This window comes from Gymnogyps californianus, chromosome 1 (genome assembly GCF_018139145.2).
Source record: "Gymnogyps californianus isolate 813 chromosome 1, ASM1813914v2, whole genome shotgun sequence".
Taxonomy (NCBI): Eukaryota; Metazoa; Chordata; class Aves; order Accipitriformes; family Cathartidae; genus Gymnogyps; species Gymnogyps californianus.
This window is the reverse complement of record NC_059471.1, coordinates 153,796,170-153,868,258: the sequence shown is the minus strand read 5'-3', so window position 1 is coordinate 153,868,258 and position 72,089 is coordinate 153,796,170. Positions and strand designations below refer to the sequence as shown.

The 72,089-nt window shown below is 40.8% G+C and overlaps 1 protein-coding gene across 1 annotated transcript; it reads right to left on the bottom strand.

Moving 5' to 3' along the window:
• Nucleotides 1–45,657: 45,657 nt before the first annotated feature.
• CHRM2 (cholinergic receptor muscarinic 2) lies at nucleotides 45,658–55,021 on the bottom strand. The gene is made up of 2 exons (XM_050911413.1): nucleotides 55,008–55,021; nucleotides 45,658–47,097 (listed from the first exon to the last, which is right to left on the bottom strand). The coding sequence occupies exon 2, from the start codon at nucleotides 47,056–47,058 to the stop codon at nucleotides 45,658–45,660; it is 1,401 nt and encodes a 466-aa protein (XP_050767370.1). The 5' UTR covers nucleotides 47,059–47,097; nucleotides 55,008–55,021.
• Nucleotides 55,022–72,089: the final 17,068 nt, after the last annotated feature.

Here is a 72,089-nt window from a genome sequence, read left to right as displayed (position 1 = left end):
TCCGCACCTGGGGAGGAATAACACCAGGCATCAGCGCAGGCTGGGAACAGACTGGCTGAAAAGGGCCTGGGAGTTACAGCGGATGGCAAGCTGTGAGTTAGCAGTGCACTCTCACTGCAAACAACACAAACTGCCTTGCGGGCAATGTCAGGGGCAGTGCAGTCAGCAGTCCAAGGGGAGGTGCTAATTTGACAAATGGTGAAGCTGCACTTCAAATAGTTTCAAGTTCGCAGATGCTGCAGCCCAAGAGGGAAGGGGATAGACTAGACTAGAGAGGGTCAAGTAGAGGACTAATAGGATGATCAGAGGCCTGGAGCACAGACCTACAAGGAGAGGTTGGGGAGCTGGGCTAGCCTAGCCTGGTGAAGAGACTATTGGTCAAACTAACAGCAGCATACAGCTACTTGGTTGGGAGCTACAGAGACACCTGAGACAAACTCTTCTCAACAGTGGCAGATGGTATAACAAGGAGCAACAGTCACATGTTGCAGCTTTGGAGGTTCAGGTTAGACATTAGGAAAAACTTCTTCACTGGGAGGGTGGTGCAGCACTGGAACAGGTTACCCAGAGAGGTCAGGGACTCTCTGTCCTTGGACGTTCTCAGGACTCAGCTAGGCAAAGCGACAGCTGATCTGATCTAGTGCTGGCAACAGCCCTGCTTGTTATGGGAGGCAGGACCAGAGGCATCCAGAGATCCCTTCCAGCCAGCACTCCAATGATCGTATGAATTTGAGGGATGCACTAAGCCAATCTAAAAGAATCCTGTTGCAGTCAAACTTTAATTGAACAGCCTATAGTTATGAAGTGTTACTGAGAAGTGAACTCTATCTTCATGTACAATGGGGAAACTATTCTTCCAAATCGTGCTTCACGTGTTATAAAGCTGCAACAGAGTACATGACTCCCAGATGAGTTTAACATAGGGCAACTTTTCTTACTGGCTTGTGCCCCAGTTCTGGAAGACTTGTAGTACATGCCAATGTTTAAGTATGGACTTTGTTTTAAGCCTTTGCATCTATCTGTCATTTGGTTAAAGTCCAAAAGTATGTGCATAATTCTTTGATGAATCAAAGCATTCGCAAGTCCTTAGCGGGCTCCTGGTGGTTGTTCTATTCCTGAGGTACCTCAGCTGTGGCTACCTCTGAAGAATTAAGTCAGACAAACTGAATGTACTTTTTACATTGTGCACATCTGTATCCCATATTCAGGTTACCAGTTCACAAAAAAGCATATCTGTCTTCCAAGTGAAACTGCCATGAAAACACGAGTTGCTCCCGTGTCCTCATGAGTGCAGTCCTTCCCAGAAGGAAACCCCCTCAACATCTGCAGAAGCAATAACTATTTCAGCAAGAGTGTTTGCTGTCCCTTGCAAAATCCATCCAAAACCACTGAGGGGCATTTTTAAAAGTAAAATAGAACTTGCAAGAAGTCCATGACATTCTTTAGTGCTTCATCAGATTCTTGCCTTGTTGCACTAAAGACAAGAATGTTATCACTCTGGTTGACTTGTTATTCACAGAACTGATTAATTTGCTGTCACACAGCCAAAGATATTTTTTCACAGTATCTCATGTCAGTATGAGTGAAAACTGTAGAGTCTGAATTCAAAGTGTGTTTCAGGCCTGTGGAAACCTTTGCTAAGGCTCTTTCTTGAGTAACCTTGTACAAAGCTTGGGGGGAGGGCATTATATGTTGAGACATTCTCATTTGACCTCAGTATGTGGATGATACGCCTACCTGTAAGAGTGTATGGCTATGTGAGTTTAAACCTCTTAAAACTTGGATGCCCACTGGGAAGTTCAATGTACTTTTTCAGAATTGTTTTGTGTTTCTCTTTCTGTTTTCACTTTTTTTTTCGTGTACTTTTCTGGTACTCTTGTTTCATGGTTATAGTGGTTATATCTAGTGTAGAAAAACCTTTTGCTATATTCAAGCCCCATTATGTGACCAATGCTTTCTGATAGGCTTGAAAGGGTTGCGAGATGTCATTTGCAGCTAAGAACAGGTAAGTTAGTGAATCTCCCATTTGATAACGGCTTCTTACCAGTAAAGAGAGAAGAACTATAATAAATATTACATGCATGTAGCGTGAAGGGAAGTTACGGAGTCCTGCCGACAGCTCTTGCCTTTTGTCTCCTTTCAAAAATATAGTACTTTGAGGCTAAAAGGCCTCCTGATTTGAACTTTGGTTTCAGCAATATGTACAGTTATATGTTTTATTAACCCAAAAATCTCCTGCAAACCCTTCAGCCAGCATCTTGTTGTCCAGTATTGTGTCTTTGGTTTCAGACATTGATATTTGCTTAGTGTAACTGAGTTTGCGTTACTGTAATACGAATTACTTCATCCAGGAAAGGAAGAATAACAAAGTTCAAGTACTGTGACTTTTTGTTTGATCTTCACTCATGCTTTAATTTCCATATCAATTATGTATTATAGGAAGCCAGAGACAGAATTAGTGTCAAGAAAAACCAGAAAGAAAAAATTGCTCGAACATGCAAGATTCTCCAGAGTCAGCTCATTCAGCCATTATGCTAAATACATTTGTACAAGGTTCTTTTTGTCTCATCATTTTATCCTGAAGCTGTGATTTAGTGAAACGAAAGAATGGAAAAGTACCACATGCTATAATGGACGTGCGTACAAAACACTCACTTGTGCCTTTTCCGAAGCAGTTACATTATCCTGTTTTCAGCCCACTGGACAATGTATGGGGCTCCGAGACTGTTTTGTACCTCTGGCAGCTGCCCTCTGTGCAGTGATAACACTCATTCCTGTCTCCTCTACTTTTGTAACACAAGTGGCCCACGCGCAACAGAAGTAGTATGAAAAGAAGTAACATCTGCAACAGTTGTGTGTCTCAGTAGCTCCCACTCAGAAGGACTCATGACTGGACCCTTCAGAAAGGTTTAGATCAACATTTAAAGTAGATGCAGTAACCACACTTCTTTAAGAGAGACACAATGTGCGTTTTGAAAAGGAATCATTCATGAAACAGCAAGTCAGTATTTTAAAAAAATGTTTGAGCCTAGGATTCCATTGAGTATTGCTGTATCTCTGTGGATCTGCTGGTCTTTTTGAAAGGGTATCATTGAGTTAATATAAAGCCATATGCATGTGTAATTAGGAGACTGCTATGTGAAATACAGCTTTTTTTTAAACAATCACTTATTATTGTCATGAATACTTGATGCTAGAGATACCATTTGGTGTGTGGCTAAGCATAAAGATCCATAAGCAAGTATCCATGGTTTAGAAAGAGAGCCTGGAAGCGAAGATGAGATTCAGCTTCAGACTGTAGACACCTACATTAAGAATCTGAAAGCAGTACGTCCAGGCAAGTTGAGTGCATAAGTACCCATTGTGCTCAAAGGAGAATCAGTGTTTTATTTAGCTGTGTGTATGTAAATATCTAACAGAAATTCCTTTAAGGTACCTGAAGTATCATCTTTGCACTGGCAAATATGATGCAGGACACAAGGGAATCCTGTGCTCTTGTGCACATAAATGAAGGCCGGGAAAGATACCATAGGATAACTGAAACAGCACTATGGGCCTATAGGCAGACAAATGAACGAGCCCTAGAACTCAAGTGACTATATTAGGAGTTCAGACATCCAGACCACAGATAAATACATACAGGTAGTCCTCCAGATTTGTGAATTTGAATGGAACGAATAATCTAAGTGAATAGTCTTCACTGAAGTTGAGGGTGGGTACAAAGCCATTTTAAATGTGTGCCTAAAGATCCATAAAAAAATATTATTCCTGAATTGTTGGACTTGTTATAGGTGAGGCTTTAATTAATAGTTATAGTGATCCAAAAATCTGAGCTCACCATCTGGGCTAACAGTTGTGCAAGAGTAGCCCTTCTGGGCAGAGCTCAGAGGGTCCATTCATGAAAGTCCTCAGCTTTTGTTCAGTGACTCCTTAATGGACCTCTCATTTTTAGTGACTTACTAGGCTGTTCTGGCTTGTATAGGAATAAGCCTAAGTACCTACAAGGTTTCTTTGGTCTGGGTAAGTTACAGCGTTCTCTTCTTTGACGTCTCTTGTAAATGCCCTGGGTGTAGACTCCCTTCAGAGAAGCAAGCTCCTGGGATGCAATTACGTTCTGCACAGACATGGACACACAAGGTTCACCAGTTGTTTGTGGTTTTCCAGAGCAAAATACCTGTAGGCAGTCTGTTTAAAAGTTGATTTTCCCAGAAACTCTGAGTATTAGAAGATTCTTACATACTGACAAAGTTTTCACTTCCAACTGTGCGAGACTCAAGGACCTAGACAAAACAGTGAAACATCTGAGTTTCTATCCTTGCACCATGTTCTTTGGACTTAGGCCAGGTGCTTCAGGATCTCTATAATTCCTTCTGTGCAGGTCTTCTGTACAGCCCATTTTTCTTCTCCCTGTATAAAACCAAATTCCTTGTCAGCTGAAACTGTTGAATTTACTTCTGTGAGGTTTTGTTCACGTACCCCTAGCATTTTTAAAGCGGCCTCTGAAAAGACTTCTTATCTGTTGGATCCCAAAGTAAATCAATCTGCAATCAGGGGCAGTTACCCTAATCATATTCCTATGCAGTTTTTCAGAGGTTTAAAACTCTTTGTCATTACCTCCTGAACTGTTCACTCCCTTTCTCACTTGGTGTAACAGTGACATTCTGGCATTTGTATTGCTTATTCAAATGTCAGTTGTGCTCAAAGACTTAATGAAGAAGACAACAGACTCACACTGAGAAAGCATACATGAGGCACCTGGTACAATTCAGCCTGTCCTTTGTTCCTCATCTATATCTGCCTATTGAAGAATACTACATTAAATCTCCAGTTTAGAGAAGCTTTCAGTATTACACTTTGATTTCATCAAAGCAATGGTGATTTACACTAGCTGAGGGCCTGATTATGTTCAGATTTTTAAAAATAGCCCAGCAGACAAGTGTAGTGAATGTAAAAGTTTATCAAATAAGCCCTATTTGTGGTTCATTCTATTACATATTTCACTGGTGTCCAAAATGCTTCTGTGGTTCACTTTGAGGGAATAACTGTCCCATTTCAATTTTGGTTTCTTCATCCTTCCTGCTGTGTTATGAGTTTATTCCAGAAAATTACCTTGCAGCAGAAGACCATAGTATCTTGGGTGAAACAGTCAATGGGCAGAAACTGCAACCTGGGCATTTTCAAGGGGAGATCAAATTACGCAGCTTGCTGTAGAAAGTGCAAACAAATTTTAGTCTGGTTGGCGCTTATCTATTTTTGCAAGTACATCACTTTGGAAAGAAACTTGCTCAGCTAATCTATAGCTGTCATGGAAATGTAATTTTTCCTTCCTCCAAACCAATAACAGGCACCTGGCAAGCTTGCTTGTGCACCGATGCATTCAAGTCTAGTAGTTGCCATGGAAACCCATCAAACTGTCGCACCAGTTTTCTAACATGCTGCCACTTCACAAACACAGGACAAGCTGTTTTGCACAAAATTCCTGTATAATGCTATTTTGTTTTCTCTCCGAAGACAATTCAGTAAGACTAAATGTTTGCAGACTGCAAGAACTGCTTCTTATTCCGACTAAAACAGCTCATCTATATGAGAACATGCAGGCTGAGGCTTTCACAAACTCACTGAAAAACACATTTTAAGTTGTTGAACTCCCCATCTTTAGATGACAAAAATGAAAAGTTTGTTTTAAAATATAAATATATTTATACTGTTATTTCATTAATACACTACCTATGTCTTTGGTTCTCTTCTGGGAAGATATTTCAATTCCAAACTCAAGATGCCAGACATAGCTGCCTCTTTTGAGAGACTCCCATGCTAACTTTTAAGTTAGTTTGATAAATTTGTTCAAGGAGTTTAAGAACATGATTTCTGTGAGAACAGGAGATGGAACTCAGAGAACCAAGAGGTCTTGTCCACTCTATGGCTTAAGGCCCATCTGGTGACTAAAAAAATCAAGGCTTCTTTGACTATGAATAACTCAGATTTCAAGCTGTATCCTAACATACCCAACAAACAAGGTTTCAGAGGAACTTGTGAATCTGAGAGGTACAGAGGAGTCTGCTACTCTGTCATCAAGACTATCCAAACATGTAGGTTTCAGATATGGTCCAACACATATAGTCCTCTTAGGTTTTCTGTTTGAGTAAAACTCATGGCATGTACCCTACCCCCCGTGCAACTCAACATCTATTTATCATTCAGCCAGTAGCAAGGTTTTCCAGTGAACAAATATCCTGATATGACCATTTTTTGATTCACACAGTGCTCATTTTTAAAAATGATTCCTGAACCTTAGAAGCTGCCAGCTCCTATAAGTGAGGAGTATGTTATGGGACTGGTTGTCTTTTTAACAATGTCAAGCCTTTTTCTGCATTTGTTTCTTCTCCATGCAGTACTGTTTTATTGATATCAGCAGTTGGCCCTCATTTAAATTGAAGAAGCATCAAACACTATGAATTCATCCTGTGGAACAGTAAAAAATAGTTAATGGTACGTGTGAGATGAAGCTCAAAGAAAAGGTTCAAAGAGGAGGACAATTAGTTGGCAGGAGCCATAGAATTAATGCACAGCAAAATTTACAAGAATGTCTTATCCAGTGAATATTTATAAAGGAGATCAGATGGAGCTGGTAGCTAAGGGGGCATAAATGGGATAAATGCCCATTTATCAAGAAGCATCTTTCAGCTGAGGAAACCTGAGACTGAATAGTGCATACTGTAAAAGATTGAGTACACTTAATATTGGCTTGCTTAACGGAAAAGTTTGTCTATGCTATTTAGCATTAATTTAATGCTAATGTGCCATTAAATAACAATTGATATTAAAAAGTTTCCTATTTAATGTTAATTGAAAATCACTGGTCTCCAGTTCCAGATAGTATTTAAAGTCACTTATTTCAACTAGTGACAAAAAATACATTTTTATTTTGACCTGAAAACTTTGCAGGAAACCTAAAATACAAGAAGCACAGATCAGTCACTAGAACTATAAAATTTAATTTAATTGTATTATTGTTGAAAAAAATGACCATCAAAGCCCTAGAAACATAATTAAATGTCACAAACCACAAAGGATACACTGAGATGATACTGCAGTGGCTGTAAACGGAGTCATACTTTTTTTTCCCCTCTTTTTATTTTTTTTTTCGTTTCTGGCTGAGCATGGGCAGAAAGTGGTTGTAGTAAGGAAAGAGATTCTGGTTTGACCACCACCTTTTCCAGATTAAAGCCTGTACTCACCTTCTGACTTTCCAGGGCAGATGCCACTGGCCTGCCAACAAAAACTGACAGCATAACCCCTTAATTTGCATTCCCTATTTGGCTAGCTCTATGAATATACACTCAGAATATGCCTTGTGGGTTCCAGACTGACTGTGAACTGTACAAAGATCCTCAGCACCTGACAGCCTCTCCCTATAGGTATCTATGATGCTCAGTGCTCAGTGCTCTAGGACCTACGCTTCTTTTTAGATCCAGCGTCTCACTCTTTTTGGAAATTGTATTCTGTCTCCACTGCAGGTGTGTTGCTTGTATCACATGGACCATGTGTGCAGCCTGTTCGTAAGTTATCTTTGTCCCTTCCCTCATGCATGTACATGCACAGAGTAAAAAGAGTATGTAACACCTGAGGGTAGATTCGTAAAGTGAAATATTTTCATATGCTACGTTAAGTACAGTTGCATCATTGTTTACAAGTGGTCTGCCAGTCTAGCTATCTAATCTGCTACTGATGTCAGGGTCTTCCTATTGCCCTCAGTCTTGCTATATTTCTTTGCTACCATTTTCTTCCATAGGATTTGTGACTCCAGTTTGACACAAGGTATCATGGTTATGTTTTCTGTGCATTGTCTGACTGGTTTATTTCAAAAAGTACAGTAAGTCAATTATGCTATTGCCTGTTTTCTAAGTGCTGGAGAGAAGCTCTAATTGCTTTCTGTCAGTTGACTCAGGCATAGCTATTTCCTAAGTCATTTCTCTTCACCAGCAGAACAGTCTCCCACTGAGAATACTCCCTCCTTATTGTGGAAACTTGTATTTTGGTGGGTCATAATTAATAACAGTGATGTTATTAATCTTCACTGCATTTTCTAACCTTTAAAGCAAAGAAAAGCATAATTTATAATGTTAAGGAATAAAATTATGGCCCACTCCTTCCCTGAGGGGAAATAGGTTTTCTGCACAATTCGCAATTCTTTCCCACAGTGAATATAGCCTGTAGCAGGCTTTTAAAAGGAAAGCTAATTGTAGAGGAGTGGGAGGCAATACGGATGGCATTACTTTACTGTTTACCTCATTGCTCTGGACATAGAAAGTGAAGAATGAATTCAGGGATATGCTAATGGTAATGGTTTTGGATGGGAGCTAGATGCCTCCATTGTGAGCACCATAGACGGCTCATCCTGTTTCTGATTCTGCTGACACACGAGCGTCTGTATATCTGAATCAATCTGAGGCATTGCACACGTCAAACTGTTGCTCTCCCACTGCTTGCATTGATAATTCATCTTCTGCAATAAAATCTGACAAGCATAAAATTTTGAAAAGGCCAAGTTTGGGGTCTCTTGAGATTATTTTTGACCTCGGCTTTGACAGCGAATGAAGGAAATCACTAGCTGTATGCATTTTGTGAGTCTATTAAGCAACTAAGGCCTGGCAAGTTGCTGTTATTAGTAGGATTAGTGATAGCAACCTTTCCATAGCTGACGGAAGCCATCGTTGACATTAGAGGCTTGGCAGACACAGAAAAGCTTGCATCACTGCTGGGGCAGAATAAATACATGCAGTGATCCATTGAGGTTCTGTGTGGACAAATAGGGGCTTTCCAAACTGGAAATCCTATTGTTTTGAAACCATGAGGCCATATCCTGGTGGGGTCCTTGATCCCTGAGGTATCAGCATTTCAGAAAGAGACACTAAGGCTTTAATGAGGTTTGTTGTATGTTCTTCTTCTTCATGGTGACCTGAAATCTCTGAAATCTGACTTGCTGATCTCGTGTCTGTGGTGTCTTGTCCAGCTGGAATAGGAAAGTAATCCCCACCTGAAAATGACTTTGCAGGGTCAAATTGGAAGGTTCAAGGAAATATTCCAGACAAACTTTTGGCTGAGGAGTGCCATCTCCGAAGGCAACAGTAGGGAAGGAGATACTCCTCCAGAGAGGAAATCTGGGCTCACCCTCCTTGTGTCTCTCTGCCATTTGCAAAAGTGCTGCAATGGCACACCTTTCTTAAGCCAACATTTGCCCACGCAAAATGCTCTCTCCCCTCTTTCCAGTCTGGTCTCTCTGACACTCCATGTTCATTAAAAAAAATTCTTATCCAAAGATCTATATTTTACCATTTCTACCAGCAATAAATTACACCTGTGGTACTCCTACTCACACTAACAGGTAACTTACTCTGAGACGAACCAGTGTCCCTGATGGAGTTACTTATGCAGTAAAGATGTCAGAATCTATTTTTACATGTGCACCAGAATAAGAAAGTCCAATTAATTGAAGCTTAGGAAAAAAAATAAGAACTGTATATTAGGAAATGATCATGCCTGGGAGGGTAACCACTCAGAAGTTAACAGTATAGATGTGGATTGGAGTCCTCTTTCCCAATTTTACCTTTTCGATGTTAGCCTTTATGTGGTAGTTACAGAAAGAAAAGGAGGAATGACTCTAGCAGGAATACTGTGAACTTGGTATTAATGAAGAAGGAGCTCTGTGCCCTCCCCTTCTGAGGGCAAGAAAGAAGGAGGCAGCAAAGACTGCAAAAACAAGAGAGACTGCATTTTAACAGATGGAGTTATTCTAGTTTAGCACAGGAGAAAGGGAGAAACTGAGGTGAAAGCTAACTGAGATGCTGAAGAAGCATATGTATTGCAAAGTAGCATCGCAATAGATTGCTTTGTTTTTTCATATTCGTTAATGTTTCCATTTTATTACACCCATGCTTGAAGAGAAATATCTTGTTGTCATTCAAGTGAAGTGATAAAACAGACTGAGTAATTTGATTTGTCACTGGGCATTTCATTCCTAGAGGTGTGGTGACCCTGAAAAACCCTGTAGCATACTAGAATATTCTAACAAGTCCTTTGCTCTCCAACACTGGTCAAATAATAACTGTATGCTCTTCTGCCTGGCTTGCATGGACTGATTAGAGCATCAGTGCAGCAAAGGTGCCTGTCACTTTCACGTATAGATAACAGATGCTTTATGCTTATACCTCCAAAGAGCAAACGCATCAGAACTGATTGGTAAGCTTACCAAACCCAGGTCAACAGAAAATTTATGAAGCTGCTTTTGACAATTTATAGCTACTAATGTAGACTTTGGCTAAATCAATATAAATATTATTTATTAATACAACTTTACAGAATTTTCTGTAGTGGCTTGGTTTGGTTTTATAAGTTTTATTGGTTTTACTAAGTCTTGCTTTTAGGGAACAGAGCAGGGTTCACTATCTTTAAGATCATTTATCTCTTTCGGGGTTTGATTTAGTCTATTTAGAAGGCGGGATAGATCCTTTGGAATGAAAAAGAACATGACATGGGAAAAACAGAGGTGGGGCAAGAGCTGGTGCAGGCCCATAGGCTGGCCCACTTTTTTTTGCCAGAGAGTCAGAGATCTTTCAGCCACATTTCCATGCTGCCAAAAGTGCTGGCTGTGTGTCCCAGCTCTGCCCATTCACCTCATCAGTCAGCAGCGCTGACTCTTCCTGCCTGCGTACCTGGTTCCAGCACAGCGCTCCCAATACAGGGAGATACCTCATCTGCCTCTCGGCACATGCTCTTCACCAGTTTTTGCATGGCTGTCTAGCAGCAAGATGTTTCCATGCTGTTGCAAGACTAAGGAAAAGTAAGGAGGGAAGACAAGAAACTTCAGTCAAAGACAACTGATTTCACTTCCAAAAGGAAAAAAAAAGTGAATTGGTGTCCGTTAGAAAAAAGTAACCTCAGGGCAATTCAGAAAGTTGCTGGAATTGCAGGCGATGTGGTCCTATTTTGTTCCCTACTCAATTTCTGTTTTGGTTGTACAGTATGTCAGTTTATTTTTTATTTATAATTGTTTTTAAACTCACAGCCAGCTGAGCTAAATGAGTTCATCCTTAGAAACAGGCTATAATTTATTATGAATTGTCTTGCGTGCCATGTAAACTGTCGCAGTCTTAGGCATTTGTGCCCTTTTAGCATTTTATGGCACACAGAGTATAGTGATAAACCTTTCATACCTTCAAAGTCATATCCTTGTTCTGTACTGTTCTAAAATTCTTTAGACTTAATCAACACTGAACGTGGCCCATGATTTGAAGAAATGAAGGAAGGAAGGAAGGCAGGAAAGAAGGACAGAGATTAACTTTCACAGTAGCAAGAGACATGATGCAAAGAAAATACCTGATTTAGGGAAGAAAAAGAGCCAATTATATTTACTGAGAAAAAACGATGAAAGAAGCAGTCTCTTAGGAGGCGAAATAAAACTTTAGTCCAGTCTTGAGTTCTACTGTGACTATTTTATCCTTTGGAAGATTCCTTTATGTAAGGGTAATTTTCTGATGACATTCAGCTGTACAAGGAGCTTTGACATTTTACCTAAAGACTACGGAAGAGTATAAGGGGACTGTTCAGAAAATGAGGCATGATTTGGGCAACATTGGGCTTCAGCACAGTTAACATCTTAAGATGCTAATTAGGTCCATTTGGAAACTATCTTGAGAGTATCCTGTATTTTCTCTTAGAATCATGCCTTTAACATGATCCCTGGTGAAGCCTTCTAGTGCATAAGTTTTGGTCTGATCTAAGGCTATTTGTAGTCATTTGTAGTCACCACTCTACCATTTGCTAACACTCACTTTACGTAAAGGATGACAGTGGGCAAATATACCTGTGAGCTTCCTGTCTGACTTGTGGGCATGTGGAGAAATGCCCTGTGCTGTGCCATTAAGAGTGGTGTAAATGATGTCAGTGATGTAAAAATGTTGTAATTACATGGTATAGCATTTTAGCTCTGAGGGTTTAAAGCAATATAGCATCTGTGATGGATGATTTCATTGTCGTTAATAACAACTGTCAATGATGGTGGGTGGTGGCAGAGGAAATGCATCAGTTTGATTTACACTGAATTTGCTCTACTTGCAAAAAATTCCTATCATCTCCTGTCTGAAGGGTTTCCAAACAATTACTAGTAGTTTGCATTGGAGATAACAATTTTTCCTCTTCTGTAAAGAAGAGCACAGTGACTGCATCTTGTCTGTGGGCCTTGTGCTGACAGGGGCAAAGTTTTAGAGAAGCATCAGTTGTCATCTTGCTCAAAGGAAGTGAATTGCTCTGGATCCCACGTGACACTGACCTCCTGCCCTCCCCAGGCAAAAAGCTCAGCACTCAGTTAAACTTGAGTTGGAGACACTTTCTCACAGGATTCTCTGCTGAACCAGAGCTCAGCAACAACCAGTTAGTTCTCTTATCTCTTTGAAGTTATATGGTGTCAATACCCTGGGGTTTGGATCACTGGTATAGATCAATTTTTTAGTATTAGAAGGTGTTGGGAAAGATAAATCTGTTTAGTGCAATTGTCTTGCAAAAGCTAAAGCTATTTAGCATTGCCACAGGTGAAGCTACTTCTTTTGTATTTAAAATATTTACAAAAACTTTATTTTCCACATTTTTTTCATGTTGAAAAAGAAATAATTTTTTTGTAGTTGGTGAAGAAACATGCCAAAACTTCCCATTAACAGGACTTTTGAAGACATAAGACTTAAACTAGAAGAAAAACAACTTGCAATGGAAAAAATATGGGATTTTCTCTTTAGTTTGGAAAATAAAATATTAAAATAATAATTGTCTTTTTTCTTTGAATTTTACCTGAAATACATAAAAAGTGTAGTAGTTGTTGATTCACATTTTTCAGTGAATAGAAAATTCAACAGAAGTATTGCCATTGATTAAATTTAGTATACTTTTTACAGAGTATATGAATGTAAGATATGTAAATATGCTACTTCCTTCTAAAATATATGGGCTGGTGTTGTGTTGTTACATTAACTTATCACATACATAAGGAGTGCAAAAGTGTATGTCTGTGCCAGACAGTAGGATCAAGGGCCACACTAGAAATTGAAATCTTAGCTCTTTTTTATTCATAAGTCATAAACCAATTTCTCTCTCACTAATTTTATAGATATTTGCAATTAAATTGGATCTTGCCTTCTCTGAACCCATCTCCTTCTTTGACTGCACTTGAGCTTCTAGTGAAGGAAAATTATGCTGAGCTTGTGACATCCTTAGCAACATATTATCTTGACATCAAATGCAGGGTCAAACAAGGGTAGGTGCCTTATTGCAAGAAGAATAAGCTTTTACAGGAAGCCTGTTCAGTGAGGTAAACATTCCCATCACTCCAGGTTCATTCAGAGGAGTGTTAGCCAGCATACATATGTTGTTATCAGTTCCAAGTGGTGCAAAGACTAAAGGAAAAGCAAAGGTCCTATATGCTTCTACAACACACCTCAAATAGATAGACTGAAGGTCAGGCAGATGTATCGGTTTGAGAGTTATATTTTTCAAACATTCAAAAAACAAAATAATAAATAAAAAGTATTCCAGGAAAGCAATATGTTCTGTCCTGCAGAAAGCTTATTTGGATTTTTTCTGAGCTTGAAGCCATCTAGTAACCTGAACATTTCAAATTACACTCCTGAGAGACAATTCCTTAAAATGTGAAGCACATTTTAAACCATGGATGTAGTTAAGCCTGGAAGAATTTCTACTGAATTGTGATGGATTCTCCATTCTTCAAAACTGTAACATTAAAAACGGTCATTCTTCCACAGAGGACACCGATGTCCAAACAGAAATAATTCACTCCTGAAAGTCGCATGACCTGTGTTGTGCTGTTGGCCAGACTAGACTGTCACAGTGGTACCCCGGGATTATTTATGGGTGTATCTGTGAGGCACTGCTTACTGAAGAATCAGTCACTTATTTTTGTTCAAGAATTTTTCATAGATTACTGGCTTTAACTCAGTTTTTTTCTCAGTAGCTGTGCACTAAAAAGAAATTACAACTACCAATTTGTGGGGAAAAAGTGGGAAAACATTTGTCTTCATTTCCTCATGCAGCTGTTTAGCTGCAAGCCAGAAGAGTGGATGAGAGAGCCAGAAAGCTGTAGGCAAGGGCTATCCCAGCCTGTTAGGTATATTGGGTGATGGATGCCTCTTGATGCTCACCATGCTGGAAGCCTTGGCAGCTTCCATCTGAGCAAATCACAGGCACAGACAACAGCAGCACACACATCTTATTTAAAGGATGAGGGAATACTTTTGCTGCTGTTTCAGCTTTGGGGAACTGCTTCATTCCTCGCTTCTCCACATAAAGCAACTGTTGAGGGAAGCGAGGGCTAGGCTGCAAGCAAAGCAAGGGCTAGGAAGGAAAGTGCAGTGTTAAGTAGCTTCAAATTCTGTTCCTGACACCAGCCACAGACTGAAATGGTGCAAAATCCATGGTGTTGGTCCTGCTCCCTCATCTGCAGCAGTTTGAGGAGAAGAGCCATTACCCTGCAACCAGCTTTTCCCTGCTCTGGCTGTGAGTAAAGAGGCACACAGCCCTTTTGCTGATATATGAATGCTTATGTAGACTGCAGAGAAGTTTCTTGCTTTTGAATTACTGCAAAGTGCATTCAGGATGGTCTAAAATTTGGCTTTTCACTTTTGAGAGCTCAGGTGGATCTGTGAAATCCTTCTGTTCTTTCCTATACCCCAAAGTTTTGCCTGGGCCAGTTCTCTTGAATGCTTGGAGCATTTTCGTTTGAGGAATGATAGCAATGAAAGCATAACTTCTTTGTTAATGTTAATTTATAGGCTCTTATGACCAGAGCAATTAAACTGTTGCTGTTAAAAGTGAATATATATGGCAGGAATTTATTTATGCATATTCAGAAAGAGCTTGAGGATGAGCCCAGTGGAAAAATAAATACTGGCATGTTCTGAAATCTCAAAGTGAAAAATGCTATGACTAAACCAATAATGATGCTGTTTTATGTAATGTCTCCTTTAGTGAAAAGAAAGCAGGACACATATTCACATTACATTATTTTTGCCTCCCCAGATGGCCTTTCTGAGGGAGCTGGAAAATTTGCTTTTGCTAGAAATTATTGCTGGGTTTGTGTTTTGTTTGTTTTTAAAATTTTCAATATTGTGGAGAAAAGCAAAAATTCACTGTGAATATTTCCATCTCTGATGTGCTGCATCAGTAAATTAGTGGCCACATATATTCATTCTTTTTTCTCACCCACCTAGAACTTTTTCCTCCCCCCCAAAAGGTGAAGAATTTGAATTACCAATACATTTAAGAGAATATTTTGAGGATTCTGTTGAACAAACATCTTTTTCAGTGATTTGAACTAGACTTTAACTAAGGCACAGAAGGAGAAAGAGGAAGAAACTGTAAAAGAGAAAGAGAGCAAAAACTAGCTATCCATCATCTATATCAGTCTAGCTTTTTTTAGAACTCTTCTAGTTTAAATTAATCTCTGCATTGACTTCACATTTCTGATTTCATAAATTCTCTTAATGAGTCTTGGCGCAATTGTTGTACTTACCGATTGTGATCTTTTACAAGGCATTGTGGCATATCATTACACTGAAAGCGCACTTAACAGAGTTAGTGAGGGATGTGTCACAACATCTTAAAAGACGCCTGTCTGTCTCTTATCTTTGGAAATGTACTTCCTGAAACAGCTGTACTGCAACACTGGATTGTGAAAGACTGTAACAAGTCAAAGATGCTTGTCAAATGTCATCCTCGTTATATCCTGATGGAGTGGTACCTGCTGATCTCTAGTTTCCGCACTGGGAAAATTCTTCTCTAAATTGATGGGGAATTGGCATAATTCAAAGGTGATGCAAGGAGACCGTGCAGGTGAATTTTGGGCACCTTGTATGTTTTTACATGATAATATTCAAATAATTCCACCTTATTATTTCCTGCGTCTCTCAAGGAAGTTGAAGTTTCCTGCAGCTCTAGCAGTAGGCAGGAATAAATACAGTTCATTTGTCAACATGTCACTGACCTGTTTCAGAATAACCTGTAGAGTAGCTACAAGTTCCAGATTTATTTCTCTGGTGAGGCAGTGAAAGTGGTTTTATTACAGATAAACTGACACTGGAAACAAGCTCTCCCTTTCCCTTGCAGCATTCCTACGGGCAGCAACTGTTTGCCTGCAAAAAAAACCCCATACAGGGCCATGGGAGCCTTTGAAGGACTGTGTATGACTGAAAGTTTTAGTGCACAACAAATAAACATACATAAACTATCAGATGCCATCAGATATTCTGCTGGAAAAATGAGCCACAAAGAGATGTCCCTCACACTTAAACAGGCATCAGCCTGTGTCCACATATATGCATACATACACAATATATATTGGCACATGTGCACATACCCCCAAGTGCATGTAAGATGAAACAAAGGTTTTTCTGTTCCGCTGTAACCGTAAATGTACAAAAGCTTATTACTTTCTCTCCTTCGGAACTTAATATCCACACAGGGAAGAACAATTAGCCAAGCGTTAGCCTCATACATTTATCATGTCAGTATTAGGGGCAACTTATTAACCTTGATAGAGGATTAAAAAAGGTGTTATTGCATTATATAGACTTGGCAATTCCCTAAAGAGAGAGGGAAAGTGAGGAAGGGCTTAGCAAGCCCTTTCCCAGTAGGTTTCTGTAATTTACGATCTCCAGGAATGTAGAAGAGAGGTGGGAACGAGCAAGGACTTTGGATCTCTTTCTTTTCCCCTGTGGCACATGCCATCCCCAAGACAAGTGTAGCTGCAATTATCTCGCTTGAGGACCAGGGTTGTTTATCAGGAAAAATCTGTTTCCCATTCTTCCTGCGTTTGGTGGCAATAAAATACTCCTACTAGCTTCGTGACATGTAGCACACTCCATTTAAAAGAGATCTTTCATTTTAATTTCAAGTGCCTTCTCTGTTAGCCCCATACTTTTGAGACTATCCGCAGAGTAACAGCATGGTGATTGTTTTCTAAAATCCTCTTGAAGTTTCATTACATTTTGCTGGATCCTGTAATAAGCTATGACCAATTCTTTGAGACCCCTGAGTATAAGTGCATTTATTTTGCTAAACTTTATTTTGCTCTCTTCTGTTGCCTAGGGCTAATATTTGTTTTGTGTGACACCTTGTGAAAGTATTAGAAGACTGTGGGCATACATAGAGGGAGGTGACGGCATTTAATTAGTGACTCTCCGCATGTAAACAACAATATTCAATTTCTCCCTGATATCACCAGTAAAGGGAAAAAGAAGGGTAGGAAGGAGGAGGTGGTGGTGGGGGCTTCAATATTCCTTGTTAAAACCTGCAAAGGGACTATCAATTACATCAGCCTCAGTGTTGACAGAGTAGATGAGTTGAAGCGTAAGCAGCCAGCCCAGCCCCTCCAGTGGTCTTTGGCTTGTACTGGGGCAGCTGAAAATGGAGAGGGCTGAGATGAAGGAATTGTGGAGGGTAGTTTGAGCAGCCCACACCTGCATGGTGTTTGGCTTCAGAAAGCCATCTGCTTACAATGCTTTCCTAAGACATGCATGCATTTCCAATGGAAAATAGTTCATGTTTATAATCTCAGTTTCTCAATCTCCCTTTCACAGATGTACAGAGAAAACGCAAGGCGAGGCAGAATCAGGCACCATGTCTGGGATCCAGAACATAAAATTGAACCTTTGAATCCAAGTTTCTATTCCTCTATATTCCAATTAAGTTAGTAGGATTGAAAAGAGATAGAGATAGTTAATTTTCTTCATAGTAGCTTGTACCATGCTAAATTTTGGATTTGTGATGAAAACAGTGTTGAGAACATGGGGACAGCATCCAAGGCCTTTTCTGCTTCTCATGCTGCCCTGCCAGTGAGCAGAGTGGGGGTGCACAAGAAGCTGGGAGGGGACACAGCTGGGACAGGTGACCCCAACGGACCAAAGGGATATTCCATACCATATGATGTTGTGCTCAGCAATAAAAGCTGGGGGAAGAAGAAGGAAGAGGGACATTCAGAGTTATGGTCTTCCCAAATAACTGGTGTGCGTGATGGAGTCCTGCTTTCCTTGAAATGACTAAACATCTGCCTGCTGATGGGAGGTAGTGAATGAATGCCTTATTTTGCTCTGCATGTGCAACTTTTGCTTTACCTATTAAACTGTCTTTATCTCAACTCATGACTTTTCTCACTTTTACCCTTCTGATTTTCTCCTCCATGAGTGAGGAGGGGCTGTGTGGTGCTGAGCTGCCAACCAGCGTTAACGTATAACAGTCCTTTTTGGTGCCCAACGTGGGGCACGACCCATGACCCTGGGATTAATAGTCCCATGCTCCCATGCAAGTAAAATCTGTCTCTTTGGGCTTAATGTTTTTGTCTTGAAGCATCACTTGTTTACAGCAGTTCAAAAGGGACACAAAAAGGGCCTTGTTTAGACATGGCAGTAATTACATCTACCTAATATAGACTTAAGTGCAAGTTGAGTATAAAACAGAGGCAAGTAACTCCTTTTTTCAGGGAAATGAGTCCTTGTTCTGTGTGCTGGAGGAAACTGGAAGTTGGACCCTTCTCTGCCCTTGCACTGAGTTAACTGGAGATCTAGCCCATGATGATGTAAGGGCATGTGCTCTTCAGAGGGGTAACATATGTACCTTGGCTATTCACTATCAGTTTATCAATAAAGAGCTGACTTCTTATGCAAAACTGAGCTTCTAAAATTTTTATGATTGCTTAATGGAAGGGACCAAAGAAAAGCCAGCCAAAGCCTGTCAGCTATTTGGGATTCGAATATGCATAAATTTCCATTCACAATTAATGCAGTGGCGCACTCTGCATGAAGAGCAAAATCACAGGTTGTCCCTGAAATTATTTTTAGACAACTTGGAGGCACCCGGTTTTGTTCTTTGATTGTGTACTTAGGACAATAAAAGCCCCGAGGGATCCTAGAGGGGACATGTCTTGGATCCTTTGTGCTAATTCAAAGTGAAATGTCCTAGCTGCTGGATTAGAAGCATTCATTAAGTTAGTAATTTGTTTTTAAAAGTTTGTACTATTTCTTTCTGTGTTTTTCTTTTACTTAAAAATTCAAAGCCTCATTAGAGCAGAATAGAGAATGTTATTTTAATCATTTGCAAATTTCTAGGTGTCCTGGTTTTGGCTGGGATAGAGTTAATTTTCTTCTTAGTAGCTGGTATAGTGCTGTGTTTTGGATTTAGTGTGAGAATGATGTTGATAACACTCTGATGTTTTGGTTGTTGTTAAATAGCGCTTATCCTAAGTTAAGGATTTTTCAGTTTCCCATGCTCTGCCAGCAAGCAGGTGTACAAGAAGCTGGGAGGGAGCATGGCCAGGGCAGCTGACCTGAACTAGCCAAAGGGATGTTCCATACCATAGGACATCATGCTCAGTATATAAATGGGAGGGAGTTGGCCGGGAGGGGCAGATTGCTGCTCAGGCATCGGTCAGCGGGTGGTGAGCAATTGCATTGTGCATCACTGTTTTTTTTCCTTGAGTTTTTTCTTTGTTTGTTTGATTCCTTTTCATTACTATTATTATTGTATTTCATTATTATTATTGTTAGTATTATATTTTGCTTCAGTTATTAAACCATTCTCATCTCAACCCATGAGTTTTACTTTTTTTCCCCGATTCTCCTCCCCATCCCACTGGGAGGGGGGAGGAGTGAGGGAGCAGCTGTGTGGTGCTTAGTTGCTGGCTGGGGTTAAACCACAACACTAGGAATAAATGTTATTCAAGATATTCCTTCCATAACAGAGATAACTTTTTTTTTTGGTAGGATACTGCAGATTTGCCAAGGTGGTACATCAGACTGAATGGACTTCTGGTCAAAGTGCACGTGTGCATTAGTAGACCTATCATTCAATCCTAAGTCTTTTGGTAGGTCTAAGTGTAAGATTTTGCGTAAGACAGTGTAGGAAATAGTATATGGAAACTATTAGGGATGGAACAAGATAAAAATGGGGATAGTGATTTTGCATAAATGAGTAACAATAGAGGCAGCTCATGCCAGTTTAACTTAAGTTACTATATTAGGAAGTTAGATAACTGGAAAACTTTAGAGACACAGGTCAGAAGAGCTCGGTCTGATCACAAAGCAGCTGATAAACTTATTTTATAACCTACTTAGATTAAGATAAAGCAGTATTGTAATATTTGACCACTTTAGATAAGGTATATAATGAGATAATGTTATGTCAATATTTAAAATGAAGGAAAGACGATCATGGAGAAGGTGCTCTCCTATTAAGCCTGTGCTTATGTAGAGGTTCTCATCTATTGATACTTTAAAAATACCTCTGTGAGTTTAGCTAATGAATTTAGGCAACTTGGGTAAGATTACCTGCCTTACTAAGTTAATTTCTTTTGAAATAATCTTTACATTTGATTTGTATAGTCCTTCATAGCATATGAACTTTTCCTTTACAAGTGTAATTGTTGGCTGCATACCTTCTGTATCTCTGTGTGACAGGATATGTATGAAATACTATTTACTTATTTAGTCATTGCATTGCAGTTTCAAACAAAAAATTCTTTTTATCCCTACTTTTGCTTGGGGTGGGTTGCTTGAACTCTTGATTCTCAACTAATGTCAACATGTGAGAGCAACAGAACCTGTCTGGTTCATATTCTCTCTTACTCAAAACTTATTTGTTGCATGTGCAAGGAATGTGCAGCATCACCAAATGGATAACCCCAAGGAGACTGACATTATAGCTTGCTGTGGGGGGCTTCTGCTTGGGACGAAGCAAATTCCAGAGCAGCAGGGACGTGAACTTGGGCTCTCTCCATCCTGCGCTGATCTTTGAGCACAATCTGTCTGATTTTACTGAATATCTCAAAGAGGTCTGGCCTTTAATCCAGTGCAGAAGGAAAACAAGCGGTAAAGCTTTGGTATTTTCTCAAAATGCAATTCCTGTTTGATATTAATCTTGTCCCACATATTCTAGTGATCAGAAGAGCATTGCTGGAGGAAATGAACTACTGCCAGGCTGGACTCCAGCCCCCTCCTTAGCTCAGTCTGCCCAATAATTTATACAATGCTTGGAAACAGCAGCCAAGAGTTGCTTTAAATGGAGGGAGACCTGTACTCATATTCCTACTAAAAATCCATCACATTTCTCCCTAAGCCACCACCTGTTTTCCGTGAAAGCTTGAAACAAGCTGTCTGGACTAAACAGGAGTTCTTTGGTTCACCTCAGTTGGAGACGATTGAAATGCTCTTCCAGTGCTGTTCTCCACAGACATCATAACAACTGCAAACCGGTAAGCTCTGTGTGACTGTTTCCACTGTTCTGTTGCCATCTCACCTTTTACAGGGTTGCCAGTATTTTATCCATATTTTGTATTCACCCTAACTCATACACTGTTCATTTTCTGCAGCATCATCAATACTAGTTTTGGGGTTTGTCCAGTGGAGTCCAAAAGCAGTAAAAAAGAAAAAAAATCTCAGTTTATATGTATTCTTATCTGGTTTAGAAGCTGAAAATTGAGGCAAAAAGGGATATTAAACTTGAGGGGGACACACACTTTACTTTCGCCCAGAATAATCTTCATGCTACCCTTTGAAGATTTACTTCATTTGGGGATTGTCTCTCCCCCTTCCTCAAGAGCTTGGATCAGAGCTGTTTGCCCTTGAAGGCTGCTTCTGGTTAACAGGAGTTGTCCTCCCACACACTTGATAACTGCTCCTGGTGAAGATGAGTGAATTAAAAAACCAAAAGCACTGGAAATGTCAGAAATATGCTTTTCCTTGTGATATTTTAATGAGGTTGCAGCTTATGGTAATCAAGAAATTCCCCACTCTGGAAAAGAAAAGGGGTTTATGTTAATCTGCTGTGACACTGATTGTTTTCCTAGTGTGAAATGATGTTGTGCCTGTGTAGCTGTGCGACAGCAGCCGCAGCCCATGCCACCTCGCTGCTGGGCCTGGAGGCTCAGAGGCAGGTTTGGGAAAAGGGTGATAGAGAGCTACTCTTGTTTGACACAGGCTGTCAAGGTGTCTTTCACAGGCATTGCATTAAAGGCCCTCCCTTTGACCACTGCGCCCTGCCTCAGGGAAGGTACAGCTTTTTGTGTTTTCTTTTTGCACATACAGAGGTTTGTGAGACCAAGAATGTATTACACTTTTTAAAACATGCAATTACAGGTAATGAGAATCTTCCTGTTGAAATATAATTTTATGGGTACATTAGCTCTCTCCCTTAAACATTGCTTTCATAAAAGCTGTCTGTTTTCCCTGGGAATTTTATTGGCTTGTATTTAGAAACTTTAAAAACCAACAGATTGGGCTTTCATTATAGTAAAATGGTGAGAGTGTTGGGCAGTTTTGGATAGAATTTTTTTAATTGTGCGATTTTAAAAAATTTTCCCAAAGGTCATCACTTTGAAATTTGGACTGTATAACTAACCAGGAATGTATTTCAATGAGAAGTGGAACTGTTTAACCAGTAGAGACTGGGAGAGCCTGGATTAACCCATAGTCACAACACTTGTATATATTGAAGACATGGTCTTGTTTACCTACACTATGCTTTTCCATGCAGGGATATACCCTGCTCCTTCAGGCTGTGCTCTGTGGGCCCTGGAATTCCATTGGCTTTGGGGAGATGAATGAAAGGTAGAGGAGAAAAGAAAGCTTATTGCTAGTTGGCAAAAAAGAGCTTTGTAGGGGGCTGCATTTCCAAGAAAATCTTTTTGGGTGTCTACAAATCACAAAAAGACAGAAAGTTATTGTCTTCTGAAATGGAGGGGTAATTCGGGAGCCTCAACAGCACACTAAATGCTTCAGGGATCGCTCTTTTGAGAAGATGTAGTTAGTTGTCTTGGGAAAAAAGCTGGGCTGAATAAATCCCTTGTGTTCATCCAGAGATAAATAGGAAAAACAGACACTGACGAGAGGAGCCCATTCAAGCTGATGAATTACAAATAATCTGCTATATGTGAGTATATTGAAAAGACAAACTCCACAGGCAAACTTGCACGTATAAGGCATAGTCCTACAAGAGTGCTCGTGCTCATCTTTGAAAAGCTACACTTTATATAGAGGGAGTTGGGAATAGAGTTTCATAAAGTACAGGCCAAACGGAAAAGGCTGCTTTGTACACCCATGTTGCCTGAGACAGAGACATTCACTTCACTAGTTCCTACCATTCTTCTAGGAAAGTTGCTCTGTATTAGGAGGCTGGAACAAGTACTAAAATACACAGCACAAGTTGGATAGTCATTAAAAAAACCCCACACCAAACATTAAATGCCATCCTGTGCTTTAGAAAAATAAGAGCCTGGCTCCCATGTGTTCTTGGGCATGCAACAATTCAGCTGAACAGTACCTTTACCGGGAAGAGTTGTGCAGGACCTAGTTAAGTTGTGAAGCTGGGTGCCTTAAGGCACACATTTTTTCTCTGTCTCTCTTTCTCTGTGCCTGAGGCCCAGTAATTATATCTGTATTTTGGGAAAACACAGACAGACCCCCCCACAGACGTATAAAATCTCCTGTCTGGACTGTTTTTTATTTCTTGACACAGAGGGAGAAGGGCATGACTAGCTTTCAAAACTGATTGCCTGTATGAGGGACTGAAGCAGTAGGAGCGATGAATGGTATTAATGCCAATTTGCAGAGTGAGAGAGGACTCTAGAAGGTGTGGGATGCTCCACATTTCTCAGAGGCCTGGTTTTCCTGGATGGAAAAGATAGCTGGTAGGTGATTAAGAACTAGAAATCTTTTCACTGCAGTTTTCGGAGTTGCCTTTCTATATGCAAGTAAGCACAAATCTCCCTAGCTTTCCTGTTTTCATCCTCTTTGTCCTGATGCCTTTCCCTTTGCTCAGTTCCCTCAGTCACATCTGCTGTGGAAATCTTGTCTCCAGCTGGAAGGATGAGATGTATGGAAACTTTCCAAGCTGTACGTTGATGACAGCATAGGGGGCTCAGCTGAACAACAAACATCTTTTTTTAATACAGCTAAATGCAAGGTTATTCATCTAGGAATGAAAATTGTAGGCCATATTTATATAAGATGAAGGCTGTATTTTAAAAAGCATGATTGAGATAAAGGACTGAAGGATCAGAGTGGATAATCGTTGCAACATGAGCTCTAAGGATGATGTAGTAGCAAGACAAGAGTCTATGCAGTCCTTGACTGTGTAAATAAAGTTCAATCAGAAGCAGCGGTGCTGTTACCACCATATGTAGCGAGACTGTATACAGCTTTTGTATTTAAACCAAGATTATCTGAAAAGCAGGAATTCTGTTTTGCAGGGTGTTTCAAGGCATGGTCATTGTTTTTAGCCCTGGAAGCTGAAATTGTTTCATTTTTGTTGTGTGAAAGCTAGAGAACACAAAGGAAGTCAAGCTAGCCTGTGACAAGTAGTGGTACCGCTCCCCTGGGCCATTGTGGATTTAAATTCAAGTGGCTGGATTGAGTGCCCCACAGGGTGCCTTGGAGCCTGAGTACATCTTGGCACCTGGTGCATTTGAGCCTCCTTGATGGTCCCAAGCTGCAGCCACCTCCTTTCCCTGCCACTGCAGAGCTCCCATCCCGCAGGAGTACTGCAGCACGGCCTGGGCATGTTTGCCCTTTTGGACAGTCCCTCAGAAGGACACCCAGGATGGTCGTGCTTCCTACCAGGTCATGGCTCAAGCTTTGCGGGTGCCTGCTTTGCTGGGTTTGGATCAGGGATTTGAACCCAAGATTTTCATGCCAGGAGTGGTGCCAGGAGAGCTCTTTCACAACACATTATGAACTACTGTTTTCTCAGTTTGGGTCCACTGTGCTTCGGTGAGTTACAAAAACTGCAATAACTCCAATTGGAGACAATCAACATAGAGCACTGCTGTCTTAGTGATTAGGTCAATCCCTCGGATTACGGGAGTTAAAGATTCAAGATCCCTGCTTTGAACTGGATGACTTGAACATGTGTCAACCACATTCCTGGAAAATATTTTCATTGTTGGTCTAATTCTGAGCCAGTTCAGAAATCTCCTGTAAATCAATATGTTTCCACAGAAACCTTTGGCTTTCATTGAGAAAAGGTGTTTCAAATAAAACAGTGTTTGCAATCAGCTCTATTTCGTATTTTAAAAAGCATATCAGCAAACTGAAATGCCTAGAAAAGAGCTACAAGAAATACTGGAGTCCTGGAAAATCTTCTTTAGTACAAAAACTCATCACATTTAGTCTTTTTAGTTTATCTTTAAAGGTAAATGGTGCCTGTTCACAGCAGATAAGTGCCTATAAGAGGAGCAGATTTACTAGGAGACAACATTTTAACCTTCTGAAGGCATAAAAAACTGCAAAAAGGCTCTCATGGCTGGGAGCTGAAGCTACTCAAATTCAGAACAGAAATCAATGGCAAATGTTTAAGATAAGGATAATCAATCACTGAAGCACCTTTGGTGGATGGTGGGAAATGGATTATATCTGCCAGCAACTGCTGTCATTAAACCAGGATTATTTTAAAACTGTCTCAAGATTCAGCACAAAGTTTTTCTATAAAATAAGTTTTAATTCAAGTGGAATTTCTGAACTTGCTGTAGGAATCATTTGATGGTATCCCATGGTCTGTCTTATGCATAAGGTCAGACTAGGTGATCATATTGATCTCTTCTAGACAAAGTTTTGCAATTATTTTTTCTCTCTCATAACTTTCTGTGAATGATAATAATAAAAAATATTAGATCAAACAAAATGATTTCTCACTAGACATCCTGTCAAAATCTATTTAAATGAAACAAAGCTTGTTTTTCCATTCCTTTCCTTAAATTTTCCACTTACTAAAATATAATTCAGGTAATTTTTCAAAAATACTGCTTTCTTTTGACATTTTCATGAAAATATTTCAATTATTAATTCTAAAACTTTGGCTTTCTTCTTTCCCAGGTATAATTTTTGAGAAACTTTCGACAAATAGCTCTGCTTGACTCAAATATGTATTTTTCATTCCAGCACTGAAAGAGTCTGTATCTTGTCATCTGAGCTCAAATGACAGGATTTTGAGAAAAGAATCTGAACTCACTGTCTGATGCTTTTCCCTGTACTGAAGGGCACGCAGGCACTGGGCTTACATGCCAGGTTTCTCCCTTGACGATTTGCTAAGTAGCAGTCTTAGTTCTAGAGAGATGATAGAAAAATATGTACATTCTTGTTTATATAGATGTTCACTAGTTATGCTTAATAAAGAGTAGGAAGTTACCATAATAAAGGCAGATAAATAGCTGACGGAGGCAAATTAGTATCAGACCACCTCACTGCTAAATCGGGTTATAGCTGACTACAAGAGAACACTAATGCTGAATCTCACCAGTATCAGTGATGATTTCTGCACAGGAAATAGTTTATTCTGCTCAATTTCACTCTCTTTTCACTGAGAGTTTATAGGACAGTTCCAAAGGATATGCAGAGATGTACCCATGCAACTTTCCCCAGAGATGAAAGAGAAAAGTTATAAGAAGATTTTAAACATAAATGTATGATGATTTCTTTTCAAAACGTCCTCTTTGTTTTCTACTAAGCATGCCATAGATGATGAAAGGTCCCAGGAATATGGAGAGGTGGTGTGCCTAAAAACACAGAGACAGCATTCGAGAACGGCATGCCTCATGCTTTCTTAATGTGTGGTGAATCTAACGCACTGTTAAAAATATATTTCTTTTGAACATTCCCTCATTTAGTGTAAAATGAGAAGCTTGCAAATGGATTAAGTTTCAAAGAAGGTTCAGTACATGCTTTGGATTATCTGAGTCTCTGCCTGAACTGTTGTTTTATTTCTAAAACAAACAGTGTCACCTAAAAAACATCTCAGCTGGAAGACTGTAGTAATCACCTAATCTCATTATTTTAAAAAATTTGCATGCTGTGACTTCAGAAGAGAAAAAGGGTTCAGAATCCACCTCCATTTGTTTTGGCATCCCATTTCAGATAGTCCTAAAGATGAACAGGCATCTCATAACCCCTGAAACTTAGTTTTTGACGAAGATTGCTGCCTACAAGGAAGTGAGTTCATGTTCAAATACAGCCTCTTGCACCGTGAGAGCATCACCACTGGCATCTCCGTGACTCCAGAAGCCTGTGCCCCTCAGCACAAGGCGATGGGTTGCCACTAGGTCTTTCCCCAAGGTGAAAGCTGAGGGATGGGAGGAGAGGAAAAAGGAAGGGTGGCAGGGCTGGGGAAGGTCGAGTGAGATCAAGAGCTTCATTTTAACTCAAAAAATAGTGCTGAGTGATGAAATCTGAGTTGATTCGTCATCTCAGCTACCAGGCCTGTTTCTGTGTGTAATTCTTGTTAGCCTACTTTGTGTTTGTGGTCGGCTGGCAAATCAGGTTACAGAGCTGCATATGAAACATTCCTCTTCTAGGGCTGGACAGAAGAAACCCCTTTGGATCCTGATTTGAAGAGCCTGAAGCATTGGACAGGTGGCAGAGCATCCTGGGTGGCAGCCTGGGGTCCCCAGCTGGGAGAGCCGCCTGTAAAACTCCTCCACGGGAATGATTTATGATTGCAATGCATTTCCCGCTGATTAAACAGCAGGCAACAATCATTTGCACATTTGCAATGATGAATGTGTCATAAGGAATATACTGCCTTCTTGGAGCACTGAAAGAAAGCCTAACGTTTTTGTAGGCTACTGCTGTAGTTATTCTGTTGGGTTTGAATTGCTCCCAATATATGTCATGGATAGGAATGGACCTTCTGGGATGTGTTCAGATGCAGACCTTCAAAACGTCCATCTACCTCATTAATAAACTCAGAGCCATGTAAGGAGCTGGGCACTGCAATGCCAGACCTTTTGGTACGCTTCCCTTCAGTGACAGGGCCCTGAAAAGCTCCCTTTGTAAGGAGCTGGGTGCCTTGGAGAGGAAGGCCTGAAGGCTGGCTTGCTGGGAAGGAGCTGCTTTTTTTGGTTAACTGGAGGCAGTGAGGAAAAAAAGAGGGCTTAATAAAACTGAACACTTTCTTCTACTTTGTATTCCTAGATGCAACTTCGCCCCAGCTTGCTGCCTGTTTCTCAGACTTGAAGCAATACTTCAGCAGTCCAGGAATGCTTGCCTAGCTCTAGAAAATCTTGGTTCACATCCGTGGCTGTCATGTCCAAGAATATTCAAGCATCCATCTTCCATTTGAATCTGTAAGAGCAACTGATCCAACTAAAACTCTTCTGCTTATCAGGCTAAACAGAGTGACCACCTAACCTTGTGGTTGGAGCACTGACAAAAAAGGGGAAAAGTCAGTGCTGGTAGTTGGCCCAGCTAATATCTAGGCATCCACAGGTATCTGCTGCCCCAGCTGAGTATCCTAACACCAGGTATCCAGTGGGTAAGGAGTCATTCTTTTGCTCCAGACTAATTGAAGTAGTTCTTGAAAAGTAGGAAAAGTTCAGCCAGGAGATGTGAGGAGACACTGCTCACAGCCCCGTCTCACTGACAGTGTGGAGCGTGGCTGGGAGACACCATCCTGCATCACTCCAGGGGCATGGGAGCCCAGGCTGGCATGCCCTGCCCAAGTGCCGAGGCCATGGGGGAGGACTGCTAAAGGTGGGTTGTGCTGCCCTGTTGGCAGTGTGGGCAGCAGGGCCCAGCTGGCAGGTTTGCTCCGAGAACACATATTGCCTCAGGCCAGACAGACGGGAATATTTGGTTATGAGTTTTTGAATCCCAGCAGAGCTTGGGGATGAACTGAGAGCCTCCCTGGTCAGCACTCAGCAGGCACAGGCCACTCTAGCAATGCAGCTGCAAGTGTTTAAGCCCTAGGGATGCTTTACCACTCCTCTACTTAGTCCTCTACCTGCGGTCCTGTTACTGCACAGGGAGCCTGCACCCAGTACTTGCGTACTTGAAGTCCTTGCTCAGCTACCATCTAAGTTCTTAGCTCCTTGTCCTGGTTTCAGCTAGGACAGAGTTAATTTTCTTCCTAGTAGCTGTTATAGTGCTGTGTTTTGGATTTAGTAGGAAAATAATGCTGATAACACACTGATGTTTTTAGTTGTTGCTAAGTAGTGTTTATACTAAGTCAAGGTTTTTTCAGCTTCTCATGCCCAGCCAGCAAGAAGGCTGGAGGGGCACAAGAAGCTGGGAGGGGACACCGCCAGGACAGCTGACCCAAACTGGCCAAAGAGCTATTCCATACCATATGACATCATGCCCAGTATATAAACTGGGGGAGTTGGCTGGGAGGGGTGGATCGCGGCTCGGGAACTAACTGGGCATCGGTCAACGAGTGGTGAGCAATTGCATTGTGCACCACTTGCTTTGTATAGTTTAATTATTTTAGTATTTCTATTGTCATATTATCATTATCATTATCATTGTTTTTCATTCCTTTCTGTCCTATTAAACTCTTTATCTCAACTCACGAGGTTTTTTTTTCTGATTCTCTCCCCCATCCCAGGGGTGGGGGGGAAGTGAGCGAGCGGCTGCGTGGTGCTTAGCTGCCGGCTGGGGTTAAACCACAACACTCCTTTAAGTAGAATATTTTTCTCTGTCATTTTGTATGGCTGCTTCTCTGTCCTTATGGCAAAAAGTATGGGTATGTTGGGTATGTTTTGTCTTCCTGTATTATAATTCCTGCTGAAACTTCTGGACTGTTTGTTTCTTATGTCAGAAGTGCGGGCACAGGGGAAATGAGACCTGTTCATTATTGCTGACTCCTGCTGAAGGTGCTTCCTCACTTTTTCCCCTTGCTGTGGACTAGTGATCTGAAGTCAATCACCTTTCCTTTCTGCTTTGCCCATTACAGTCTCAGTATGAGAAATGTGATAAAGCCAAGGTGGAAGTTGCTTTACACTACAGAACATAGCTGGGACTACTTAAAATAACTTGTTTATTACTAAGAAAAACAACCAGGAAAAGAAACCATGTCCTCCTTTTTCCTGAACATAAATGTTCTATCTATCTAGCTCTTTTTTGCAGTGGCCTTAAAATCAGGTGAATTTGCTCTGTGTTTTGATACCCTTGCCTTTTTCACATACACCAATAGTAAGCTGTTAAATGAAGCAGTGAAAATGAGATACCATACGTTTCCTCATACCTCCTTCGGAAGGCGCACAACATTTTGGGGCTTTTTTGGCCAGCAAACAGGGTTCACTCCTTACTGGAAGCCGGCTGTAGATAATGTTTTTCTGTGCTTTGTTCTCCATTCTCCTTTCAGGCTGTTCTAGTTTTCTCTCTTGCTCTTGAAGACCACACAGTAGTCAATCCAGGTTGCTAAACAAGGAGGGACCCGGGGGCCCGATGGCTCTGTGCAAGACTGCTGCTCCACACCAAACAGTGCCCGCGAGGGGCACTGACCCTGCTGAAAACTCCTGATTAAGACACAGCAGCATCTGACATCTAATTGTTTTGTGTGGGAGTTTTCAGTGAAACATCCTGAGAGTGTAATAACTTTTGCAATTGATGGCACTTCTTAGAGCCCTTCTTGTTATTTAATTGATTCCAGGCTGGTGCTTACTAAGAAAAATGCTGTTTGTGGGTGCTTGAGCTGTTTATTATCCATTAATCACCACGTGGGTGGACAGCTGTTATTGTGCTGATCAATACAGAGAGCTGCGCTCCTGAAACAGAGGGGTGTGGGGAATTTGGCACCCAGGCTGTGCCGAGAGAGGAGAGCTCCCTTGCCTTACAAGGGTCCTTCTTCCCCTTGCTCAGCTGGCATAAACCCTTACAGGGGTCCATCGCTCCCAGGTGACTGGAGAGGCACATTTGCAGCAGGCATGAAGGACAGGCTGTGTGTCGGTGCTGAGCTACCTCTTCCCAGCTGAGGCACAGCAATAAAAATGGGACAGCAAACATCCATGCTCTAGACTGGGAAAAAGTACTGCTTTTTAGTGTTTTCCTGAGGTTTAAAATAGCAGATTTTTTTTTTGGTCTGCTCAAACCATACTTGCTGCACAATCACATTGAATAAAAATTTTAACATAAATCTTGAAATAAATATTTGTACTAAGGACATGGTAGTTATTTATACTTCAGGTTCTGTGCCTGCTTTTGTATAATGTCCAGCATGTCAACAACCTGGTCTTCAGCTTTTTCAATGAGACTGAAAAATATTTTCAGTTGTACATATGTCTGTGTATATGCATATGAAGAAGACATGCAAATAGAGACATTGAAATATAGTTTTCCAATTCATGGAAAACTAGGAAATTATTTGTTTTGTTTTGTTTTGTTTAGGCTTGGAACAAAAACTTCTTTCTACAACTTCCTGTGAAATGAGAAATCCTGAAAAAAATCTGTTTTCAAAATTGTATGTTATATGGTGCATGACTTCCACTGATTGTTACAATGCCATATAGAAGTATATACAAAAAGCAATGAATAAATGATGGAATTGTGTTAAATGAAATTTTCATTTTTACTGGATTTTTCATTTCTGGTTTTGAATTGCTTTTCTGATGCTTATGTCACTACAGGTACGATACTGCAAAAACTCCCCAGTTTCACCGTAATATAATTTCCTGACAAATATATGGGTGACATGTATTCACAAATTGTTACTGGGCTCATATTTGCTCTGAGTTGAAGGTTAGTTTTGAATTTGTTTCAGATGAGCTGCTGACCTGATGAAAACCATCAGAAATTAAAGATAAAAATCATAGCCCTCCCTATCTAAGTTCTACATTTTCATCTAGGTTCTTCCTTTAAGTGCTTTACGTTGGGGCAGTGGTAGCCACCACCATTAACATATTTTGTCATCAACAGATTGTGGTCACTTTTAGCCACTGAGGAGCTAGAGATGATTTCAAGGCAGTCACCTAGAGATGAGAGGTACTTTATCTCATTAGAAGATAATCAGCGCTGTCTGGGCCCCTGAGGAATTACTGTTTCATAATTAGGCCCATAACCTAATGGAAAATAAGCCCCTTGGAGGAGGTAACTTTGAACAGTAGGCAAAAGGTAATACAGCAGTAGATAGGCTGTGCAACTGAAATTAATTTAAACCAGAGTCTCAGGGCTTCTCCTGGCAAACAACCAACCAAGGCTGGATTTTTTTTTATTCACTATATTTATTGCTTATCCATCACAGTCACAACCTAAGTGTCCAGCATAACAGGAAGAGCAGCGGCTTGTATGGAATTGAATCCAAATCTGTTATTTTTTGTCCCTTCTGCACAAAATGCAAAGTAGGAGAAGGAGGGGAGGATGGAAATGGAAAAAGTGCAAGGAAACTACTGCCTGTCCCTTCCTTGCCCTTTGGGGCTTTGTCACATTAGGCCTTTGCAAACAGATTAGCAGTTTCCTTTGTAAGGCTCCTCTCATTTCAAGTTAGTATTCATATGCGGTAATGTTATTGCAAAGTGACTTTCCTAGCACCTTCGGTAAGATGCATGCTAATAGGGAGTGATGGAGAGGAGCTGACGTGATGGGGATGTCAGACAGTGTTAGCAGAGCAGTGCTGCTCTGCTCTTTCCAGCTTGCGCTGCACCAAGCCGGAGTTCTTTGCCATATTTCTTTGTTCACTTCACATGAAGAGCCTTTGTGGCGGATGAGGAGGGCAGCTCCGTGCCAGCCGTGAGCACTGCAGTCAGAGCAGGGAAAGAAGACTGTTCTGCTATGCTCTTGGGAAACTTATCTCAAAGGTGGTTCTGCTGCGTTCAAGGATATGCAAAACTGGACATCACAGCATCAGCAGGAGCTGTTATAAGAACCAAATGTTCTCCCAGAGGGATGTAGACTAAAGACATTCCTGGATGCAGAGCAAAGGCATAAGAACCAATTAATTTTGTTTTCTTCCCCCATGCAGTTTGCAACTTCGCATAATGGATTTCTCTCCTTTCCTCCCATCTCTACTTTTTATGTCATCCCTTGCACAACCCATGTCAGAAGGAGTACATCTGAGATTGTGACTCTGACTGTGAGCACAAGCAACTAATTAATCATTAAGCAGTAATTTTTTTCCCAGCATAATACCAGTTACTATAATTATTGTTACAGTTGCATCTATAAAATCTAAGAAAGACTGAAACCCTGGGGTTGTGCACACCTGGGCTGGGAAGAATCTCATTTAACTGTAGCTGTTCAAAAGAAGGTCTTCTGAGCTAGTCCCCCTGGCTCTTCCTATCATCAGTATAGGCAGAAACAACTGTATCTAAAGAGGCCTTCAACCCATTTAAATAAGGATCCTGTTCTAGAGAAAATTACGTTTCTACATTGCCCCTAGGATGGTGCCCTACTTCTGACAGATGAAGCGTGACGTGACTCATCTTCATTTCTTGCTGTGGCTTCATAGTTCTTTGCAAACACCATTGACTTTCACTTTTCAACCCTTTCCACTCTGAACTGTGTCTGCCCAGGGATTAACACATATTTTAGCATTTATTTTTTAAAATATATATTCCTCCCTTTTATAAATAGTTCCCATTTGCAGGGTCCAAAGTATTAGAGTAACACTTATATAAGTGTTCATAAAAACATAATCATGCTGATTGTCTGCTTTGGAGTACGACACAAGCAGGCCCAGAACAAAAAACATGGTCATTTCTGTTCTCTGTGAAGTGCTATGGAAATCTGCTTATGCTTGTTTTAGCATGGTGCATCTCTTTGATATCCTCTGCTCAAGGCTGTGCATAAGTCATACAGCCTCTCCCTGCCCTGTGCAAATTTACAATGAGGTGTTTGAGTAGCAGCGCTCAGTTGGCTTTGTCACCAATATCTCTCTGTAGCTCTGTTATATGCAGTTTCTCCAGGGGTTGCCTAAGCAGGACCGATTCCAGTACGCTGCCCTGACGTGTAGCCCTCCCTGACACCCTGTGCTTGGACACCCAAAACATCCCCTCAGACAAGCTAGCAATGCGGGAAAACAAGGTCTGGAGAGGACTTTAGATCAATGTGGAGACAGATCTATTGCAAGCACATGCTTGAGAGGTATTTTCGCTAGTAAATAGCTCCCAGGCTGCTGTGTACAGGCACTGGCGTACACCCAGTGACGGCAGATCAGGGCTCTTGTGTCCACTGCACAAGTGAACCCAGTAATGGGCAGTTGAATGAGAGGGAATTTTTCCTGTTCCCCTCCAAAATCTTGGCGGACAGTCAATCTCTGAAGAGTTTTATGCCCTCTTTCCTTCCGCCCAGGTAAGACTGGATAAACCAATATACATTTTTAAAAAAGCCTCTTCACTTTTCATATTGATTTTTTTGGCATTTAAGCTTTCTGCATGAAAAGTATTTGAACCAAAAAATGAACTTTTTTTAAAAAGTGTTACGATAGTCTCTTAAGACAAGTTTGATTTTTTCCTAGAACATTTCAAAATCAGGCAATGCATTGAAATTGACCCCTTCCCACCAAAAAAAAAAAAAAGAGTTTAACAAATCAGCATTTTATAGTGGAAAAAAGTTTCACTGGAAAGTTCCCAACCAACTCCATTATTTTGTAATTGTCTAGCTCATGTCTTCTCAGCATGATGTGAAAGCCACCAAACAGAAGATATTCCTCGTCCCTTGTATAAAATTATGGGTTTTTTTTCCATACATGTAATGGAAAATATACCGATTAAACCCATTGAAAACTTTTGGTTTCTTTATTCTTCATTTTAGGAAGACAGCACAACAAAATCTGGGATTTGATGTCCATATTTGAAATGTCTCATTTGTATTTTCTATAGAACATCCACTATTTTAATAACTAAGCCTGTATACACTGAATTCTGCTCTCATTCTTATCTGTTGGCTACTGGCAGGAAAGTTGAAGCCTAACCCTCCTGGTGTAAGACATGCCATCATTGGCAGTAGCATAGCCCTTGTTACCCAAAATGACAGCCTGGCCAGACGACCCAGGAGTATCTTAATTTGTGCGAAAGGATGTGACTTTTACAGAGGGAAGTTCTTGCTCCTTTGGGCTACTGGGACTTCTTAGTCTTCCCGTCTGTAAGGGAAGCTGAGCTGTATCTTCTGCACTGGAGGGATTTAACTGCTTTGACCTTACTCCCTATTCTTTTTTAGGATGGAGTTTTAGCAGGAAGAATTTTATGATGTCACAGATCCATTGTGCCCATACCCCCTGTCCTGGTTTCGGCTGGGACAGAGTTAACTCTCTTCTTAGTAGCTGGTACAGTGCTGGGTTTTGGATTTAGTGTGAGAATAATGTTGATAACACTCTGATGTTTTAGTTGTTGCTAAGTAGCGCTTATCCTAAGTTAAGGATTTTTCAGTTTCCCATGCTCTGCCAGCAAGCAGGTGTGCAAGAAGCTGGGAGGGAGCATGGCCAGGGCAGCTGACCTGAACTAGCCAAAGGGGTATTCCATACCATGGAACATCATGCTCAGTATATAAACGGGGGAGTTGGCCAGGAGGTGCAGATCGCGTCTCTGGCATCGGTCAGCGGGTGGTGAGCAATTGCATTGTGCATCACTGGGGTTAAACCATGACACTCCCAGAAAATGATTTGGTGCAGCTGCCACCAGTAATGCTTCCATTTGGGAATATTGCTGCTGTGCCATATGGATCCAATCACCTCTGCTCAGCCCTGCTCCTGAGCGTTTTTCAACTGCAGGCAAAATCATACTAGTGATTATGGTGGGAGTCGAGCAAAGCCTTTGGTCTCTAAACTTAAATGAATTAACTCAAGAGCTTTTTGAGGCCTTGCCTCCTTCCCTCCTCCATTGCCTCACATTTTTAAGCCAAAGGCTTTGCTTTCATAGTGATTTATTCAGCACCTTTAGCAAGCTGTTAATGAGAGAGTGAAACCTGGAGAGCTAGCTGAGACACTTCAGAGACAGGAGAGGAAGAAAGGGACAGGGGGAGGAAGGAAGGAGCAAGAGAGGGAAGGAGTGGGGGGGGAGATGGAGCAATGATTGAGGGCAGAAGGAAAGGGGTATTTTTGTCTGTCCATTTCTTTGATGTCATTCTTGCTGGTTTTATTATTCTCCCTGGTTCTGTGTGTTGGTAGAAATGAAGTTGGCAAGCTCCATTGAGAAGAAGGCAGCAAAGTCAATTTCCTAGCGCTGCCAAGTAGGTTCCCATGTCTAGACAGTGCATACAATGGTTGGCAAAAGGCCAGAAACAGAGTTAATGGATTGACAAAATAGCAGCATTTCTCTGTATTGATTTTCTCAGGGTGTTTCCAGAACTCAAGGAGAAGTAGGTAGTTACACTTCACAATTTTTTCTGCTAATAAAAGCCCTCAGAGGGAAGCACTTAATAAAGACACTTCTGGTCTGGGGGACATTGTCTAAAGATGTCTCTCCAGAGGGGAGAGGATGAATATTATTAGATATTACATTAACTGTAAATATTACTGGCTGTATGTGGAGGTTGAGGTGGCAATTTTTATTGTGCTTGAGTGTCATTCTACTCTTTTAAAGAAAAAGGTAACCTTGTTCACAGGCCAGTGGTGAAACTATGAGTCCGAGTGAATGGCTTAGGCAGGGAGATGAGTGGTTTGGCACCAGCCATGTCACTTTTCCCCTGCGTGTGATCAACTCTAGTAACAAAGTTTTCAAAATATGTGTGGTCAGTGAAATGTGCCTAAACCTCCTCTGGGAAGACAAAAAAAGTTTCGCTTCAGTGCTCTGAATTTACAGGTACCCTTAGTTGTAGCCTTTCTGTAATGTTAAGTGAACTTAAATACACGTACAAATAAAAAAACATGCATGCTGGAAAAAGGGTTTTTTTGGACTCTGCTTTCCAAAACATATAGAGCGGGGAATTAAGTCTTGGCCTGCCATGCTGTGTTTCAAATAGGATTGGCAACTCCACCAGCCCTCGTATTTGCAGAAACCTCTTCCATCTGTTAAAACTCTCACCATCGGCATCTTGAGGCCCCCCTGAAGCCATGTGTTGGTAATTATAGGATGGTATAATGCGTGTGTGAGAGAATTATTTCGACTGTAGCGGTATACCAACAATTTGAGTTATGCATATAGTCTGTGATGTGACGGTTAGCATAGCGGGGTCTGAAAGCGGTAATCTGTTCTTTGAAGGGAAGAGATAAATCAGAAATAAGTAGACTGTGGCTTGGGAAAGCAGAGTTCAGGTACCTATTTGTGTCTCTATTGTGATCTTGACAAGTGTTTTTTGACCATCAGGATCTACCTGTAAATCAGGATCTACCTGTAAAAGAGACCTAATAGTATTTTCCCACCTTACAGCCTATCAGTAGAGTATATACTTTGCAGAGTGCAAGGGACTTAAATACAGGGCAAGCAAAGGAGTATGTTCAAACACATAAATTTATCTCATTGTTTTGAGAAAAAGGCAGATGAAAAAGTGACTTTTCTGGTTTTCATTGTGGAAAACTTATGGACAGGAACGTGGTGAAATGGCTGAAGGTGAGCTTGGACTGAAGAAACGAGAGCAAATGGCAGTGGTGGGAAGTCTTAGACAGAGAGGATAAAGATAGGTGTAAAGTCCTGAAAAGGTGGAAATAGTGAAAATCCTCAAATATTAACAAAGGAAAAATTGAGAAAGAAGAAGTCAATATAGACCACCTCATTAAAATTACTTCTTTCCATTCTGGAGCAGCTGGGCTGAAGTATCCTGATCCTGACAGAGCTGATGCACCCACTATGCCCAAGAGACCCACTCTTCAATCACTTGTCAAATTGCTAGCCTGACTTGCATTGAAAGCCAGATTTACCTGAGCAGGGATGGTCCCCAGTCACTACCACTGGCTTCCTCTGCTACATCTGAGCCCTGCCTGCTCCTGAAGTAGGGGCGAGACAGTATCCTGAGACTCTGAGGAGCTGAAGATACGCAACCTATGTTCTTTATTCCTACTCCCAGATGTTTCTAAGTACGCCATGCAGCTAGGTTTGCATTCATAAGGCAAAGGGAGCTCAACATACATTTAGTTGTTAGGGGTACCATCTCCCCCCATAACTAACTAAAAATTTCTTTTGCTTTGATATAACAGGATGGCTACAAAAGAGCCTTACCTATTCCCTTTTAACACTTGGATAACAGAAATATATGGAGGAAAGTTTTATTGGAGGCCCTCGTCAGATTGCTGAAGGGACCTTGCAGTTAAAGGCGAAATCTTCTGAAGGAAGCAGAGTCACCGGAGGAGGTAAACTGAGGGAGGCACAGAGATGCGGACAAGACAAGGACGAGTAAAGTGGTACTCCAGACCTCTCTTGAACTTCACACTTGCCAAGAAGGCCAGGGAAAAGAAAGTTAGAATTTTTCTCTTAATTACTACAGACAGCCTCACAGCCCCATGGCTACTGTAGGGAAACTATTTTTCTCCACTTATAATCCCAGTTTCACATTTCACAGGGTTGTTCACTCAGTAAAAAGAAAAAATAAACAGAGATACCACATACAAAAACATTTTTATTATTGTTATAATTCGCTGTTTAATGCAATGCTTTAACTAGGAATACAACTCAGCAGAAGTACATACACATATATATGCATGTAATTTTAGTTGTGTCTTAAAGATATTTCAAACCCTCATCATCTCAGTCCTTCATGAGTTGTTTTGGTGAAACACCTTCTTCCTTCATCCTGCATAACATATTTGAATGTTGCTGAATAACACATACGTTTTTCTTCCAAATGGAGCACAACATTACATCCAAATTCCCAGTTAATATGACTTTATCAAACTTTGCTTTCACTGTATGAATGTTGTGTAGAATATGTATATATCTATACAGCATATATAAATATATATCTATAATGTATATATAATCAAGTGGGTCAGCTTTACACAGCTAACCATAAACTTGTGCTTATCTTATTTATATGAGATCAAATGTACGGCATCAAGAATTTGACCAGTCCTGGACTTGTAAGATCCTCAGTTCCCAGTTTTACCATATGATATTGGATATCACATACATGTAATGCATTCCATTCTTTCTTGCAGTAGTATATTCTTTTGAAGAAAAGAATGCAGTTGATTTTTTATATAAATGAATAACAGGTTTTCCATACCCTTAAGTTAAAAAAAGTCTCAAGAAGAGATGAGGTTCTTCCTCATACATAGAGCTTGAAGAGTAATTGGACATTCATTGTAGATATATTTACATTATAACCTTATCTGGATAGTATTACACATAATGTATTATTTTTTTACACAGTCAAGATATGGTGTTGGTCATGTTAAAATACACTATCTAAAGGTATTTACAAACTGCTAGTCTCTAACTTACCAACCACCTCTGCAAAGTGACATCAGAATTAAGGGATAAGATATAAGAAGGTCTGTTTATTGGCAACCATGGCACTCTCACCAGTGTTTTTATTATTATTACTACCACTACTACAATGATGTGCTTCAGAGAAGGGCTGTCTTTGGGGTAGAGGTGTAGAGACAGAGCCTCCAGTGGGGGCAGAAATCCCCTCCCCACAGCCTACATGAGCGCGGGGGAGCAGAAAAGCAATCCAACCATGACCTGTCTGTCCCTTCGCAAGTTAGGGCATGCCAAGCTTGTTCCCCCGTGCTTTCTTCAGTGCTTTCAGGTGAGTCAGTCCAAATGTTAAACACCCAGCGAAATCCTTCCTTCCAAAGGCCACTGTAACACAGACTGTGATCGTACTGCCTCACGTACCACCCACAGCCGCTTCTCCCAGAGAGTCATAGCACTTTGGGGCAAAACAGTTTCTGTGTGCTTCTTGGCAAGTATGGTCAAAATAAACCCCAAAAAAAACCCACAAAAAAACAACAGAAAAAAGAAACTCACCATAAAAAGATGAAAAAGAGTAGTTACCTAATGGCACTTTTCGGGTTATGCAGAGCTTTAGAAGGTGAAAAGACACCAGAATTTCTTTCCCTTTATTTGGTTAATACCAGAATGAAACGTGTGTAACAAAGCTACCCAGTATCCTGAAATATGAGACCTGGGAGGACTGATACGCTCGTGTAAACCACTAGTTCCACAATGTAGCAAAAGAGGCCATAGCAAAAGGAGGGAAGTAAAAATATAGGAGAAGTAATTGCGTTGTTTGTGGTAAATGATTCATGTCCAACTCAGCCTTGCTATAATTACATTCTTAGGCTTGGTTTCTCAGTGAATACTCTGCTAGTAAGCACAGGAATGAAAGGGGATTCAAGGGAAGGGAGGGCTGCCTTACCATTGCACAGGGCATAAAATTAATCTGTGCATGTTGCTGCCTGATATTCCACTACAAGAACATTCACTCTTTGCCATTATCCAGCGTTATTTCTAATATGGAGATGACAAAACTGGGGAAGAAGTGAATTGATTTGGCTTTTTTTCATGTGAGCGTTTTTTTTACTTCCAATTTAAAACCCATGCAGAAAGGATTTATGAAACTTCTCACTCCACACAGTAGTTTGGGCTTCAGTGGAGGAGGATTTGCATGCTAGGGAAGGCAGTATTTTGGTGGGGTTAAAGAGTTTGAATACCAGCATTCACAGTGCCTGAAAGGCAAGAGAAACTGCACACCTGTAGCTGAAACACAGGCAACATACTTGTTAAAGTGAGGAAGGAGGAAAGCTTTTTGTCAAGACTGTGACAAAAGAGGAAAGACAGGCAGAGAAACGAGAAAAGAAGCAACAGCAAATTAAGGACCATCTCTCAGCTTCCTTCAGGGAAAGATTTTCTATAAATTAAAAAACCCACCCGTTTCTTAAAAGTCTAGAGGTTTTCATGATATACAAGAACAATAAAAGTGATACTTTATAGAAATCACACCCCTAGCAAGTGTCTCTAGACATGTTATATACAACATCTGTAGGCCCAGGGGTGAAAAAAAGCTTACTTCTCTTTAGCTTCTCAGTTTCTACCACTTGCACTGCTGTCAGCCGAGAGTACAGAGCCATCTAGGAGGAGATCTTTAAAAATATCAAAGGCTGTTAGACTCCAAACCCACTACCTATCCGCAAACACCCCCCACCCACAGGACCACAGTTTGTTTTCCTGCTGTTTCTTTCCTAAGACTTTAGCTTCTCGCAAGAAGCACCCTGATTTGTCAAAATAATAAAGATTTTTAGGAATTATTGTAAGGAGAGGGAAAACAAATATCTGCAGCACTCTTCCTGCCCCCCAGCTGCATCACGCCAGCTTTGCAGCGTGATGGCTGTGAGGATGCTTTACCGATTTGGTCCTGCAAGGCCAGTACCAGGATCAGTTTTGGGTAACAGAAGTGGTAAGGAGAGGTGCTGCCAGTTGAGGTGAAAAATTCAAAGTGTGCCACCTCAGCACCACAGGAGAAACCAGGAGCTGTATCCCCAGGCAGCACTGGGGCAGCGGTTGCATCCATAGGAATGAAGAACAGGGGTCAAAATCAGTCAAAACTGGGGAAGGGGGCAGTGAGTTTAGTAGCAAGCCTCACTGCAAAGCAGACACATGGACACAATCAAATCCACCAGGAGATGAAACAAATAAAAAAATGCCCATCCCGTCCTTCCCCTGTCCCAGCTGGGATGGCCTGGAGCAGCTGGGCCACCCTAAGGGTTTCTCGCTAAAGACGCCTCCTCTTGTCAATACGTTTTCCTCCACCAGAAAAATAAAAACCAGAGGGCTGATAGATTTAGCACTTGCTTTTGTCCCCTTCATGCTTTGTGGATGCCAAACAACTGATCCCTGGCGTCCATTTGAGCACTCCCATCCCCATGAGCATTTGTGATGCAAAAAAGAAAGAAAGAAAGAAAAAGCAATCTGGCCTATATAGATGTGTTTGTTACCTTTGGACTATTTTTCATCAGGTAACGTTCAAACACTTTGCTATCTCTGAACGGATTCTCATGATTCCTAGTAAATCAAATGAAAATCCCAAACAGAAAGAAGGCTGACGGAAATTTTTCTTAGATTTTGTCCTCACTGGAAAACAGATTTCTCAACATTACTTAGGCTTTGCTTGCTTGCTTGCTTGCTTGCTTGCTTGCTGGCTTTCTTTCTTTTTTTTTTTTTTTTTAACCACAGATGTCTTTAATACTCAGAAAAGGTGCCAGTTGGGTTGACATATCTTCAAGCTGTTGCTTTCCCTGGAGAGTGAAGGTAGGGCTGGCCTGTGACAGTACAAGTCACTCCCCATGGGCTGCCGACGTGACAGATCCTGCTGCAGCAGGGTTACTCTAAAAGGTTGGTTGGGCCTTTTCAGTTTTAGCCTGTTTCTGGAAATAATTAAGAGGAAGAAAAGGAGAGGGCAAGAAGTGCTAGCTGCAGTTTTTTGGTTTTTTTTGGTTTTGTTTTGTTTTGTTTTTTCTCATGAGTCACCTGCACAGTTTGCTCAATTTCTTTGTGAAACGAAAGTGGCCAGCGCAGCACGTGGTGTGGACGTGCCACTGAGATCCTCTGGCCAAGCCCAAGGTGATGATGTGGCAGCACCAGCAGCAGGGCCACCTGGGGCCTTGGGGGCGACGGGGCGCAGGTGACAGCCGGGGAAGCCGGAGGAGGTACCCAGGGAGCGCTGCTCTTCAAGACCGACATCTAGATCTCGCAGAACTATCACTCAGAAGGGAAGTGAAACCTGGTGAACGTGGTTTGGGACACAAAGGAAAGACATGAGAGCTCAAAAGATGTTCAAAAGAACAAATTGTATTGCGGCTCTGAAAGATTATCCCAGTTTTTGTCTTACTGAGCCACAACCAGCTGAAGACCAGAGAGGTTCCCAGTATCTCAGGGCAGGCTCTGCCTCCTCCCTGCCTCCAGGAGGGGGTAGACAGTGTCATGAGTAAGTCTTGGCTCTGCACCGCCCACCAACTGTCAATGAGCGCAACACAGACAAAAACCCATGCAATATCTTGAATGTTAGATGATTGTTTTCCACGTATATAAACCATGCTGGGGTGCGTGTTTGCATGCCTGTGCATACATGTGTACGTGTGTTATGTCATCTAATTTTATACTGTTTAATTGGCCGCTAATGTGGATGTACCACGGAAATATTTTTTCATTGGACTGGTACAAGATGGAAACATGCAGGATTGTGTGTCCTGAAAGCCTTTTAAATATACTATAACACATCTTGTCCTTTAGGATCAAAAGTGGGGGTGGTGCTAGGGAAAAGTGCTAGAAAGCTTCAGACTGAAGGTTTTTCTTTTTTGTTTGTTTGTTTGTTTCATGAATGCTGGCCCCAAAATATTTTTTTTCTGCATGGTATTTTGAGTGTCATCACATCACATGATGAAAAAGTGTATTTGTAGTCTGTATCTTGCACTTCTTAACCTGTAGGTGTCCTTAGCTGTTAGAGTAATTCAAAATTTATGAACAAGTGACAGCTTCAAAGGTCAGAATAAAGGATTTGCACACCTGCTGGAAAACTGGAGTTATAAGATTAAATAAGATAATACAAACCATTATTTCCCAATTTGAGTATCTGTACTATTGATACCCACTGCACTTGCTGAAAGAAAGAAGCAGGTGTGTTTCTTTTATGAAACTTTTCTAAAGAGGTAAGATTTAGAAAATGAACATATTTCATTTTATCTTTGGTTTTTGTCTGGGTTTTTTAACACTGTAAGAGAATGAATGATTTAGAAAAGATCATGTAAGTCTTTCCCTTGACCTGTCAAGATAAGCCTAGTGAAAGTAGTTTTGAAAGACAAGCAGCACTCAGTTTTGCAAACCTTATCATTGACTTATTCTTCCTTACAAACAGGAAGATGAAAATAGTGATAGTAAATACGACTCAAGGTGAGTGAGGGTTGCAACATTAGATCCTTGGCTGCATGGAGACACTTAGATATATTAGGATGAAATCACTAGGGGTATAAAATCAATGAATGCATATTAAGACACATTAATCCTGAGTTTAATGTGGCCTTAATTTACTGCAGTTTAATCCTCCTCATTTTCACTTTCTGCTAGGAACTTGTACTTCGAAACATGAAAATTGTCATATTGCCAAAGTGCTTTGACACTGTGTTCCAATAAGCTTGTCAAATGTAAAACTTAAGTCTGCAAGATTAATTTCCCTGTAATCTTGAAGGCTGCTATTTTGAAGCGCATTTTGGAAGACTCTAATGTGGTAGCATGAAATAACAGAATGATTTGGTGTCCTATTTGGTAGGTGGCTTTCACTCCAGAAGACACTCTCTCAGGTCACTGTCTATGCAGCAAGCTACTTTTTTGGGTAACAAAATCTGTAGGTGTACCTTCACTAGTGCTTGGAAGTTAGAGTTACTGAGAAGGAGGTAACTAGAATATGCATAACTCACAGACAATTGCTGTTTTCAGTAATCTGATACTTTTTGTCCTGTCCACACAGTGCTCAGTTGTGCTACAGTAAATATCAAATATTGAAATAGTAAATTCTTTGCCAGGCAGAAAGGATCTGAATTTGAGCTGGTGTGGAGTAGCAGATAATATTTGAATTTGACCCCTGCCAGCCCCCGCTTCCAGACTATTTCAGTATCTGTTTTTGTGTAATCACTGTTTTCCTCTCTGCCTTTTTATTAGCATTACCCCTTGGCTTACAGTCAAAATTTTGCCCCTAGCTGGTACAAAAGGCAATGTAGCCAATATCTTTTCCACAAAGTAAACATCTTGTCCAGGATACATCCAGGAAGGACCCTGGTTTCACACTAAGGGCTTAGGCAGAGCTTGATCCATGTGGGCACGTCAGTCCATCTTATTCTTTTCCTCTATAAATGAGTGTGAATTATCTTTTGACTGGTCAAGAGCATGGTCATCTAATACTAACTATTCATTCTGTGGAGCCTCAGCATACCTCTTCATCTGTACATCCAACTTTAAAGGGATGTAACCTCCATTTTCCTAGCAATAACCTTGTTTCTATTCTTCAGCTGAGGCCCTTTGTTTGGCCACCATGGTGGCTGACTGGATGAGACCTTTGAATTTACAACTTCTTTTGATATTCAGTCTTCGTCCCCTGGACAAGGTACAAAAAGGAAGAAAAGGCTGATGGAGGTAAAAAGACAAATCCATGGGTGGATGTTATATGACAAACAAAGTGAACAAAATTGTCTTAAAGGGTTTGGTTTACATGGATGCTGAAACAGTCTTGGGATGTAGCAAACTGGAAAAGACCGCCTTTTTTCACTTTTGTCTTGACGTGATGAAGGAATCACAGAACAAAAGCCCCTAGAAGGGGGCAAGTGGCAGACTTTGAATGATACACAGGTTAGGCAATGGTTACGTGTTGAGCATAAGTACACTTTCAGAACTGATGCAGTTTTGGAAATGGTAGTGTCATAAACAACATAACATAACTTTCATCATGATTTACCTAACATTAAGGTTCTTACATGACAGTGACAAAAAAGCTTTAGACAACTTTGAGCTTTAGAAACCTTCTACCATGATTCATTTGGATTATGTAATGATCTTCCAAACTCCTATACCTCTTCCATGCATTTATTGTTAAAATTACCTTTTTTTCCCCTAGATGAAGACATATTAAACAGACACAGGAAAAAAAAAAAAAAAAGAACAAATATTTTACACAGAATGACCAAAAATTGCAGACTCTAAAGCCCTTCTGCAGAATACTCTCAGAAAGCAAGGAACTGTGCTTCCAGTGCACATACTTGAATAATTCCTCAAACATTCCCATGTCCTCCAGATTTATTTTCAATAATTAAAAAAATGTTTTTAAGTGTAGTTCTCAGGGGTGGAGCTGATGCCCCATGTCAGTATTTACACTAACATCCTGGATTGCACATTCCGTAGAAGAGCATAAAGTGCTATAGCATTTTTTTTTTTTAATTTAATTTGGAACTTCTTCACCCTTTCCATTATTATTTTTATTATTATTTTTACCTTGTAGCTCCTATATTCTTGTAATGACACATAAGAAGGTGCTTAAAGGTCTTCTTGAAAGTAGCATTGCAGAGCGCGTAACAAGCAGGGTTGATGGTGCTGTTGATGTAACAGAGCCAATAACCTATAGTCCATACAGTGCCAGGGATGCAGGATGTGCAGAAGCTGTTGATGAGCACCATCACGTTGTATGGTGTCCAGGTGATGATGAAGGCCAGGAGGATGGCCAAAATAGTCCTTGTCACTTTTTTCTCTCTAGAAGGAGGTGGTTTCTTTTTGGCTGGCTGCTTTGTCATCTTGACAATTTTCCGGGCTACACTATTCTGCTTCTCCTCCCCGTTGGTGCCTACAATCTCCACAGTAGTGTTGGTGGGGGCACAGCAGTCACCCTTTTGGGACTTGGTGACTATCCTGATGCATGTCAGCTTGGAGTTCTCCACTTTGAGATGGTCTTGGGAGGCAGAAGCCTGACTGGCATCTTTGGCAGCTTCGTCCTCTTTCATGTTGGAAGCGACCACACTGACAGAGGTGGAGTCATTGGAGCTCTCCTTCTCCTCCCCTTGAACACAGTTCTCCGTCACAGTCTCTCCGGTGGTTTTTCCATTCTGAATTTTTCTGTGCTCCAACCCATCCCCACTGGTTGGGATGTTGTTATTGTTTGGTTTCACTATTTTACCTTGGACAAGGCTGGGGGAAGCTGTATCTTGGTTTTGGGCAGCTTCCTTTTTCCCTTTCTTTATCCGACTCTTACTGGCTCGAGAGATTTGCCAGTAAAGGACAGTCATGATGATAACAGGCAAATAGAAGGCTGCAATGGCAGTGCCAAAAGTGACGGCAGCATTGGAAAAAAACTGGATGTAGCAATCCCTGTCTGGGACAGTCCTTCCTCCCACAATGAACTGCCAGAAGAGAATTGCAGGGGCCCACAGGATGAAGGAGAGCACCCATGCGGCTGCAATCATCATGCCTGCCATCTTAGTGGTCCGCTTTACAGGATATGTCAGAGGCTTGGTGACACAAAAGTATCTGTCAAAGCTGATAATGAGGAGGTTCATTACAGAGGCGTTGCTGACCACATAGTCAAGAGCCAGCCAGAGGTCGCACACCACAGGTCCTAAGGGCCAGTAGCCTATCACAGTGTAGAGGGTGTATAGGTTCATTGAAAAGATGCCGATGATCAAGTCAGCGCAGGCCAAGCTGAACAGGAAATAGTTGTTGACAGTCTGTAGGTGCCTGTTGACTTTGATTGACACCATGACCAGGATGTTCCCAATTATGGTGACTAGACTGAGAGACCCTGCTACCAGGACGATGAAGACCACCTCAACAGTTTTATAGGGGCTCTCCAAAGCCATCACATTTTCAGTGGAAGAGTTTATGTACGTTGAGTTATTCATTTCTGTTCTGCTAAAAAGGTACCCAGTTATCACTTAAGCCTGCAGAGGAAAGAAAACAAAACAGATACCATCATGAAATTAGTCCCTTTGCCTTTAGGAAGTAGATCCCAGAAAAACTACTTGGAAAGAGTTTAAAGGTAGAAGATATGTTCAGAAGGACCAGTCAGCTTTGCCTAATGAAAACACCTTACAACATATAATATCCCTTTAGGAATAACATACCAATAGGATACCTCTAACTATGTGACAAAGACACAACATTTGAATTCAGATATAGTAAGTTCTCAGATGCATTTTTCTCTTTGTCCTGTTACAAAACTAATATTGACTTGAGAATTTTGGAACTGGATCTGCATATTGATTTCTTTCCTACCAACAAAATAGTTTATTTTCCTCATTTCAAACCCTATTCCAAATGAAAAAGTCCAGTCCTGCGGGTATGCCATTCTTATAACCCAAGGTGAAGATGTGATTTACCAGGAGCCAGATCACACGAAGGTGACTTATATTTCCATCTTTCCTTCATGTTCCACCTGGGTATGCTTCTGTGAGGTTTATGGAACATGTTTGTGTCATGTCGCCCATTTTCTTACACTGCAGTTACTTTTTTGGTCAACACTTGCAAAGGTTTTGGCACTGCATCAAACTAAAATTATTAGTCTGCCAACAAACAAAAAAAGGGTAGGTCTGTTGAAGTCAATAGAATTAGTAAACTTACCTCAGTTGAGCATCTGGCTATCTAGTTAGATGTGTACAATTTTTATTTTTATTTTTTCCATTTCAGTGAGCTTGAAGTTATTTTTTACATCCTTTTGACTATTTCTATCTGGACAAAGGATTGTTGTTTGGTTTGGTTTTTTTTTTTTTTACATGATGAGGTTATCTCTTGATGCTTGCTTTCTTGTACTTTTCTCATTTTTTTCAAATCACAATATTTTTAATCTGTATCACATAAAGCTATGACAAAAGGTCTGAAATGGATAGCAGGATAATGATAAAGAAAGAAACAGATAAAAATCAGTTCTGTTTATACACAGCAATTCTTTTTGTGCCCTGTATAGCCTACCGGCAGTACTCAATAAATAATAATTAAACTACTAGCAATATACATTTGATAGAAGACCAAGAAAACAGCACATGCTTTTGCCTTCAGGATATGTTCTATCCTTTTGTGCATCCCCTGGAAGTCAATAGAATGCACTGGAATTGTACAGCCAGTCTCCAAGCACTCATTATTTATGAGCTGTGCTCAAGGGATTATTGAGGCATGAAGTCCAGATGTGACAGAGAAGTTAGGTTGTTTCTAATTGGAATATTCTCCTTTTTTCCCCACCCATAAGGCATCACTTCTTTAAGACAGAGCTTCTAAAAGTGGTGGTGCAATCAAAGACAAAAAATTCAGTTATGTTTGGCTCCTCTACACATCAGGGATTAAGGAATCCTCCTCTGGCCCCTGTGACTAACCTGATGATGCACAGACATATACAATCCATGTCACTTAGATGAAGCAATGCATTTTCACTGTCATTTCAGCACTGCATATTTTCTTTCAGGTGCAAAAGGAAGAAGGTGATGCAAAATGTCAGCACAACAGCAAAAACCCTTCTGACCTCTAAGAAAAATAAGCAAGTCTGTCTCTGTGGAAAAGTCAAAATGCTATACCAGGGTAAAGGTTTTCTGTCTGAGGCAACTTTGTAATCTTGTAATTCATACTTAAAGAAATACAACTGGCAGAAGGTGGGGTTCATGCATTTGCCTTTGCTTTTAAAAACAGCTAAGATTTGTTTGCCAATTCCATGTTGAAGTGAATACATGGATAAATAGAGGAACATAAGGCTAGACAGACTTTTTTTTCCCTACTATCTATTCACAGGTACATCCCTAAAATCCTTGGGATCAGGTTCAAGAGAACAAAACTGTGAGGAGGAATGCTTTAATTGAATATGTGCTTTGTACAGTAAGAATAGGCTGAGTGGAATATAACAAAATTTATACTCTGTGCAAAAAATAGAGAGGAGAATAGTCCAGACATTTTTAATGTATAGGACTGTCATTTCAGCAGTTCACTCTGCGCTTTTCACCCAAAGCCTCACAGCTGAGCAGCTGGCTATTCAGTTAGATGTGTAAGATATCAATTTTTTGAGACAAGCTAAGAACTTCTCCCAAGCAGAGTTGTTTATGAACATTCTTAACAGAATGCATTTTTGATGAAAAGACAAAATAACTCACAGAGATGTATTGATTTCAAAAAAATTTCGGCTGAAAACAGTTTGTGATCCAGGGCTCTGCAGCTACCTCTGGTGACAGAGAGTGAGAGGGGGAGCAAGAAGGGAAGAGAATGAGAGAGGATCAGAGCTGAAAAAATTGTGCTTTATGATAAGTGAACAACTATTTCTCTACAATTGCATTTTGACAAAATGTTCAGAGGTTTTGTTTTCATTCCACTGAAGAACTAAAATTCATTTTAAAACCTTGAAACTTGTTGTGAAAAAGTTTCATTTTCAAATTACCATCTCCCAGCTAACTTTATTCCTAAGTCTTTTCAGCTGAATTTTTTACCTACTTCCAGTAGAAATATTGGTAATTCAGTATAAAATCCCCTGATTTTATTATCTGGGATGCAAGGAGCTGGATGAAAGCTAAAAGCTAATTTTACTTGTTAGGAATAGGATTTCACTGTGTTCTTTTGAATGGAAGCAAAGCAAAGGAGTCCCTTTCCCAGTGATCTCTCTTTGCACAAAACTTTCCTGCCATGAGAAGGCTGGTAGTTCTGGACTGCAAATTACATTGACAGTTACGGCTTTCTTAGGTATGGAGAAACATACTGCTGTCACTTACTCCAGTAAAATCTTCCTTTGCTTGCATCAGTATGATTGCACAGTGAACCATGCTTTGCTGTGTGTGTCAACAAGAAAGTATAGGGCTGGAGAAATATTTGATTTCAACCAACGTATATCATCACTGCTGATAGTACTACCATTACATGAGCAGAGACAGGGGTATGCATGCTTCCTAACCCAAGACCCCCTGAAATCTGCTGGACTCTTTCCTGTTGGCTCCAGTAGCGTTTGAATCAGGCCCATAGTGAGGTTTCTGTTTCTTACTGTGGCCGCTTGCTCCCTCGGTACAGGACTGCCTGTGGACTACTTTTGTTTTTGTCATGCCACGGAGCCCATCTCTCCTGCTGGAGAGGCAGTTGTTATGGGAACAGATGTTATTCATCAGGCAGACCTACGGGGCAGAGGCATTTTAAGGTAATATGACCTCCTGTTCTGAGAAGTACCAGATCTTATTCTTGAACAAACAGAGCTCTCCTCTGCAAGCCCATGGGTGTTTGTGTGAGCTGCACAAAATGGCACTGACTCCCGTGGGCTACCATAATTTATCCTTCTATCCTAAGTGCATTTTTGCTAAACACAGAATACCCAGAAAAAGGAATAAATTTCTACTGTGATCTGAAAACCAACCAAATTCAATTTCTGAAATATATTTTAAAATATATATGATTTTGTGGAATGCAAACACCATAATCACTGCATGGAAAATGTCCAAAGCCAAGAAATCTACATATAAAATAATTCATTGTTTGATATTTAATATGTAGTTGGGAAATATTTCCAGTGCAGTAGTTTCTCCTCTCTAAAGAATTCATAGTGCTGAAAATCATTCCCTTCCCTTCTTTTGACTAAACAAGGGTTTGGGGCAGAACTGGGGGATTTGGTGGGCTACATGGTATGTGCACTTTTGGCCTTGTGTGATGCCCGATCTTTTTGCAGTAAGTAGTAGACAGGCAGAAGCAGGGCATGGGTGGGTTGCCCTGGACCCCCATTACCACTTGCAAGGAGAAACGTAGTCCAGGCTGGCACAGGCTGGAGTAAACCTTCACAGAGCATGCTGGCAGCCACGGTCTGCTTTGCTTTCCTTCATTTACCTCCTTGGCAGTCGCTTGGAACAGCGAAACAGAGGTCTGATTGATTGGTGAAATCTGTAAGCTGGTTCATTGTAAAAGGGAACTGCGGTGAGTGTGAGGAAGCAAAATGATGCCATTGAGGGTATTCATCCTATTCCATTGCAGACCCTGAGGAGCAGGGCTGCCGAAAGAGGAGGGCAAGGAGAAGGGACAAGGACTGCATGTCACCCTTAGGATCATGATTCTCAAACAGGAGGTACTTAGGTATTACATCCTACTGACTGTGCTTTCGACTTGCCCTGACAGGATCCCATCCCTTTGGTGTAGATGAATCTTGTAGCAATCATTGTAATTCTAAATTTAGAATATATCTCCAACATCTGTCACAAAACAGACTATAGAAATGTTGTGTATATTGAAAAAAATGGCTGATATGCCAGGCCTGGGGAAGTTTGTCAGACAAATCCTTCCTCTGTATTGTGCGTATTGCCAAGTTAAATATGGTAAGGATTTAATGGCTTCTTTGAATCCTCTGAAACGATATAAAGGTCAAGACATGAAAGAGGAAACAAACGATCTGTACCTGAAAGTTATATTTGGGATTTAAATGGGATTACCCAGGAACCTATGTGCATTCCTACTCTGAACACTTTTCAGCATTCAACTCTCAAACAAAAATAAAATATACTTTTTTAACTTCTCCTCTTTGATCCAGTTCCTCTCCAGTCCAAACCTATGTAAAATGGATTTGATTTTTGCTGTAACAATAATAGATTTCTTTTTTTTTCCTGAACTGATTTTGATCCTGAACTGCACTGGTTTTGATTCTAAATTCCTTCCTGGCACCATTTAAAGCCACAGTGTGAAAAAAAGAGAAACAAAACCCCTAAGCCCGTGACAAATATACTAGGCACGTTAGTCAGAATTTATTACAGACTTTAAGAGAGATTATAAATCTAGTCTGGGCTTTTGGTAAAAAATACATTTCAGAAAACTCCCAAATACCAGAAGACTAAAATCTTCACCACATGGGTTAGCTTCTGCAATCCATTTGAAACTAGAAACATCTTTGCAAAGTGTTACTGCCTTGGTGTGGTCCATTCTTCTTATTTTCATGCACTTTTGTTTTTCTCAATCAACACATGTCCTACAAAAAAAGATATTCTTTGGGCCTGTCTGGATCTGCTTTTCCCCATCTCATTGTGAAGAGTACCTAAGGGCAAAATAAAAAATTTCTGCACTTATCTTGAAACAACAAGTAAATTAGAGTTGTAGAGCATTAACAAAAGCAAACTAACACTGTGCCACTAACCACAATTGAAATAAAGCAAAAATAAAAATACTCCCCCAAAAGCAGCAGGGAACTGTACATGAGTAGGTGGCAATGCTGGCATCAACATTGCTACCTCAGTGCTATTGTTAGGGTCTGAGGATTTGTACAGCTATTAACTACATCTTGTTCACTGCTGTTCTTATGTCTAAAACTGGTAAATATAGTGCCATGAGCCCAACTAGTTTGTATTCAAAATCACACAAGTATAGGTAGTATAGAAAAAAACCCCAACCAACAATAATCTCTCTCTTTTCAGGAAATAACAAAGAAGCAGCAGTTTTTCCTCAAAGGTCTGGATAATTATGTATTTCTACTATACTGATACTGTTGTTGTTACTATTATTATTGCTATGCTGATAGTCACCCACTGGTACTAGGGCACTTAATCTATTAACTTTCTGTAAGTATAATTTTGGCTGCAGGTATGTCTTTGTTTTTCAGTACCTGTGTAATCAAGAGAGAATTTGCATTCTGTCTTTGGGCAGTTGACATCATTACAAGCTAAATTCTGCATCTTAATGCATTGGGCAAACCTGAAAAATATGCTTAATAGGCATGGTTTTATCTAGCTGGTTTTGATGCACAAAAAGGGATTTTTACCTCCTGGACTAGAGGAGATACTTTCACTCATGTGTCTCCTTATTCTTGCTAGGATTGTATATGAAGAACCCTTGGTCCCAAACCAGCAAGCAAATAGCCGAGTCTCTTGGTGGAATTATGGCAAGGCTTTGCTCTGCACTCTGGTGGAACCATATGATATGGTTGCCCATATGGTAAAAGTGAGTGAATACGTATGATTCCTTCTGAGTCCTACCTGCAATACTGCGTACCTGAGCTTGTCAGAGGTGCTTAGACGCTGGAGGGAATTTGCAGAATGGCAATTGAAAGACAGAGGGTTTCACCACTACATTTCAGGCAAATAGTTCAGAACACTTGCGCTGTAGAAAGCTATAACAGAATAGCATCCTTTTTCCTTTTTTCAGGTAGGCTGTGAAGTGGGGGGGTGTCTCTGGAAATCTAGTTACTAAGATCAAAAGAATTTTATAACCCAGAAATCAGAAAACAAAGTAATTTTTGGTCTATGGAGTATGAAAAGCAAAATGGAGCTCTTATTGAAGCATCCCACAGTTCTCTCTAGAGGGTTGAGTTAAATGGATGGGATCTCCATCTAGAGGCACAGAAAGGCAGCTACCACATAAAGCAGTCCTTTCCAGCAGTAGGATGGCTTCAATATGAGTTGAAAATTTAGATACTTACTTACCTCTCAGGTGGAGGAGCCCCACATTTTATTACAATTTACATTTTATTATAATTAAGGAACAGAGATATAATTTGATGAAATTCTGAAACCATTACAGTTAGATATTCTTGTAGCAAACAGTCTGAATACTGAGGTGTAATTAGACTGGGGTAGCCACTGCACAGACACACACGCTCAGGCCTGAGCTTATCCACTGCAACCAGTATTATTTAGCCATCACTTTGGGCATGATCCAAATCAAAGTGTTGTTTCAGAGTGGGTTGTAAATGTGTCAGAAGAACGGCTGGTGTCATCAAAAGGTGACAAAACTAGGGACTAGCTCATGTCACACACACATTTCATCAGTGGACCTATGCTGATTTCCACTTGTAGAGGTTATAGGCTAGCTAGAAGAGGGAGATGAAAGTGACAGATTTCAGAAAGTCTTCTCTTTTCCTCCTTGCGCTGCACCACTGTTGCTGGAAGTTGACTGAAGCTCCTCACACCAGTCAACCCCAACAAGACAAGTTTTATCTGACTATAACTGTCGTCTTCAAGCACTTTAGATACAACACTCATGCCAGAACTCAGACTAAAATTATACCTATCCTCAGCCATGAGAAAGGTTCCCTCAGCAGAAGAGTTATGTAAGCTTCTGTTAAGATTGAATTGAAGATCATTAGATTCCAGGATATATTCTCTGAAGGAACAGTGCCGTGATAGGTAAGTACTCCCTCTGCAGCCCAGCATGAATTGGAGGCACAGTACTTCATTATCCTCGTATCAACTATCATGCCTGTGCTATTAAATAGAAAAACCTTATGAGAGCTACTCAAAGTCCCTGGGTGACAAGTGGCAAAGCTAGTGAAAGAGGAGAGGGTTCAGAAGCCTGACTGAAACCAGCTCACAATTTGTTCTGAATACCTGGAGCTAATGCATAACAGAAGTGCATCTCTTATTTAAAACATGTACAGGTAGATCTAGAAAAACAAACAAAACAAAACAAAAAAATCAATCAAAAAACCAAACCCACACTCTTTCTGTTTTTTCCTGGTTTAAATGATTTTTTTCTGCCAAAATCTGAAGGAATATTGGTGATGAAATAGTAACAGAGAACTATAATACAGTACAGGGGGGTCTCTCAAAGAACGGCTGATTAACCCCCTCAACCTGCCAGTGAGTCCAGCAAAGATGCTGTGATATTTCAGCGAATCTCTGCAAATCCCTCCAAGTCATGGAGGTCCTTTTGGGACCCTGAATAAACCCATGGAGACTCTCACTGTTCCTTAGAGATTTTGCAGTATTCAGTATTGTCTCTGACATGAATATTATCATACTGAGGGCCCAAAGGGAGTCTTACTGAAGTTAAAGAAAATCTTTCCTTTTCCCTTGGTAGGAAATGGTTTTAGTACATTGCTTTTATCAGTGATTTCCTTATTCACTCACTTATGATCTAGCAGACTCACCTGTGATACCTCTAGATGACCCTTGAACCTGCTTTGGAAAGTACCCAGTTTCTTTACTCAGCAAAGGCTTTTAAAATTCTTGTTAAGTCCATCATGGTCACTCTTACATGAAGTTCTCAAGAGCTTGAAAATCTAGTCTGTTCTGCTTCTGTGTCCATTAATCTTGGGGATTTTTACACATCTTCCATCTTACTTAACAGCTTACCTAAGATGTAGATTAGAAGCACAGAGAAGAAAGCTGACTCAGATATAAAAAGAGTTGGCTCAAATTCTTTGCAAGAATTTAAGCATATATTGAACTCAGGTTCAAACTTGTTTCTGAAAGGGCAGCTAAATCGTTTTTTATGCCTGTATTTCTGCAGACTGCATTTAAGGCAGTGATAGTGAAATAGCAAAAGAACCTAATTAGTTCTTTACCTTACCAGAAAGGAGCTGTACCTAAATTCCCAAATCAGAATCCATATTTCCAAGCCCATTCTGCGGTCTGAGAGAAGTTTGTGAAAGACGGAAAGATGTTAACAATACTTAACAAAGTGTTTGTAAAATGTTTGAAAATCTCAAATGAAGTGTTTGCTATAGCTAATTATAAACATGTTGATCACAGCTATGAATGTTTACTGTGAGCCTGCCCCTTTTGTAGACAGAGAACCTCAAAGATTACATATTCCTTGCCAAAGGAAGGAAATATTTATTTAGCAGTTTTTCTGCAGCATTTATGTTCACAGTTACTACATTATTATAGGCTCTCTAAGTCTCTGACTGTGTTATGTTTCACTAAATGGCTGCTACCTACTTTAATTACATAGACTGTAGTTGCAGACTAATTGCATTTTTACTCCACTACAGGTTTAAGAAATCCATGTCTAATTCTGGCTCTGATGCATGGCTCCAGATATTGGTCTCAACACGCTGCAGTTACACTTAACAAGGTAAAATACCTTAGCTTTGCATATGAATAATTCACCATGGCATTAAGAGAAGCTCCTATCCTATGTTAAACAATAATGTAATGTTTAACAAGGGCAACTTAATAACAGGAAACCGGGGGACTTGTCTCTGACCATGTACTTTCTGTTAAAAATATATTCAGCATCACTGGGCCAGGAAGACTAAAGTGCACAAGCAAATATTCTCAAGCTCTCTGCTTATTTTGATTTTTAAAGAGACATTACAAACATTGTTCACATCAAACTTTGACCTCTTGTGCATGTTTGCAGAAAGAAAATAATGGGAACATTTGAAATGCAAGGTTTCAAAAGTGCTAAATGGGATTATTTGAAACCAAAACTATTAAAAACCTGAGGGGCATTAACTAACACAGGATAGAGAAGAGCAGGTGATTATTGTATGCATAGATCTGCACTGTGAGGCATGAAAAAGCTACACAGAATATTGTCCCTAGGTGCAAAGGCTTCAGCTCAGCTTCTCCCTCATGGGAGACAGTTTACTATGATTACTAAACACAAAACTTTATGCCCCTGTCACAGGAACTGCTTTGGACACAAGTGTGTAGAGAAAATACTGTTATCCCACATGGGGTTTGCAAACTGATCTTGTCACATCAGCAATAGTCTATGAGATACAAAGCTTCCACAGGGTCATGGTGATAATGTACTTGATGTCCCTTGCACATTTCATTCTAATTCAAAGATGAGCTAAAAAAAAAAAAAAAAAAAAAAAAAAGAAGACTTTTGAGACAAATAGGTTGATTTTGAAATTCAGGTTTCTAGAGACTGTGCCATTATATTTTACTGAATGGGAACCTCTTTCACGTCATGGCAGAAGCACCACGTCAGCTTCACCAAGACTGTTGGTAGAAAGACTTGACTTCCATTAAGTCAGTTGCTCTCCTATTTATGGTATTGAGGATCTCAAACTATTTTTATTAATATCCTGAAATTCCATAATTATGCTGTAGATTACTCTCTGCCTTCTTTTGGCAGGCTTATCTGTTGTTGTCTGCAAGTTTGCCATTTCTGCTTCCTCATCTCAGACCACCTTTCCACAGCAAACATGTCGGAGGAGGAGAAGACTACTAACTAATTGTGTTGGGTTTGTGTGGCGGGGTTTTGGTAGCGGGGGAGGAGCTACAGGGGTGGCTCCTGTGAGAAGCTGCTCGAAGCTTCCCGGGCTCCAAGACGGACCCACCTCTGGCCAAGGCCGAGCCCATCAACGACGGTGGTAGCGCCTCTGGGATAGCATATTTAAGAAGGGGAAAAGACTGCTGAGAAGAGGAAGAGGAGCTACAGTGAAGAGAGGAGTGGGATGTGAGAGAAACAACCATGCAGACACCGAGGTCAGTGAAGAAGGAGAGGGAGGAGGTGCGCCAGAGCAGAGATGCCCTTGCAGCCCGTGGTGAGAGGGCAGGCTGTCCTCCTGCAGCCCATGGAGGTTAACGGTGGAGCAGAGATTCCCCTGCAGCCCGTGGAGGACCCCACACTGGAGCAGGTGGCTGGGCCCGGAGAAGGCCGTGACTCCGTGGGAAAGCCCACACTGGAGCAGTTCATGGAGGACTGCAGCCCGTGGAAAGGACTCGCGTTGGAGAAGCTTGTGGAGGACTGTCTCCCATGGGAGGGACCCCATGCTGGAGCAGAGGAAGAGTGTGAGGAGTCCTCCCCCTGAGGAGGAAGGAGCAGCAGAGACAACATGTGATGAACTGACCGCAACCCCCATTCCCGCCCCCCTGTGCCGCTGGGTGGGAGGAGGTAGAGGAATCGGGAGCAAAGCTGAGCCTGGGAAGAAGGGAGGGGTGGGGAGAAGGTGTGTTTTTTAAGATATGGTTCTATTTCTCGTTATCCTACTCTGATTTGATTGGTAACAAATTAAATGGATTTCTTTTTCCCCAAGTCGAGTCTGTTTCGCCCAGGACCATAATTGGTGAGTGATCCCTCCCTGTCCTTGTCTCAGAAGCCTTTCATTATATTTTCTCCTCCTGATCCCACCGCGGGGGAGGAGTGAGCAAGCGGCCGCATGGTGCTTTGTTGCCGGCTGGGCCTAAACCATGACACTAATATATTTGTTTCCTGAGGTTTTACTTCACTCTCATCTTCTGCAGTGTCACCTACATGGTCCAGTTCTCTCGATCTAATTCCATCTTTACTTAACAATTCTTTAAATTGGGACTTGATGGTAAAGCAAACTTACGGGAAGTGAAATACTACCTAGATAGGAATACTATCCAGTAATATACCTAGGGAACAATCTCCTCCATCAAACTGCTGAGTCCCTGGGGTGTCATGTCTGAGATTAAATCCCTCTCATTGTGCCACGCAACATCAGCAGAATCACTCAGCAACGATGACTGCTTTGTAATGTGCCTCAACGCAGCACGAACCCATTTGATGGGCACCAGTACATGCCTAAAGCAAGATATATCAGGAGGTGTGGGGCAAGAGAAAAGAGAAAATAATAAATGAAGTGAAAGCGAGATGGAGGAAACGGGGACAAGACTGAGGTGTGAATGAAAAAGAAAAGTTAATGAGGAGAAAGCAAGAAAGAGTGACTGCAAGAGAAATGAAGAGTTCTGCAAGAGCATTCACCTGGGCTCTTTGAATTGTCATCCTTTATTGCCTGTTTTCAGTAGAAATTCCTCACTGACCCTAGTTTCAGTACCTGTCTGTATTATTGCGTGCCAGCCCACAGAGAGATCAGCTAGCATTCCTTCACGTCTTGCACATTGAGCAGTATTGTCAAAGCACTGAAGTGACTTGAAGATCTGAAATCTCACCTCCAATAGTCATTCAGACATTTAATTTCTTAAATCCTGCTGCCATTCACTGAGACTTGGCCTCCATAACCTCTTTGGAGAAGAGGATAAAAATGATTTTTTTCAAAAAGTTATTCTTTTTTCCCTAATTAGGAATTCCAGTGTATTCGGTTTTCCTGTAGAGATTATTTTTTCCCCTGTAGATTGCTTTTGTTGTTTCCTGTGCTATTATCTATGTTGTGGACATGAACTTATTTCCCCCTTGCCCTATCATTCTTTTTCTTGGTCAGTTCTGCAGCAAAGCCATGACCTTGGGTCTGGGACCATTAGGAATCAATTCCATGATGGGTCTGCCTCCAAAAGGTATGAGATTCAGATAATCAAGTGGGATTCAGATGTTTATCTCCAGCTAAAGCTGGCATTTCTCATAGGGTTTCTATATTTCTGCCTGTGATCCCTGGGGAAGGTAAAATGTTCAAAAATACAATGGAAAGAAATTACATAAAGTAAGCAACAAAGGGAAACTGTGACTGAGCTCTGGGGACCCCTGGAGCCTGGTGTCCAGCACACCACGTCCCTGCTGTCTCAGCTGAACTGGCAGAGTCAGTCATAGTCGGTGTCAGCCAGAATAGTCATCCTGGCTATCATTTTCCTTAGGTTACACTGTGTTGTTTTTCTCATCTTCTGGTCTAACAGTTACTCCCTTTGCTGGCAGTGCTCAGCTCCCATTTCTCTGAGCACTTTAAACTGCAGAAAGGCAAAAAAGATTCATGCAGTCTCCTATAAACCTCCTAGCAGGTCTAGCAGGAAGCAATGCTGTACTGACACACTATGGTGCTGCCCTCCCACTCGAGGTGAAAGTTGGGTGAGGCTGATCAGTGGCTCTACCAGACAACTTACAGAAATAGTCCTAAGCTTCATCAGCTTTTCTCTGAAGTTTGTAAGAGGCTGATACGTCAGTACTGGCTGTTCCATGAGAGCCAGTTTTGCTCCCTGTTTGAGAATTATCAGTGGGGCAGAGTATCCTTTATATAATATCCTTTATGTAAGAGAAGTAATGAAAATTGTTTTGGATGAGAAATGCAGAAGGCCCATGAGTGGGCCATCAGGAGATGTAACCAGTCAGGACTGAGGTGTTCTGCTGATCTGTGTGTTTGATTATGAAGTGAATCAGATCCATCTGAGCAGGAATTGTTTCTGGTAAATATGAAGCATGGTGTATTGTGAGAGTAGTTTAAAGGGGCGACCTTACAACAGCAGAGAAGTGGCAGTATATTTTTAACAATGTGAAAGTATCCAGTACTAGCAGAACAACAACAGGGCTGAGTGGAAAAGAAGATGGTAACTATACATAATTTATGCACATATAATAAACAATTATATTATATATAGAATGTATGTGTATGTTCAACTATTTCTTCATAAGCAAATTACACCAACACAGTCACTGCATACAGTAGCAGTGAGACCCCCCAAGTGGGAAGGTAGAATCAGGATGGGAGAAATTATTTTCCCTTGCTGAAGTTTTTGGCTCTTTGCAGCTCCCAGAGTTTGAGGCTGAACAAAGCCTCTATAACACCACGCTGATTTGCAGATGTCGTGTACCCCAGTCATATATGCCTTGTGATACTCTTTGAGAAGTCTATGGCTCAAAGGCGCATTTCACAGCTCCTTGCTCTCAGTCACTCACACTATAAGCCTGTGACTTCAAAGGGACATCTGAAAGGAAGTGTTTGGAGGAAAAAAGAAAAAAAAAAAGGAGAAAGATTGTCTGCTTGTCCCTTTTTTTTCTGCTTATGATATAACAGGCTTAAGATATTTTGGTATAACTGCTTCTCAGTGGGTTATTTTTTCCTTCTTACTTTACAAAGACCACAAAAAGAAATTGACAGTGAGGAAGAAAACAGCTGTGTGATCCCAATCCAGATGCTGTCATCTTAAAGTGGGCTTGTCAAAGAGCAGGCAAGAGACTTTCCATCTCTAAGCAGGCTCCTTGGGTCGAGCTGGAATGATGTCCAAGATAGTGACTCTCAGACTTTTTCATACCAGGACTTTCAGTAGTAGCATATGCAAAAGCATATACTGCTCCCTGCTGCATATCCAGTCATACAGTAAATAAAAAAAATCTCTGAGGGTTGGTGGTGCCCTTTCAGGCTGTAGGCAACATCACTAAGATGACATTTTCTCCTGTTTCTGAGTGTAAATAAGGTTCAGTTCTAAATTCCGTCCATTTCAAGGTTTTAAACATGTTATCCATAACGTCAATGTCCTCCACATGTATGAAGCTTCATGAATAGCTTTCATGAAGTTTCTGAAGGGTATCTTTTTTTTTGGGGGGGGTGGGGTGGTGGTGGTGGTGTATAAAACTATATGTAAAGTAGGATTAGATTTTTTTTTTTACATTTTTAATGAGTTAATTTGGACCTTTTTGTTTTAGTCTGTGATATGCAATGCAATCATATTGAATGTTTGATGTATTGAACAACACTGAATAGTTAAAATGCAGACACTCTTGTTTGTAGAAAGACATACTGGAGGGATTTACAGTCAGGTTAATGTTTAACCTCGTGATCTTTTTAATGTTATGGTTGGAAAATGCCCTTTAAATTTAATTATCTGCTTCTTTACATTTACTACTTAGCAAATGAGCATTTTAAAACGTCAGTCATCTCTCTTTACAGAGATCTATAATAACTTTGAATCCACTCATAATGATGCTGGTCATCCTAAGCAAATGCCACCGAACCCACCATGCCACTGACAGCATCATTTATTCTCCTCTTAATTGTCTGAGGTTTGCATATCTCAGACCATGTAATTCAAGGGATAGTGTGCTTTCTCCTTTACCCCACCATATATTAGAAGCCTTTCAAATCTTAATACACTACGGTTTTGCATCTAAATGAAGAGTCTTTTAGTAACCCAGGTAATAAATCTCAGTAACTAACTGGGGATGGGTGGCATTGTCCTGAGAAGAGACTTATTCCAAAAAAAGGTCTAAATTATTGATGTTTTGACAAATATAAAATAAATCTCAGGAAGTAACTTAGTATGGATTCTGCATAAGATACAAACTATGTCAGTACATTATCTATACTTTCATATCAATTTCTCATATGTTTGGAAGAGCAGGCAACCATTTTTTTTTTTTCTTCATGGGGGATATTGTGGGGGTCTGCTGTTTTTGAAAACAGTTGCCATTGTAACTGTCAGGTGCAACAGAAAGTTGAAAATGGTATTGGTTTAACTATGTGATAAGGAGGGGCCCTGTAGGAATAGATGGCAAGGAAATATTTATCAACACAGCATCCAGTGGTATCCAACACCCTGCCTCATAATATCAGCTAACATAATCCAGGCTGACAACTATTGTCAGCTAGGTGGTCAATGGAGAATGACAGCACAATTAGGTCAAAAAATAACTGGATATCTTCCCACTTGTCATACTCCTGCATACAGGAATAAGAAGCTCCATGGGGGCCTGGGAACTCTCTGCTGGACAGAAGGGAAAGTGAAGAGTGGTACCATTGCTGCTTCATTTCCATCAACAATCTTGCTTATGCTTCTAAGACCTGACACAAGGGATGTCTCAGTTATCCATACAGACTGGAAACAGACAAGGGACAAAAAAATGTAAGGGATGTGGAAAAATATGGGACAATTCCTTACTTACATCTTACACAGAAGTGTATTAATTCTTTCTTTCATTATCTCCAAAGTAGGTATTGCAAATACATAATCCATTTAGATCAAAGATAGCACATTTGAATTGCATCACCTGTGCAAAGAAGATCAAGCATCCAAAAGATGGCATTCCCAAATAACACAATTATATCTGGTAATAAGACAAATGTCTTTTCTAGCTACTCCTGCTGGGTCTTCTGATTTACTTAATTCATACCCCATACTTCTGCACAACCTGTTTATAACCAAACATAACAACACAGTTCATAGTTATTTTCAACTACAGATTTGTCAGAGACATTAAGAGAACTGAACTCTTACACTTTTTCTGGGAGTATCTCTTCCTGCTGCCTTGTAGTCTTCACAGGTGAAGGGGGTTTGTTGCTTTACATCAACGGGTGATTTAGTGCTCCAGATAGTGAGAAACTGATGCAATTTACCTTGAACTAAGCGGAGCCAATATGCCTTAAACTCCCATGTAAATACACATGGACTTCAAACACAAATAGAAATTTGAGTTTCAGGCATTCTAGAAAATTTGTCGTGAACCCGCTGCACATAGCTTGCGATACCTTCTGTTCTTTCAATACTGGGAAGCAGGGTGATGTTTGAGAACAAGTAAATAGTGATCCAATCTATTCTGATGCAAAGAGTGTATTGGTATTTGGCTGAGAATAAAGACAATGTAGTAAAAAAGAGGAAAAGCTTATAGGTTTTGTAGTTTCTCTTTTGCAATCTTGTGATTCACATTGTGCTTCTGTGGTCAGAAAGTCGTTCAATCTACCTGTGTTTGTTACGGTCACTATAAAAATAAAGCTTATGTAGTAAATTTGGATGACTGACTCAAAAGTTTTGGTTTTGCAAGGCTCTATACAGGAAGCGACAAAAGGTGTTTGATATTTTTCTCTTTCTGAAAGGAAAGTTCATAAAGTTGTTTTGAGACTTACAAGCAAACTGATGAAGGTAGTAGTATTAATGATGGGGAATGCCGAGAAGTTTAGTGCTTCACTTTAGATAAACAATTGATTGTTAGGATGCTCATATATGACTTTCTTAAGCCTATGAATTCAAGACTGCTCATAAGAATGTGGCATTTCTTGTTCCCGGACAGCCGAGACACACAGTTTGGGGCTTCCTCTCTTTCATCGCCTTGGAGCTCAGGAAAGGGACTGTAGAAAGTCTCCTGGGAGAAAAACTAAATGAAAGCTCTCTCCAGCCTCAAAAGAACATCTTGAATAAAAGCTTGCCATGAATAACGTATGTTTGTCTCTCCCTACCCAGGCAGGTTAAAACCAGTGTTGAGGTTTAAGAAATGTTTTGAATTCTTGTGAGGTTTTTTTCTAAATGCTTTTGTCAGCTATGAGAGAATCAGCCCACATGATTTTGCCTCACCAGCCTGAGTGGTTAACACTGTTCTGACTCTGATGGGACTGTTTCCTTCAGAGTGAGAAACTGGTGACACAGGTCAACTACTTGCTAGTGAAATTTCCTTATTTACAGGAGTCCTTTCTGTTTCCCTCACCAGGTCTGAGCACTAACAAAGTCTGTCCCTGGCAGGCACCCTGCAGGGGCCTCTGTGCCCCAGAAGCCCTCTCCTTGATTTCCACAAAAATCATGTTGAAACAACATCCATCTCCCTCACCTCCAGCCCAGGCACAGCCTCCCATTACCAGCTCAGCCCTTGAGACTGCAGCTAGGGAAGTGCCTTGATTCGTGTATTTCCCCCCTGTATACTCTGCAACTGGGAGCCTCGGGGAAGGACCTCACTAACCAAATAGGCTGCTGTGCCCCATCCATTGGTCTTAAAAGGTTGTGTCTCATTCCTCTTGGCATTAACATGGTTGTTGTTATCTTTGGGGACAATGGGCACCTGCTGGCTAATGGCTTCCTTTAGGAACCGTTAGCTCTTGATACCTTAATTTGAACTAAGCAAAGTATGGTGAGCCACTGTACGGTTTCACTGAATTTCTGAGTGAGTTTCAGCTGGGATTGTTTCTGGAGCAGCTGGGCAGTGCCCAGCACAGCAGGGTCCTTACCCTGTCTGAAGCCTTGTGCCATAACCAAGGTATCAATTAGGGAATAATTGTGTTCATAACAGGCAAATCATAAAATCATAACAAAGGTATATGGAGAGATCTTCTGGTCTCCGAAACAGCTGCAAATGTACTTCTCTTAAAGTAAGTTTATTTAATTACAGTTCTTAAAAGCATCCATTACTTGTCTATTGAGTACTTTTGGCAAATTAGACTTTGTTATTTGTACAGCTTCACTTAGATTATTACTAATATTGGGGAACAGTTACTCTCCAAGATTTCCCTCACTTCCTATTTCACTATGGCAAATATATCGGCTGGACAGAAGAGGCAATTTTAAACAGGTACTTGTGAAGAGCTTTCAGTATAACCCAACCAGCACAGCTAGCTAAGCAGCACAGCTCATCTCCTGCTACTTTGAGAATATTCAGAAGATACCTCGGTGCCTTTTTCTCTCGCAGGACATACGTAGGAAGTCTGTGAACAAAAAGCAAATGCATCCCAGTGTCAGATATCTCTGGCATCTGCTCTATCACACAGCAGGAAGGTTCTCTTGTACATTGTATATCTGATCCTACGTAGCTCAGCTGACATCATCCTAATTCAGTATTGTTTCCTTCCTTTTAAGGAAGGGAGTTGAGTGTTTTCCTTCCTTCCTTCCTCTCACAACCTGGACCCTGATGCTTTATTCCTATTGTGTTGTCTTGGTTATCTCCTTTTGTCCTCCTATTTTTATTCAAGGAGCTGTTATATCACCAACAGTGACAGCAGCTACTCCAGAAAATACAAAAAGTGGTTAGGGCTAATTGCTATTCATGGAATTATTTTTCCTGGTTCCTTAAAAGGAATCTGTTCTGCAACAAATAGAAAATCAAAATCCCATAATGCCTGCAAAGTGTAATCACTCTTTCTCTGTGTGTGTATGTATGGAACGCATATTTATGTTCTATTGTAGTTTTGTTATTTCCTATCCTTTTTGTTCTTTACTGATATCTTTCTTGATATAGTTGATCTATATTGCATTTTTTCCTATTTATCTATCTTCTTGTCATGGTGTACACAAGGGTTTTGGACAGAACTGTAAATATTAGACAAAGGACAGTAAATCCAATATAATCCAAATTATATAGGCTAATCAACAATAACTGGTGTTTCTGTCAGAAAGTGCACACCCGTTGAATGTGCAATGTCTCTGATGTCTGTTCCTCTATATTGTTTGGTTATGAGATTCACAGAATTAATCCGAGCTCCCTCTGTAACTGAGCTATCTGTTCATGACAAAAATGCACAGATAATATTTGCTTCTGTTAGGTTCACCTCATCTGCTCTGCAAACATACTACTTTTGTGCAGGTTTATATTCTTAAGAATGAGTTAAATATTAGGCTGCTCATGAAAACAGCAACCACTGGGAGGATATTACAGAATTTTCATGAAGTGAGCTGTGAATTTCCACACATCAGCATTGGCAGTGGAAGCCTGACTCGGAGAGAGCTGTGAGCAGGGGTCTACTGTATAGGCTACATTACTCATACAAACTCCAATTTCAGAGTCTGAAATCCCATGGTAAATTGCTCTGAAAAAAATCAATAGGTCAAAAGCCCTGTGTATGCCAATGGCAAAACTTCTGTTGCTTTTGGTAGGTTGAGGACTTTTCTGCAAAAAAGGAAAAAAACAGGATTGGTATCTGGGGACTAGTCCCAGTTCATTGTTTTATTGGATCCAGAATTATATTCTTCTGCTCCCTGCTGTAAACTGTCCTGGGATCATGCTTGTCATTCATCACTGAGGAGAGAAGTCTGTCTCCAGTACCCCTTTGTAACATTCAGAGTGCCCAACCAAGCGTTTCCTCCTTCTGAAGGACAACACTTTCCTTTTCTCCCCTTAGCACAGGGTCATGCAAAACTACCTGGGGCTGTGACTGTTGCCAGGCAGTCAGCACACATAATTTATTGCAAAACAAATCTGCAAAGTATAACATTGGGTTCAGGGCTGGAGCCTAATGGGCTTCTAAGTATCCCAGAGCTGTAGATGCAGTCTGCTTTGCAGACTTTTTTCCACGTGTGTTTACTGGACAGTGCTTCCCCACTTTTGAGTACCTGCTGCAGTTCGACCAACACATTCTGTTTATGGCCAAATGGATCTCTATGTATATACACATTTTAAATTCATAAAGTAACATGGAATCCTTAACTGATAAAAGCACTTTTTAAATGTCAGAGGCTAGCAAAAGCATTGTAACAAAGAGCATAGTAATAGTATTATGAACAGACACGATAAGCAGCAGAACAACTAAGGAATAAAATCCCATCTTTGCCATTCACCTATTCTATGGAGGAAATGTGGATAACAGACATTCTTTTATAAACTGGAAATTAAAACTGTGCAAATAGCTGCAGGGAGAAGAGCTACTGGGATGGGATGGGATGGGATGGGATGCGATGGGATGGAGGAGGTCCTGGCAAAGATGAGGTCATCATACTGCAAACAGAAGGAGGGGAAAGAAATTATATGACTGCCATGGGCAAGTGTTTCTCTGAATAAAACAAAGTAGATCTAAATCATCACTATTTTTACTCAGGTCTTGTCATTGAGTGAATAAGACAAAAGAATAAATAAATATCAGCAAAACAAATTGAACTCCCCCACATTTGCCCTCCCACCTCCTAAAAAAGAAAAACTATGTTCCCTGTAGTAGAAACATTAGTACTAGATTCAGACTATTCTTTAGCTCCTTTATGCCACTCCTGTTGTGTAAAGTAATGGAAAAGCTTCCAGGCAACTGAATGTTTTCCCCCTGCTGAAAAATCTCTGGGTGGCTTAGACCCAACATTTAAAAACACTTAAAAAAGTGAATAACTTCAGGATACCACAGGTGGCCACATCTAATGGTTTTAACACAAAGGGCACTAATTAAATTCCTCTCTCTGTAAAAGGAAAGGCAAAAGGCAATGCTATATATACGTTTCCCTCTCCAAAAAAATCAATGGAGACTACAGGAAATTTCTAAGAGAACTGTTGGATGGAAGATTGGTTCTTTCAGTTCAGTTACTGAACCCATACAGAGTGGCAGAAACAATGCAGTATTCCCAAGGGCAACTGGGCTCTGCCTGCAAGACTAGGGGTAAGAATCACCACTGGGAGAAATGTGGTGTTTCCTCCTTCAACTCGCATTACTTTCTGCTCTCTGATTCTCCTAAGTGTTACCACTGTGGTGGTGGTGGCTGTCATCCAATGGGCAGTGGCTTTGGATATCTCCTCATTTCACATCAGCTGTGAGACAGAAGGTGTGTCCAGGGAGGGCTGTGTCCAGCAGATCAGAAATATCTGTAATCTAGCAGAAATTTCTAATTAAAAAATGCTTTTGTCCGGTGACTGATGCATCTTGGAAAGTAGTTTGAGAGCAAACCATAAGTCCAAGATCAGTAATAGAGGATGTACTGTTTGATAACCTGAAGCATGTGGCCTGTGAGGGAAGGTTGAGGGAAATGGGCTTGTTTAGCCTGAAGGAGAGATGGATTTGGGGTTACCTCATAGCAGCCTGCCAATACCTACAGGGAAGCTACTGAGACGATGGAGCCAGTCTTTTTATAGTGATGTGTGGTGGGAAGATGAGAGAAAACAGACATAAGGTTTTGATGGGATTTAAGGAAAAATTCTTTCACCATGAGGATAGCAAAGCAGTGGACCAGGTTGCCCAGAGATCATGTACAGGCTCCATCCTTGGAGTTTTTCAAGACAGAATGGATAAAACCCTGAGCAACCTGGTTTGAGCTCGACAGTGACCCTGCTTTGAGCAGGAAGTTGGAGTAGAGACCTCCTGAGGCTCCTTCCGCCTGAACTATTCTGTGCTTCTGTGGTTATGTTATTCTAGCATATGCCATGAAGTTCGCAGGTACTATGGACCAGGGAAGCAGGAACACATATGCCTTGGTTTAATATGGAGTCAGATATTGTGAAAGCAACCCACATGATTGTGAAGAAAGCAGTTTGGGAGTCTGGCAAAAGCACACTGGAGAGAAAAAGGAATCAGCATAATGCAGATCCTTGGCTTCTTGCTCAGAGGTGACACATACAAGTCAAGGCTCCTGCAGCATCTGGTCTGCACTAGAATTAACTGCCCCAGAATTTGCCCAGGGGGAGTCACCAGCCTGTAGCCTGCAATGTGGGATGTCTGCTGCTTCCCAGGAGCTCAAGCTAAGAGGTTGCCCCAGATAATCAGAAAGAGATCCCCCCTGCCCCGATTTCCACAGCTCTGACCTGTTGTTGATCATCAGGTACCCTTTGCAACCAGTCTGAAAGAAAGGGACCCCAAGGATGGATGGAAGGACCCATAGAGAGCGGCTTAAGGAACACAGATCAGACTCTTCCAGTTCTGCCCCACTTCCAGAGTTTTCCTGGTGCAAGGCACAATGTGAGCAGGACATCTATGATGGGAGCAAAGCTGTATGGTGGTGAAACTCAACCACAAGAGTGACTACTCAGGTACATACCTCAGCTCATATCAAAGTAAAGGGCCTTTAAGCACAGGTGAATTAGGCCCCATGTTTGCCCTTAACACTTATTTCTTTCCTTGCCCTACCACAAGTTCATATACCTGTTGGAATGAAGCAAACGAGAAGATCCCAAGCTCTGTACTGTCTTCCAAACAAGTGCTAGTTTATGCATAAGCTACAGAAATTACTGTTTTAGTAGGCCCTAGCAGACCCACGGAATACTAGTGAACAGGATCACACAGAGGTAAGCCTTTCCACCTCTGTTACTTGATGTGTATCTTTTCCCTCCCCTCCAAATTGCTTTTACCAGCAACAATGACAGCTGTCCATCTCTGGTCCCAAGCATGCAGGCCTTGAAGGAGCAGCTGTTTCCTCTCTGAGTATAATAGCCTTGACATGAATGCTGTCTGCAATGATGATTCAGCTTAGATTCATTTTCCAGTGTAAAGGCTCAGCACAGAAGCATCAAGAAGATTAACCACACATAGTTCAACCACAAAGGTTTGCAGGAGAGTAGCCAGGCTCATTGTATTGTCATTTCAGCTGTTAACATGGTGGTCTTGATTTTCATCCATCATTGAAGAGGATGAGGGTATACAGATTCACTCCATTTGAAGAAGACTCCAAAAATGATACTGATGTTCAGTGAACAGTTACCTCCATAATTAGTCCAGCTCTGATTACAACCCAGTCAGATCAGCATTCTCATTTTTTGGCTGTCCTAATAGTATCAGAAATATACTTTGCAAAATGCTAGAGTATGAAAGAACGGGGAGGATGTGTCAGGGCAGAACCATTACACTGGAAGTGATGATGATATTATACAGGATGACACATAGCTTTGAAGGAACAAGGGTTTTGCAGTAAAAGCAATGACTTAGACTGAACTCGTCTGGAATTAGTGTCTGTCCCTGAAAAATGTGGGCACAGCACATCACCCCTGACATCAAAGGCACCTCAGGCACGCAAATGCTATTGGTTATGGCAATCTGTTTCTCCATTTCAGTCTTCTGTCTGTGCTTTATCTCTTTCTCCTGCTCCAAGTTTATCTTGCAACTCAGACCTGAAAGATCTACAGGGCATGGGTGATCTCTCACTCACATTTGAACAATGCCAGGCACAATAGGTCTTCAAGACACTAGAGCTAGTATATAACTACACAGCATGCCACAGTTCAAGGTACAGGAGGGAGCTGGAGGTTTGTTCACCTTTTCACTTGCTTGTTTGTTTTCAGGCAGGACATCCAGTGAAATGGGCAAAGACTGAGTTTATTTTTAGCTCTGTGCTTCCCCGTTATTTTACAGAGTCTGCTTGCTGGGAAGTGGTGGGATTTTGGGGCACATCGCTGATGGCAGGCATTTCCGTGTACACACACAGAGCTTTTGCTAAGGGAGGGCTAGAACAATGCTCAAAGATAAAGGAGAAAGCAGGGTCTGAGAAAGGAGTAAGGCAAGATAAGAGGATTCATTTAATGCATTGGAGCTGAGCTAAAACCTGAATGAAAGCCTTGAAATGATACCATGAAGTTGGTGTGAGCCTGGCAGAACTGGCCCCAGTAAGACTGCTAAATAAGTGACTCACACTTATAATTTGCCTTCCTTTCATCTGTTATGTGCTGAAGGTAAGCAAGTCCTTATTCCATATTGCTATGTTCAGTGAAACAGTAAATAAGCAAGTGTTGAGCTCCAGCTGTAACAACACAAACTGGAAAGAGCCTGACACGTTTGCAGTATTTTCCCTAAAAACAGCAAGAAAAAACAAGAACCCCACCACCCCCAACCACCGTCACCTTCTTTGTATATTAAGCTACTCTGGAAACAGATGATCTCTTCAATCCTTCTATATTATTGCCTCACTTGCCTTGAAATGGGAGCCGCTGGCACTTTGATACATGGACTGTAAAGTTGCTGATGTTCACTGTAGATTCTTTAAACACCCCTGTATCCTTAGCCAATATGCAGCTTTGTAACTCTGCAGCAATTTAATTCCCAGTGAATCACTGCAAGGGGAATTCAGCCTCCTGAAGAGAGGGTCATTGGGGGGTGGCATGTCTTTCCTCCCTTGTCAGGGCAAAATCAGGCCAGTGCCTAAGTGTTTGATCAAATTCACTGGAAGATGGAGCCCCAGCAAGTCCTAGTTTTAACGATGAACTTTCATCATGTCCTGGAGCCAGATTCTAGCATCTCTTAGCTTTTCTATATGTTAGGTGTGTATCCTGCGTTTTTGTAATCCCCATTAAATGACTATATACATCTTTAGGTACATGAATAACTCAATAATACCTGGTCCTAAGCCTGAAAATAATCCCAGTGCTGTCAATGGGACTGCTTGTGAGCAGTGTCTCATTTCAGACTGCCCCACAGGATCTGTAAAAAGTGTAGTATCTGTAAAAGCACAAGACGGAATTGTTCTGGGACATTTTCAGCTGGTCAAAAAGCATTGGGAAACACCAGAAAGAAGATTCTATGGGGAAATATAGACTGAAAAATATCTTCCTTTCTCTAATCAGGTTTAAGTAAGGACTTTTACCACATAAATATGTTGTTAATTTATGTTTCTTTTTAGTGTTTCAATTAATCTTTAAACTGTGGATCTAGCGCCCAATGTTAGCATTCAGCTTTTTCTGAATACTGTGAAAAGATTAATTCTGTGTATTTGCAGAAGTAGGCTAGCTAATTATTAAGGTTTCATTTTGAGGAGCCATTTGAATATTATTGCAATGACAAAGGCTCGCAAACTCAGAGATTTTTCTCCCTGATGACAGCACATCTCAGGCGCTGTTTTAGGAGGTCGGCTCATGACTCATCCAGAAGACACTTTACCTCATTACTTTATGCAGGCCTTTCCAATACAGTTTTCATGAGTGATCCATAAGATAGCTCTAATGAAAGCAAGGATTTAAATATTTTTTCTGTTATTGCATATTCACGGGTAATTCTGTATGGTATACAGGTGTTTTAAAACAGTTTCTTCTTAAAGCCTTTCCATTGCACTTTCAGCCTTTGTCAAAATTGCTAACATGCTTTTAGCTTAATCTTATATTTCACTAAAGAGTTTTGAAATTACCCAAGATATTCATATGAAGAGGAAAAAAGAAAAGTACTGAGGCAATGGGTGGATATTGTACAAATGTTGCCTTAAGACATTATAACTTGTCACTATAC

What these genes read in the sequence shown, in the direction of transcription:
- CHRM2 (XM_050911413.1), bottom strand. Translation starts at nt 47,058, where the DNA reads ATGAATAACTCAACGTACATAAACTCTTCCACTGAAAATGTGATGGCT.